Here is a 69050-nt window from a genome sequence, read left to right on the forward strand (position 1 = left end):
TGCACACGGCCAAGACGGGAAGGCAAGAGTCAGCTGACAGGCCGAGAGGGACCCCACATACAAAAGGTAGTCTTTGCAGGGGAAACGAGTAGGCCACCACTCAATTAACCATCAGAACAATGTTCTCTGGGGCGACTGCCTAAGCAGGAACAGGAGGCTGACCCCAGAGCTCAACTCTTATCCGGGGCTTCATGCTGCCTCAGTTTACCCTGCACACCTACCGCTCAGGGGTCTGGCTGAGGTGATGGGGCCATTGTGGGATGATTTGGGCATGTCTGAGAAGTTCACGTACCATGCTGTCCCTTGTTTCTTGGGCTGGCACATCTCTGTAGGACTAGTCCTCAGGAAGAAACCAATGAGAAGAGGTAAAGAGCCTCCCCACTCACACGGGTCTGGGTTCAGATCTCAGGTCTGCCAGTTGCTAGCTGAGTGAACCTGGGCAAATCGTTGTGTGCCTCAGTTTCCTCCTCTGTGGAACAGGGTCACTCAGAGCAGCCCCATAGTACGGTTGGAGGATTTGGAGAGTGGGCTGGAGCCCCTGTGTGTCTCTTTGCAGCATATAAAGCTCTGGCCAGTGCTTACTGGTCTCAGAGAGCATCGGCTCCCAATGTGGGGTGTTGGGCGGGAACTCCTGGGGGCCTGGCCGGGGCAGGGCTTGTTGGGAATGGGGAGGGGAGGACAAGGCTGTGGCAGAAGCTTTCCTGCCCTGCTCCAGGGCACTCTCCCTGGGAGTTAGAAGCCTGCCCCACAACTGGAGTTTTGTACTCTTTTGGGTTTTTTATTTTTTTTTTTACCAGAATTTGGACATTCCCTCCAAGTGAGATGATGATTTGACAGAATTAAAGGGGGAGGGGGATAGAGTGAATCTCCAGTGTTTACTTGGGTCCTCCTGGGCACTGGTCATTAATATTTAGCTATCTATTTATTTATTTATTTATTTGAGATTTATTTATTTATTTATTTGAGGGAGAGAGAGTGTACAAGCAGGGGGAGGGGCAGAGGGAGAGGGAGAGAGAATCTCAAGCAGACTCTGCCCTGAGTGGGGAGCCTGACACGGGCCTTGATCTCACAACCCTGAGATCATGACCTGAGCTGATGCCAAGAGTCAGATACTTAACCGACTGAACCACCCAGGCGCCCCTGTTAAATTAATATCAATTTAATATTTAAATTGACGTTATATCCAGGGCAAATATCCAGGGCAAAGTTGGCAAAACGTTTCTGTGTGTGGAGAGGGGGACAAAGAGCCCAGTTAGGAGGCTCTGAAAGCATCCAGGGTAGAGCAGAGGAGCTGGTGAGAAGAGATCAGATTCTCGAGGTAGTTGGCCCACGGAGCCTGGAGGGCGTGCTGCTGGAGACGTGTGCAAGTGGGGTCAGGATGACTCAGGTCTGGCCTGAGCACCTGGAAGGGTAGAGCCTCCATTATTTGAGATGGGGAGAAATCCCAGAGCTCCTTTTGGACACAGAAAGCTGGGGAATGTGGAGGGTCCTTGGGGAGAGGGTGAGGGAGCCGCTGGACAGGACCCTGGAGTTGAGGGGAGAGGTCCAGGGTTTTCGGGGCAGTGGGTGCAGATGAGGAGGAAAGGGGCCCCGATCCCAGAGCTGTGGCCAAGGACCCCACTCCAGGCTTCACTGGATACATGCTGAGCTGGTATCTGCTGCCTCGCTTCCTGCTCTGGAACAGTATTAGCTGAGACCTGCCCGAAAGCCCACGTCTGAGGCTTCTTACCTCCCTCCTCTACCTGCACTCTCCCCTTCTAGAGTCCCCCCACTCCATCTCAGCAGAGCTACGGCCACCCCCACTCAGCCTTTAGCCTGCAGAGCTGGGGCCCACCTTCCAACACCCTTATCATCCAGAACCGCTGGTCCTCATTCAGGGTCTGATGGGAACTGTCACTGCCAGCCCCTCACAGATATCTTTGAACTTGGAACTAGATGTGGTCAAGCCCTTGGGCACTATGTGTGTTCTCTCTCCCCCTCCACCACCCCTTGGTACATCTTATAGCCTGATCAGACCCAAGTCTTTCTCCATGGTCCCGGCAAGCCGGCAGAGTAAGTAGAATTGCCCCCATCTTACAGATGAGAAGAGTGAGGTCCAGAGAGGTGAAATTAATTGCCCAGATTAGCAGAGGCAGGACCGGAGTGCGACTACCTGAGATACACTCATGACCTCTGCTTCCAGGGGACAGGTGTGCTGCAGGGGGTACGTACCCTGTGCCAAGCACCGGAAGGCCATCCAAGGGGGTGACGTTTGACGACGTTGGCCTGTGGAGTTCAGCCTCTCTGCCCAGGTGGAGGTGAGGGGGCTCCTGAATTCCCCGTAGTGACTCTTCCTACCTGACCATGTGGGGGAGCCTGGGAATTGCTGATTGTACAAATGTCCCTCTCTCTTGGCAAGACTTTATTCAGAGAATTTTTTAAATGTGTGTTTTGGACTGGATTTGGGCTACAGACAGAGTTGTGATCAGAGGTCAGGAAATGAAAATTAGATGACAAAAGGGAGTCCCGTGTATCTTACCAAATTGGGACAAATACCCCAGGGAGTGGGCAGAGGATGGGGCCATGGGCCAGAGGGGACACACCAGAAGGGACCGTGTCCCCTGCCTTCTCTGAGGGGCGCTGTGGTGTAAGCACAGACTGAGTCCAAACCTCAGGTCCTCTGCCACCTTGCTCAGTGGTCAGGGGAGAGCTTTTCTACCTCCCTTGGCCTCAGGTTCTTAATCCATCAAAGGGGAAGGATGATGCCCCCCCCAAAGTCTAATTTATTCAGTCATTGATTTATTACTGGTGAGTAAATGAGATAGCAGATATATGGCTCTTGGCAGATCATGATATTTGAGGAGCCCCTGCCCTGTCACCTTTCTCTTAGGAAATGCCAGCCCGGGGAGGCCAGGGCTCCTCTCCTCCCTGTTGCTAGAGAGTATGGTGTATGTGGAGCAGCCAAGGGACAGCAGCGGCCGGGAGGGCCGAGAAGCATCTGCTGTCCCCAGGATGTGTGTGCCTGGCCATTGGAGCCCCAAGGTAGCCCAGAAACCAACCAGTCATTCTGCTCCATGTTGTGGTTGGTTCATTCAGTTGTTCAACAAGCATTTATTATGTGCCTCCTGCATGGAAAAACCATGGGGGATTCAGCCTTTCTTCCTAACTTTATCTGGCCCCTCGCTATGGCGACCTCTCCTCTCCATTGTCCTGAACTTCTCCCTGCCTCCATTCTCCAAAATTCTCCATTCTCTGGTCTCAGTTTGTTAAACTGAATCTGGGAGCTCTGGTCCAGGAAGTGGGAGTACTTGGGACTTGGAGGAGTCACTGTCCTTTTCTAGGGCTCTGTTCCCTTGATTCAAATTCCAGGGGTGGGTTACCAGAAAGCCAAGCTTTGCACCCCTGGTTTTGGAGCCTGTGATTGGGGGGTGGGTACAGGCCCCCAGCCCATCTCCATCCACGCCCCTGGAAGACATGGCTAGCTGATCAGGACATTCTAACTGCTGAGATTTCCCCCACCCCCGGGGGAGGCTCGGAATCTTTCCACAGGGCACCTGCCAGCCATCACCAATCAAATCCGAGCTGGCAGTTGGGATTAAACGGACTTTTCATTCCGGCCGTGCCCTGGGTGGAGTGAAGAGACACACCGGAGAGGCTCCTGGAGATACAGTCCAGGTGATAGATGTATGGTAGGGAGCAGTGGGGGGCGGTGGTCCATGGGGGTCGCCCGACAGGGACACGAAGGCACAACTGCTGTGTTGATCCTGTCACATCAGCCCCTCTTGACGGGTGAGATGTGCCCAGGCTAGGCTGCCTTGAGCAGCAGGGGCCCCAGCCCAGAGGGGAAGAGCTGGGGGAAGGGCATTGGCTCTGAGCCGGGCACTGTACTAGTCTGTCACAGACGTTCTCTCTTAGTCCTCTTGGTCCAGTCTGCCAGCGAGCTACGGTTAGCGCAGCCTTCAAGATGGTCACACTGACATGTCTCTGTCACCGCGGTCAGGCTGTGACCAGGGGTGCAGGGACCAGCGAGCTGAGCTGTGACCTCTTCAGGGGCATCGTGAGGTCTCCGGCCACTCTGAGGGCCCCGCCGTGCTGGTGCTCAGCCTGGGTTGTGAGGGGAGGTCACCAGGGCAGGAAGCCCCCAGCCTGACAGCCAAAGGGGCTTATTTCAACCCGATGCCTTCCGTTCCGAGACAGTGAAAACCTGTCCGTTCTGATTACAGCTGACAGCTTGCCTCCGGCCACTCTTTGACAGAAACGCTCCCATTATGTAAGGGGGTTACATAAATCACCTTGTGATGTCTGTCACATGTCCGGGAGGTGCTGGCCCTGCCACTGGGCCTCTGAGGTGGCATTTGTAGGTTTCCTGGGTTGAGATGGTCAGACCTACCTCTCCAGGGTCTGGAGGGGACGTCTGGGTCTCTGGGTTAGCAAAGCCCCTAGGAAGGACTTGGGGCTTGCCCCCTTGGTTAATAGGATCATTAGGGAGCGGTATCGTACAATGGTCACCACTAAGCGTCTGGACCTGGCTGCCCACATCCCGGTCCCTGCTCTGCCATTTACTGACCAGAGGACCTTGGGCCAATCTCCTTAACCATTGAACAAGTGGCTTAATACATGTTACATATCTTGATGGAGGGGTGAGTGCTGGCTGGGGCTGAGCTCTCCCCGGGTGGCAGGCTGTGGGACAGAGCTGCCATCTTCGTCCTGCTCCTATCTGGCTCAGCCACTTTGGGTGAACCAGCAACCCTGTCTGGGCCTCACTGACTCCACCTCTAAAATGGGAAGATGGCCCATCTTTTGGAACTGAGCTCTCTACCGTGGTGTGGAAAGGTAAAGTTTCCTTTCAAAGTTATTTTTGGCGACTTAAAATATTACGTTCTAAAAACTGTACTAATAAACACACACTCAAACGAGTTGTAGCTCACGAGCTAACACACGAGGCTGGCGACTGGTTAAGCTGGGCAGTTAACTGGTTAACAGCGCCTCAGTGGACGAGAGGATCAAGCTTCTTGGATGAATGGTTTTCACTGGATGATGGTCCTGACATTGCAAGGTAGACTGAAAAAGGTACCATTTTAGCTGCTTAGCTCTTTGAGTCAAGATTTCTAATAGGTTCTGCAACCAAAGCAAAATACGGCGGATGGCAGACCCGTAATCCACATCCCCTGATTTCAAAGTTGTAAAACATCCTTCTCATCTCAATCCACTGTTTGCAAAACAAGCGGGAAGTATGCATTCGCGTGCGCGAAATAAATCTGAACTCCTAGCTCGTCTCTGTCCCTGTTTTATGTATTGGGCCTCTCTGCGTAAACGCAGCTTGAAAGCTCACTGCCCCAGATGACGTCCCGGGTCCCCTCTGGCTAGGTCAATGTGTGTCATTGTCAACTGTCCTCTCTCACTTTCGGTTACAATCGGCAGCCGTGTTGGCTAAATTCTAGAAGTGGATTGTGTCAGATGACATCCAGACATTCCGGATAGGTGGCTCCCGGCAGTTTGTTTGGGAAACCAGGGGAAGTGAGGGTGTGATGGGGGGGGGCGGAAGGTGCCTGTTCAGCCGTCACAACTGAGTTGATCTCCCCTAAGGCAAGTTGAATCGGGGACAGGAGCAAGCCGAGGAAGCCCCCCTCCACTGCGTCCTCTGGGTCCTGCACGCGGTAGGTGCTGAATGGAGTTGCTCGGAGCCGGGAGTCCCTGACCCTGAACCATGTAAATAACCTTGAGGAGGGGTTTGCACAGCCGGAAGGTCAGAGCCTGGCACCCGTGACAGTGGAGGATCAGCAAGGACTCTCGAGGTCCAGCCAGCACTGCTCACTTGCCTTTAACAGATCCTTGGGGGTCCCTCTCTGGTGCAGGGAGATGCGACTGCGCACAGAGCCTTCCTGCTTTCAAGGCACTGGCAGACCCGAAGGAACACAGAGGATTCGTCGTCAAGTTCAACCACAGCGATCACAAGCGTCCTTGAATGAGTCCTGCTCTGTGCTGCAGCCATTCTAGCCCATGGAGATACGGAGATGAAGGAGCAGTTGCGCCCTGCTCTTGTGCAGCTCACTGGGGATGGGGGGCGGGGGGTGGAGAGTGGGTGGCACAAACAGGAAACAAACAGATGCGGGAAGCAGTGTTTCCAGTCCACGGGATAAATTCTGTCCAGTGGGATGGGCAACATATTTAACTCCTGAAACATTTAGTGAGGAACTACTCTGTGCCAGGCCCTGTTTGGGGGTCAGATTACCAAGGGCTTTCTGTGTTAAGCCAAGGAGGTTAGACTTCATTTTGAATCTATACACATAGGGATGGGAGAGGGTGTCATTGGTAATGCTGGGTGTTGGTGGAAGGCTTCCTGGAGGAGGGGGTGTCTGAGAGGACAGGGTTGGTTAAGTCAGCCCTGAGTTGGGCACCTTGTCTTTGGGTGTGTCATCAAATGTACACGGGGAAAACGGTCCCTCCCTGTCCAGATGCAGGACCATATGGGAGAAGCACTGTGAAAGCAAGTCTTTCTAGAATAAGGCAGAGTCAGTATTATGGATGTCTTCCACCTGCCTGTACCAGCTACATACAGAAAAACCCGGAGGAGCTTTCCCCAGGCCGGGTGGCAGGCCCCCAGAGGCCTGGGTGTGGCCGGGTCAAGTAGGGCCACGGATCTGGATCGCAGGCCACCATTCTTCACAGCTGCTGCCTGTCCCCTCGACTGATGTCCCACAGGTGCGGCTTCCATACTCCTGAAGCAGATGTCAAGAGTCACATTCTGACAGACGGACAGAAGAGATGAACCCAGGACTTACACACAAAATCTGGTTTCCGATGCTTTCAAACACGATGAGACCGATGTGGGCCAGACCAGACCGGCCTGGCTTCAAGTTCAGTTTTTACTGGCTGCAAGGCCTTGGGAAAGCAGGTCGGTCTCACACTCCTCGTGTGTAAATGGCAGCCATAGTACCGCATTGAGCTGTCATGGGAGCACCTGGGATCTTCCACGTGTGATAGTGATTGCAGCTCTCGGCACGTGTGAGGTGTCCACCAAGTATCTGTTTCCTTCCCTTCCTCCCTCCTTCCTTCCCTCTCTTCCTCACCCACTTCTGCCTACTTCCTTCCCTTCTTCCTTCCTCCCTTCCTTCCTTCCTTCCTTCCTCCCTTCCTTCCTTCTTTCCTTCCTTCCTTTCTTCCCTCCTCCCTTCCTTCTTTCTTTCCTTCCTTCCTTCCTTCCTTCCTTCCTTCCTTCCTTCCTTCCTTCTTTCTCTCCCTCCTAACCTCCCTTCTTCCTTCCTCCTCCCCTCCCTCCCTCCCTCCTTCCTTCCTTCCTCAATAAGTGGGAAGAACACACAGGAAGTACAGCCCATATTAAGAGCTGTGGAATGATTTTTTACGATATGGACTTAGACCCCATGGAGCTCACCGCCCCTGGGGGTTTGCTGTTGTCTGAGCAGCAAGGGGATGACGTCACCATCAAGCAACGCCAGGTGGCCGTAGCATGCAAGCAGACGCAGAGCCTGCAAGGAGGCTGAGGTGGGAACGGGCTGGGATGAGGCCAGCGCCCCAGCTGAATGATGCAGAAGGCGGTTGAGTGGGCCAGCGCTGGGTTATGGAGGGATTCAGACACTGGCCAAGCCGTGCACCTTGGCCCCCAAGCACTAGGCAGCAGGGAGCCAACCTGGTGACCCCGGGGCAGCCTTGCGTAAGGGCTGGTTTAGAGCAAAAAGGATGTTTTCTGCCCCTCCGTGTCAGGTTGGGCTAGGTTCTGCTGCAGAGACAACCCCCAGATCTCAGGGGCCTAAAGCCACAATGATTTAGCTGTCATGCTGCTGCAGATAGGGGGTCACTCTCCAGGGCCTGGGATGGCCGATGGTCCAGGGTGCTCCAGCCCAAGGACACCTCCATGTCAGCACATGCTTCCCCAGCCCCCTCAAGGGAGAATACTGCACCGGATTCTAAATGCCTAAGTTGAGTTACAGCTGGTGGGCACAGGACCTCCTCCTCCAAACCCTTTGTTGTGCCTGTAGGGACCCTCAGGCCAGAGAGGGAGGTGGCTTGAAGCCAGGCTGCTGTGTGCCAGCAGCAGCTGCCTATTGGCCAGCAGGAGGGGGTGGGACCAGTGTCCTGGGTGAGTCCCCTGGGCATGCCCTGCTGCTGCTCCCATGCGGGCGGAAGACCTCGGAGAGGAGTCCTTGGCATTTTAGGTTGTGGTGCAAAGGTGTGGTTGGGGTATAGGCCGCCGGCCGGTCAGCTGACTGGAGGACAGGAGAAGAAGGTGGTAGAGGAAAGGGGGTAAAGGAACGGAAGAGGGAGGGGAGGGCAGGAAAGAGGAGGTCGAGCATGGGGCGGGGCAGGGAGAAGGCAGGAGGTGGGGGCCACCAGCGGCTGGCACGGAGGCCGCGCCCATCAGCATTCCCCAGGCAGCCTCCCTCCGCCCGGCGGCCTCACCTTCCCTCCGGCCAGTCAGTGGGCAGGGCCAGCGGCCGGCTCCGGGCTCCCTTGCTCGCTCAGAGCGGCCCGCTTGCGGCCCTGCCGGCGTTGGCACGGTGACAGTAGCCAAGTGTGCAAACTTGTGCCATTGTCCCCAGGCCAGGGGGAGCCATGGAGACTGGCTAATATGACACAGGAAAATGTTTGCTGATGGCAATTCTATGGGCTTTGTCCACCTCTTTCTCCATCATGACGACTCGATTTAAGTCCCTAACTGTTTGACTACAAATGCGAGGGGACCGTGCAACGCCAGCCTTTTGTCCGGCCGTGCTGAATGGGCAATTCAGGCTTTGTGCAGCTCAATTGAGGAAGCAAACATAAAGACAAGATTCCTGAGAGCTCCGGCTCCCTTCCCATGGATATCCCAGCACCTCGTTAGAGAGTCCTTCCCTGGCTACCTTTCCCGACATCAGTGTGCCGCGGGCCCTCCCAGGCTGGCCGGGGCCTGGTGCCTCAGGGCAAGGGGGTGGGAAGCGGGAGAGACAGACAGACAGAGACAGAGACAGAGAGAGGAGCAGAGAGGGGGAGAGAGAGAGGGAGAGAGAGGGAGAGACACTCAACGCTCAAGGACAGAGGGGGAAGCAGCCCGCCCCGGCTTACCCTGTCCGATTGTCTGTCTGCACTGGAGCATGGCAGCTATGGGCCTGGAGTCTTTGGGGGAGGTATGCAAGCCCATCTCCTCCGGGCCCAGCCCCTCCTCAACCCTGGACTTTTTAAACACACACACACACACACACACACACACACACACACAGTGCCCCCTCGAGAAACCAGGGAACCGAGGTCAAGGGGAGGAGGGGCTGAAGGGTAGAAATTTACCGGGAAATGATTGCATTTGGGAGCTGTCTTTTTTGTGATGGTCCCCATGGTGACAATTTGTGACGGCAAAGAATGTGGGAACGGGGCGCTGCCGCCTGATTGGGATGCTTTGTATCTGGAGAGGCGCTCCTGATTGGCCTGAGGGGCCCCCCAGCTCCGGGGACTCGTCCTCCATCCAGCCCACTCGAGGGCTGCACGACTGTTTCCAGCCGGACGCACGGAGCTCGCCGGCCACGCCGGGCCTGGCCCAGGTCTGCGGCGGCGAACCTGCCAGGCCACGCCGGCGGCGGCGGCGGGGGGCCCCCCGGGGCCTGCACGCACCCTCGGTCAGTGTGGAGGCTCGGGTGGCTCCAGCCAACTGGGTGGGGGCGTGGGGCCGGCGGGGGCCTGGGGGAGGGGCGAGGTGCCTCGGGTGGTGGCCCAGGAGGCATGAAATTGCTGCAGACGCTTCTACGGGGGCGTCCCGCTGCCCGCAGCCTGAGATCAGCCCGCCAGGCAGGCCGAGGCTCGAGTGCCAGACAGGGGTCCTGCCTGTCCTGCGTGAGCGCTGTGGGTGGAGCGTGGGGACCCGGCGAGGGGGGCTGGTGCTAGCGGGGCTGGGGGCGGGGGTGGGAGGAGGAGGGCACCACCGGGGAGAGAGAGGGCTTGGCCTTGCTTGAAAGTGGAGCAGTTGCCGCAGCTCAGAAAATAAAAACGTTGCTGGCAAGTCGTGCACATTGGCAGCGTGGTGTGTGGGAGACATGGTGGGCTGGGCTCGAGCAATGCCACCTGTAGCTGGGTCACCTTGGGCGAGCCGCCCAACCTCTCTGAGCCTCTGCTGCAAGTAGAGGGCCACAGATTCGGGCATGCTGACTATCCGCCGGTGCCCTCACAGGTGCGGAGCGAACCCTCAGCGGAGGGGTCCTGGGGCCTTCGGGGAGGACTGGGCCGGGGTGCTTGGAGAGACTGCCAACAACCTGCGTGTCTGTCCCCCCCAGGTCAGCTCTGTGCCCTTCCCTGGAGCTGCCAGCGACCCGCAGAGCCCACGCTCTTCATGGAAAGCCCCATGCAGTGGTCCCCTGGTGATGGCCTCCGACAGTGACGTGAAGATGCTGCTGAACTTTGTGAACCTGGCGTCCAGTGACATCAAGGCAGCCCTGGACAAGTCGGCGCCGTGCCGCCGCTCGGTGGACCACCGCAAGTACCTGCAGAAGCAGCTCAAGCGCTTCTCCCAGAAGTATTCCCGGCTTCCTCGGGGCCTCCCCGGCAGAGGGGCCGAGCCTCACCTGAGACGGGGAGCTGACGACCGGCCCGGGAGGCTGCCCCTCGAATCTGGCCATGATTCCAGTCCCGGCGGGGGTGGGGGCTGCAAGGAGAAGGCTCTGGGGAACCCCTACAGGGAGGAATGTCTCTCTCAGGAGCAGACCCTGCAGAGGCAGAATCCAGAAGCTGCCAGGCCTGGCCAGGTGCCCATGAGGAAAAGACAGCTGCCCGCTTCCTTCTGGGAAGAGCCTCGGCCCACCCACAGCTACCCCCTGGGGCTGGAGGGGGGGCTGGGCCCCAGGGAGGGACCTCCCTATGAGGGTAAGAAACGCTGCAAAGGCTTGGAGCCCTTGGATACTGAGATGGCCCCCGTGCCCGCGTCCCCAAGGGCACCGGCTGAAAAGGAGCCGCTCAAGATGTCTGGGGTCTCCCTGGTGGGCCGCGTCAATGCCTGGAGCTGCTGCCCCTTCCAGTACCATGGACAGCCCGTCTATGCAGGTCCTCCGGGGGCCTTGCCTCAGAGCTCTGTCCCCGGCCTGGGCCTCTGGAGGAAAAGCCCAGCCTCCCCCGGAGAGCTGGCTCACTTCTGCAAGGATGTGGATGGGCCGGGGCAGAAAGTGTACAGACCTGTGGTTCTGAAGCCCATCCCTACCAAGCCGGCTGTGCCCCCACCCATTTTCAATGTTTTTGGCTACCTCTAGCTGGGCTGGGAGGGCCTTGGCTCCCACCTCTGGCCTGCAGGGGTGTTGGGGGCCCCAGGAGCGCTCCTTGTGCAGAATGAGCTGGGCAGTGGTGTGGCCTCTTGGGAGCCTTTCCTTTGTGTGTGTCTGGGAGGGGGAGGACGGGTTTGGGGCAGGGGCTTCTCAGGCAGTCGCCAAGTCAGCCCCTGCAGCCTTGGGCTCAGCTGGCCCCTCTCCAACCAGACCAGAGCCCGACTGATCGCCCCACTGTCCTGGGGCCGGTCTTGGGTGCTGGGGCTTTGCCCCGGCCCACCAGCCACTCCAGAAGCCAGAGTTACACATCTCTTCATCTGCCACCCACTGTGTAAGCCAATCTCAGTTCTGTTCTTTTTGGTTTTTTGTAAATATTAAGGTTAAAAGAATAAAGACATTTCTTTTGCAGTTTCCACATCTTGGATGTCCTGAAGTTGAATGGTCCCCAGGCTAAGAAATGCTGGCTGGGCCCAGGCAGAGGGCAGCTTATGGAGGTGGCTGGCTGTGGGGGAGGCCAGGATGGCCCAAAGACCTCTGTGACTGTCTGAGGATGGGCACTGCGGGCCAGCAGCTCAATTCAAAGGAAGAGGGGTGGGGAGAGTCGTGGGGGAAGGGTGTTCTGCTTGCCTGTGTCCAAGAGCAGAGAGTGGGGGAGACCTGGGTCTCCAGACGGCCAGAAGTGCTCTAGAGAATTGGGAGGCTGGTACCAGGGGAGTAGCGGTCCTGGCTCTGTGATGGGATGTGGTGCCGGACCCTTCCTCCTGGGGTCTCCTTGCCCCATCTGCAGCACGAAGGGTGGGGTGAGAATCGTCCCCCCTCTGCTGTGCTGTCCACTCTGATTCTGGCCTCAGAGCCGAGGCTGGGCCAAGGCAGTCCTGCCCGACCCCAGTCAGAGGGAAAATCAGGACAAACTGGAGCTTCGCCCCTTGTGGACAAGCCTGGAAAAAAAATTTTTCTAGCTAAGTCAGATTCCTGGGTAATCTGCCGATGGCCCGATTCCTGGGCCTGGTGCAGTGCCTGGCACACACCAGGGGCCCTATCAACGGAACGATGAGGGCCTCTGTCTGTGACAGTGCCCAGGGAGGGGGGTTGCTGGTGGCAGGGAGTGGCCCTGGGGTTTGCCCTCATGTCGCCCAACCGGCACAGACATTGGAGAGGCGCGCACCTCCATACTGGCCTGGGATTTGCCCTGCCACACGCAGACATGGCTCCACGGCTGAGAGTGCAGGGACCTGCTGGGGTGCCGAGCTGCTCATTCCATCAAAGCCCGGTTCTCACAGCTGGGACTGGTACAGGGCCAGCACTGGCTGGGGGCTACGGTGCTCTAATCAGCAGCACGATGTTGGAAAGTTAGTCTCCCTCTGTGCCTTGGTTTCCCCTGCTGTAAAGCAGGGGACTAGGTCAACAATATCAAACCAGTGCACCTGTCGGTTCTTCAACTAGACATAGACTGTCTCCTTCCGGAGTCAGATAAAGCCTCTGAATCCTTCCTAATCCAAGGCTCCAGGATTAGCGCTTGTTAAAGGTCCTTCTCCTTCCTGCCTGTTTTTACTCTGGGATTCCCGTGGAGGTGAGCACTTGCCTAGGAGTTGCTCACGGGGAAGCCGGCGGATTTCTGGTAGTTTATGTCTGATGGTCTTGGAGGACTTGAGAGCCACGGAAACCGTGTGACACCGGCAGGGTTGTTCGGAGTAATTATCTAGCACCCAGGATAGGCCCTCAGGACCCTCACCTCAGGCCGCTCTGGTCTACCCTGCACGTCCCTCCTCTCCCCCTGCACAAAGGGAAGGCCCTTCCAGATCCATTCCAAAGAGGCTCAGCCCCTCCACACTGTACGGGAGGGTGTTAAAAGCTCCAATCCAGGCTTTGCCACCTACCAGCTGTGTAACCTAGAGCAAGTTATTTAACCTCTCTGTGCCAAAATTTCCGCATCAGAAAAATGTGGCTGAAAAACAGACCTTCCCAGGTTGTCATGGGGCTGATGAGAGCACTGGCGCTGAGTGCTACACACCCGACGGAGAGCCACACCAACCAAAAGTCGCCTCTCCTGGTTATCTGGGCCCCCTAGCTGTACTCCCTGGAGGAGCCGAGCTCTGGGGGGGCATGTTTTCTCAGAGTGCTGCCCCAGTGCACCATGTCTGCCACCCCCCACCCCGCAGCCCCTCTTGGGCTCCTTGCCCAGGGGACACCTGGTGATACATGAATTCAAACACAGGGAGCTTCATCTGGAAGCAGAAACCTTAGCTCGGACGCAGCTGGACAGTGGCACACGGCACCGTGACACTCCACGCAGGAGCAAGCTGGGGAAAAATACATTTAGGAAACCTGTGCTTTAAAAAAAAAAAAAAAAAAAAAGAGCTGCTGTAGCAGCAGATGACTCTCTGACCCAAAAGTGAGTCGTGAGCGGGTCTGGCCCGAAGGGAAACGCGGAAACTCACCTCCTAGCCTCAGATCTCCAGCACGAGCTCACACGTGCTCTTGCCCACGAAGTGGGACCACTTTCAGGATTTTGAGTATTTGGTGACACTCTTCAGACATCTCTGGGGCCAAAGTTTGGGGATGGGGAGGGAGTTTCTGCAGAGGGTCAGGGCTCTGAAGTCCTCTGGGGAGCAGTAGTGGTCAAGAAATGTAACCACCAGCCCAGCCTGAGCACCAACCAATCATAACCGACCCTTGGGAGCAGCCCCCCTCCGCCCTCCCCGGCCAGGCAGTAACCCTTCAGCTTCAGTGCTCTGAGAATGCAGTGAGGGGCTGCTGATCCCCACCCAGCCCAGTGCCCATGGTCACTGCCTGTCAGGACTCCTTAGGATATATAGGGGACCTGAGAAATGCTATAGTTTGCTTGATACCCAGCCCCACCCCAAATGTACCCAGACATCTTTCTGCCCTGGCCCGTTTCGGACTGTCCACCCCCCATCCGAGATTAAAGGCTCTGCCTCTGGCTGCCAGTTGGGCAAAGGTGATTTTCGGTCAGGGTTTTCCCCTGACTATGCGCTGAGCCCTCTCTGGCCACTCCCCCCGGGCCCCCGGGTGGAACATCTCCACTGTGGGAGGACGCAGGTTTCTGTGGGGATTTCTTTAGGATCTCTTGCAGCAAGGCCACATGGGACCCTGGCCAGGCACTGTTGGGTTAAAACCTCAGGGATTTGCTATGTGTGTCTGGGCCAGTCCTCTCTCCTCTTTGGTTCTGTTTTCCCATCAGGACCACGAAGGAGTGGGCAAGATGTGGCTGAGTCCCCTCTGACCTGTGGCTGGAAAGTGCTGCTTGGCCGACTTTTCCTCTTCAGGAAGACACTGGGTCTTCCTGGTTCTATGGAAAGTCGGTGTGGAGGAGTTGGCAAGGTCCCGGGAGACCACAACAATGGGGCACCTGAGGCCCAGAGGAGCAAGCCAAGGGCAGAGCTGGACCTCAAAGCTGTGCTCTCCCACCGGCCAGCTGCTCACTTTGCCAAGCCCAGAAACGACATTTGACCGCACTTAGACACTTCCAGATTCCGGGGTGGGGCGGGTGCAGGCTCTAGGCGAGGTCACCTGCTCCGGTGTCACCACAGACTGGCCTAGACGCTTTCATCACGCTTTCGGAGGGAATGTTGGTGAGTCACTGCGGCTTCGTGGAAACAGGGAAAGCCGGCTTCGGCGCGGGGCCTCAGAGCTCGAGAAGGTGCCATGACCACGCCAGCCTGAACACGGGCTGGCAGCTCCGGAAGATGTCCCACAGAGCCCCAGGATGACCCGTGGAGGCAACGGGAAGGAACAGGGCCGCATGCCCCCGGTTTGATGCCTTTGCAGGGGTTGACGGCAGTCACGGCTCCAGGGCCATGTCTCACGTGGCCAGCATTTAGATTTCTCCTCCCTGGTATTTCAACTTCTGTAGCAAAACAGGGGTGGGCAGGACGTGAAGACAGAGTGCCAGGAAACATGTGTGTGCAAGGCAATCCCAGGTGTCAGGAGACTTGTAGACACTGAGCCCTGTTTGTGATGGAGCTCCCGTTTCCATGGTGATTGAAGCAGGAGAGAGAAACCAACCCCAATTGCTCCACTCACGGGGCAGGAAGCTGCCCATCTCCTTGGGCCACCAGCTCCACTCTAGTTTTCAGAAGCCCAAAGGGGACATGTCTAGGGGTTTGTGCATCCTGTCCCAGCACCTGCCCCACTCCCACTCCAGCCAGGAGCAGTGCTGAGGACCCCAGTCCCTTGGTGCGGGGAGGGGGGGATCTGATGAGAGGGACTTCGCTGGGCAAGGTGTCATCTCTGCAACATTTATTGTACTTAAGGTGGGCCTCCCACCCATCCCCACCAGACCACACCTCTGGGAAGAAAGCTCAGAAGTCAAGAGTTCTGCCGAGCAAAGGGGGAGGGGACAGGGACAGCTCCGCAGCGAGGTTGTCTTGGAAAGGCAGACTCATCCCTGAAAGTGCTCCAGCCGCAGCCCAGTGTTGGGGCCGGGGCTTCCCTGCTGGCTCCCACCTTCCCCAGGCCACCCCAAGTTCTGCCCTGCCCCCCCCCCCCGCGCCCAGCCCCAGGAATGGAGGTTCCACCATTCCCAATGGCAGAGAAGGTCCAGGGTCTACTCAGCAGTTTGAAAACAAACACGGTTTTTCTCCTACTTGACACATTCTGTTCTCTGGTCCAGGCAAAGGTCTGGCCCAGAGACCTGGCGAGGTCGCAGCAGCTGCCCCAGCTGACCGGGCGGCAGCCCACAGCCTCCGTCTATCACCAGGTCTGCTCCCCTGGGATCTGGGGACGCCGCGGTCCTGAGGCTTTAATGAAACAGTCTGAGGAGCCGCTCCTCCGCGCGGCCTTAGTTACTGGGTGTTCTCATACTTCAGGTACCTAATCAGCCTGCTGGGGAGCGGCAGGGCGTCCAGGAGCTTTATGCGGTGCTTCCCAACCGCCTTCCTCACGCGTAGCCGGCACAGGTGAGCCAGAGGTCTGGGCAGTTCTGTGGAAAGGAGAGAAAAGAGAAATGCTGACGTGTAGTTCGCAACCAACAAAGCGTTTGCACCTGTGACCACTGGCAGGTAGGAGACACCCAGGCGATGTGACCAGAGAAGAGGCGGGGGCTTGAAGGGTGCCTGGGGGGGCTCAAGAGGTTAAGTGTCTGACTCTTTGTTTTTTAAGATTATTTACTTGAGAGAGAGAGCACAAGCAGAGGGAGCAGCAGAGGGAGAGGGAGAAGCAGACTTCCCATGGAGCAGGGGATGCAGGACTCAATCCCAAGACCTCGAGATCATGACTTGAGCCGAAGGTAGACGCTTAACGACTGAGCCACCCAGGTGCCCCAAGTGTCCAACTCTTGGTCTCAGCTCAGGTCTTGATCCCAGAATCGTGAGTTCAAACCCTGCATTGGGCTCCATGCTGAGCATGTAGCTGATTTAAAAAAAAAAAAAAAAGAGGGGGGGAGGTGCTTGGAGCCCCCCACCCCTGGCTCTGTAACCCCAGCCCCTGCCAACTGAAAAGATCTGGCAAAGCAGCTTCCCCCTCATCACCCCTCATTGATCTGTGCAGCCCAAGGAAGTAGATGGGACAGGTACAAACCCATTTCACAGGTGAGGACGTAGTGAAGACCGCACCTGGAACTGGAGCTGCCACCCCCTTGCCTTGTGCTTCTTCCTCTATGTACCCAGTTCGGACCCCCAATACAGTCTTAGCAAAGGGGTCAGCGAGTTCCACCTGTTAAGTGCCCCCGCGAATGGAATTAAGCTCTGAGCTCTGGTGGTGCAGAGAGGCCAGGGTGGGAGCAGGGACGGCGGACACCACCCAGTTTGGCTACTGCTGACACCTTACCTGCCCAGGTGAGCTCTGTAATGCCTAAGAGGGGTTCTCGGCCTGACTTAGCCAGGCTGCCCCATCTACCCCGCCAGGCACACCCACTTGCAAACACCTCATGCTGGAAGAGCTGGAGGGGGCCAGACAGGAGCCTGCCCAGCCTCCTCTGTTCAGCTGGGGACGCTGAGGCCTGTGGATGGTCACCCAGCAAGCCCCTGGCTCCAGAGGCCTGCCTCCCAGACCAGCGCTGCTCCTGGTGTGTGGTCTGGGGGCCGGCAGCATGGGCACCACCTGGGAACGTGCTGGAATGCAGACTCTCAGGCCTTGCCCCAGGCCCGCTGAGTCAGAATCTGCATTTTTAACAAAATGCCCAGGTGCTTTGTATGCACTTTGCAATTTGAAAGTGCCTGAGACCACCATCTCTCCTCTACCCCCCCACACTACCTCTCAGTGACCCACAAACGGGGCTAAAAGTCCCAATACCCCTCAGCGGGCTGGAACCATTTTAAACATCCTGGAACGATCAGGCGGGGAGACTCCAGGGTTGGTCAAACCAGAATCCCCACTCTGCCACTAACTATCAGTGAGACCTTGGCTCAGGTGACATGATCTCTCGAAGGGTCGGTCTTCTCATTTACAGAACAGAGTCATGAAGACACCGTCTGTGACATGCGGTGCAGAGCTCGGCATGCAGTAGGCGCTCGTCGGATGGTAGTAGCAGTCACATGGCCCGAGTCCTGGGCCTGAATCAGACAGGGTGAGCCGCCCGTAGCAGCAGCGGCAGCCCCTACCTGCCTTCTCCTTGATGACGGCCCAGTCCTCGAAGCTGTCGATGTGTTCCTTCAGCCGCGAACAGAGCTGCACGTTGCCCACATAGTCCAGGAGGACGTCGATGATGGGCCCCGCCCAGCGGCTCACCTCCGGGGTAGACAGGATCTCGCAGAACTGGAAGAGATCACGCAGTAGGGCTGGGGAGCGAGCACATCTGTCGGGGAACTCGAGGCCGGGGAGGCCAGGAGGCGGATTGGAGGACGGACACCGGGCGCACTCATGGCAGGATCCGCCTCCACAGATCCGCTCCCCCCTCATCAACACAGCGTCTGCGGCCGAAGACGGGAGGGGGGCAGCTTGGCCATCGCCTCTCTAAGCCTCAACTTCCTGGTCGAGGCAAGTGGCCCATAAAGGATTAGCCATCATAGTTCTGCCTTGTTGGGTCACCACCACGGACCGGTTCTGCCTCTGGGCCACCCTGCACCTCATCTGGCCTTAGCCAATCTGCCCTCACGTCCATCCCTATCCTGGTCCTTCAACATCATATTCCAGGTGTAGGTTTGCTGCGAGTGGTGGACCCCTCAGGGTTACACATTCCCCACCAATCCCCTGCTCTCCACTGTCGGTTTCTTACACTCCCCAAGACGGAGGAGACAAAAAAGCATGAACCGGTTTCCGTGCACCACGAAGTTCTGGTGCCTCTAAAGCATGCTGGCCACGGCCTTCCGCTGCCTCCAGACTCCACACACCCGTGCGCCCTGGGCGCGCGCAACACCCCGCCCGCCAGGCGCGGCCCCGCCTACCTGGACCACGGAGGGCCCCTTCTCGGTGGCGGGCGTGTCGCTGAAGCGGTTGGAGCGCGACGGGGGTGGCGGGTGCGGGCCGTTGCCGTACAGGCACGAGAAGCAGGGCTCGCCGTCGCAGCCGAGGTCCATGAGGAACTTGAGCAGCGACAGGTACTTCATGGCGAACATGATAGTGGCGGGGAAGGCGGTGGGGTGCGTGGCGATGTAGGCGTCGATGTTTGCGCCGTGGTCCAGCAGCAGCTGCATGGTGCGCAGGCAGCCGTGGCGGATGGCCACGAGCAGGGGGCTGATGAGGTCGCGGTTGGGGTCGGCGCCGGCGAGCAGCAGCAGCTCGGTGGCGTACACGTTGTTGTTGACCACCGCGAAGTACAGCGCCGAGCTGCGGCGGTCCTCGTAGAGGCGCGCGCGCTCGGGCGCCAGCGGCGCGTTCACGTCGAAGCGCGCGCCCAGCAGCGCCTCGAGCACCCCGTCGTGGTTGCGCTCGGCGGCCAGGTGCAGCGGGCTGATGCCGCTACGGCGCACGCGCGTGCGGCTGGTCACCGGCAGCAGCATCTGCACGATCCTGCGGGCGGAGCGGGCGAGCGCGGGTCAGGGGGCGGCCACGCCGGCAGGGGGCGCCGAGGGCCCGGGCCCGGCCGCTCAGGACTACCGTGTGGGGAGGCACGGGCCCACCAGGAGGGGGCGCGGGGGAGCCAGCCAAGCTCACCGGGACCACTTTGGGGAGGATGGATGTGCTGCTCTCCCCCACTTTACAGGTCAGGAAAACTGAGGCTCAGAGAGCTTCAACCACCTTTCCAAAGTCACACAGCCAGTAAGGGGTGGAGCTGGGCTTCCGACTCAGAACCCGTGGCCTCCAAAGTCCTAGTTCTAAAAAACCTCAGCCAGGCAGGACTGTGGTTTCAAGAATTACCTGTGGACTTATTTCAGGCTAAGGACTGTTGCCCATTCCCAGCTCAGTGATCTGAAGGAATCGACCGGAAGGCCCACAAGCCTAATGCAGGAGGCAGTGAAGCCCGTGGTGATGTTTGGAGCTAGAAGTTTGGCATTTGCCCTGCGTGGGTGGGGTAGGGGTTGTGGGACAGTGACAGTCATGTCTGAGAGCTCACTATGTGCCAGGAGACATCTAAAGGGTGTACAAACACATTTTGGTTTAATCTTTTCAACAACCCATCATGTATGTCTCATCATTCCCATTTTGCAGATGAGAAAGATCGAGGCTCAGAGAGGTTGAGGGTCTTGTCCAGGCCACATATCGGGAGAGGCAAACCAAGAAATGTACCCTGCTCCTACTCCAGGGCTGAGCCGTCCTACATCTCTGGGGAGCCATCAAGTCCTGGGGGATAGGAGAGAACAAATGTGTCCCGCCCCAACCACTCCTGCTCTAGGTCCCAGTCAGCCCTTGGTGACCACAAAGTCCCCTCCCTTCTCCTGTGAGTCTCAATGTCTCTTTCCCTGAAGGCTGACTGGAGCCTCCCCCAGGCTCTGTGCCTTGCCTGTGGCCTCGAGAGGGTTGATCACCCGCTGCTGAGGCTGGAGATTCCTGGGAGCCCTGGTTCTGCTCTCTCCTGCTGAATCAGGCACTGCTCTTCGCACTTAATCTACATCATTGTATTATATCCTCCCAGTAGCCCTATGAGGTAGGACTCGTACGATCTTTGTTTACAGATGAGAAAACATGAAGCCCAGAGACGGTATGTGACTTGCACAGGGACACAGCCAGTAAGTGATGGGGCCAGGATTTGAACCTCAGCAGTCTGATTCCCCAGGCCACGCTCTCAATCACGGCCCTGTCTTTGTAGCAGTCAGCGTTTTGCATCACAGTGCCTTGACTTGCCTGCCCCGTTTTATCTTCAGTGCGGCCCTGTGGGGTAGCTGGGGCAGCTCTGTGGCCTTCCTTTTAACAGATGTGACTCAGAGAGAGGAAGCAACTCATCAAAGGTACTAAGCGATTTTGGGGGCTCAGTTCCAGGGGCTCTTGACCCCTTGTCTTTGCCCTCTTCCCCTAGACCCCTCCCACCCGCAAGAACAAGCTCCTGCCACTGACATGATTCCAGACCCTAATCCTTCCAATCCTTGCTGACAGGTGACCTCGCGCCCCGTGCGGGCTCCAAGGAGGTGGCCGTGGTGGGGCAAGCAGGTGCCACCAGGCCTGTTCCCACGCCTCTCTGCCTCCTGGCATGCTGGCTTCGTGGCTTCCTGGAAATCTTATGCCAGTGACCTCCTGCTAGGATCTCAGTGGAAAGTCTTATTATTGTTAGTGACGCTCTGTTTGCCTAAAATCTGCCTCTAAAACCTCAAAAGGAAATTCACACACCCAGGGGGGCTAATTGCCTCCTAATTTCTATTTGTGCAGGCACAGGAGGCCTGACCTCACTCTGTAGAGGTGCTGGTCAAAGGCAGGGCTGGGGCCTCACCCTGGACCACAGCCATCGCCAACAAATTCTCCCTAACAGCCGTGGCATGCCCAAGTCCGGGAAAGAACAGCGAGAGAGACTGCCCTGGGGCTGCCGGCCAGAGGGGGCTGGTATCCCTGGCACGTCACAGCTGGCCTCCAGCGATCCCCTGTCCAACCAGGGGAAAGTGGCAGGAATGTGGGAACATGACTGGACGCTGCCTATGGTCCCAGAGCGTCATCTTAATAATGCAGGAAAATCATCTCATTTGTGCGCCTCTGTAGGACTCTGCCAATCTCACAGTAAATGTGCCCTGCGGGACAGGGTCTGGACAGCAGCCCGTGCAGCCCTCCCATTTTACAGGGAGTGAAACTGAGGTCCGGGCATGGGTCGGACCGCTTACATCAGAATCTCTGAGGATGAGTAAGGCCCAGACATCAGGGGTTTTAGAGTCCTCGGGGGGCTTCCAGTGTGTAGCCAAAGCTGCGAACCCCTGGTCTTGGTGCTATTCTAAAATCAGGTTAAAGGATGCGTAGGGCATCTGGTCTTGTCCAGCACAAACCGTTTCTTAACAAATCTGTTTGGTGTTGAGTTTTAATCTCATAAGGTGCCTTTGCTAAACTGGAAATGAAGTACAAGATAAAGTGTGCCTTGGAGGTGACTTCGGTGTCCTGTGGGCTCCTTTCTCAGCCCTGCCTGAATGTCACAGCCTCTGGTTAAAGGTGCGGTAGAGATGGCACCATCCGGCGAACACGGAGCGCTGCTTTCCACACTATAGACGGGCGGGGTGTTTTGGCAGGTGGCCGAGTGCGGAACGCCTCTGGAATGTCACATCAAATCCCCAAGCAGCCTATGGGAGGTCAGCGTGGAGAGGGCCGTTAATGCCACATATCCCGAGGAGTGAAGGGCCCAGGGCTTGCCTGGCCATGGGCCCTGCCAGGTGGCAGGAGCTGCTGGGAACCTGGCTTTAATCCTTTGTTGGGCAGCCCTCAAAAGTGGCCTGGCCCCTCTCAGTCTTGGGGAGCAGAGGGAAATGGGGCCTGGGAATGGAGGGGGAATGACCAGGGAAATCACTTTGATTTGGGGGCACACAAACTGTTCATATAGATGGTTCCAGAGAGGACTGGCCCTGCTCCCTGGTCATCCTTCGGCACACCCAGTGCTCCTTCAACTGCCCCTCCAGCTGGGGCCGGGCTGCCAACATTGGGGTCCACTTGAGGCATCCGGGTGTGATGGAAGGCTACCAAGGGACAGTGCCAGCCAGCTCTGTCACTCTGTGGCAAGCCGCTTCCCATCTCTCTCCTCCGCAAAATCAGGGCTTGTGTTAGATCAGTGATTCCCCTGAGGGTGTGGATGGGCTGGATCTGTTTGGCTCAGGGAGCTTTGCAAAGGTAGAGGCTTAGGCCCCCTCCCTCCTGGAGGTCTGGCATAGTGGTTCTGGGATGTGTCATTTAACAAATAGCCCAGAGAGACAGTGCCGTGCAGGCAAGTGTGGGGATCCAGTGGGCCTGGAGACTTCCAAGGGCCGTCTCCTTCACTCTTTGGATCTCTCCCTCTGGGTCACGCCCGAGATAAACCATGTTTGTTGACTGATGCTGGATCTTTCTGGGGCCGAAGAGAAAGAATCCATCTTGCCTGTCACCACTGCCTGACTTGGTGCTTTCTTCCCTCTACTGGCTGAATTGGAAAATGATGGAATGTGCTCTTCTTAACTAGGAGATCATGTGCACCGACCTGCGGGGTACCTGTGCCCGGCATTTGGTGGCGTGCTTCACTTCCATTCAGTAGCCGTGCATATCCACCTCACTAGTCCTAACAACAACCCCATGAAGCAGGTGTAACTGTCCCCCATTTTACAGAAGAGGAAACTGAGGCTCAGAAGGGTTCATGATCAAAGGCTTCAGCAGGAATGCAAACCGAGGTCCGAGTGCCTTGTAGCCTGCTCTGGGGTTCAGGGAAGGCAGGGTCTCCTCCACACATACATCCGCGGGGGTGGGGGGTGGGGGGCATCTTTGGTTGGCCATATGTGCAGAGCCTGGGGCTCCGGGGGTCTGTCTCTTTGTCTCCATTCCACTTCCCGGGATGTCACTCTCATCCCCATTTCCCTCTGCCTTTGCAAACACAGCCAACACCCCCCAACGTGCACAATCTGTGTTCTTCCCTCTTCTCTCTGCCTGACGGCAGGGCCACGTTGCCCCAAAGTGTGCCATCTGGGGCACCCTCGATGGAATTTTATATGAAATGTTTTCTTTATTCATTGCAAATTGGCAATTTCAGCAATTTAATAGTGTGCTGAATGTTTCCTTTTGAAAACAAACTCATTTTAAGTAAACATGTCTTCAAAAGAAAATATACTCGGCGGTGAGAGTAGAGACGCCTACGCGGAAGAGACCTGCGAGTGGTCAAACTTCGGGAAACACGGGTCGAGGGGATACCGCGGAGCCCTGTCATCCTTCAAGAGCTGCTGGGGTTCTACCTCCTTGGGGAGCCTTCCCTGAGCCCACCAGCGAGTGGCGGGGCTGATGCGTGTTTAACCACTGGCTTCCCCAGGGCTAAGGGGGCCCTGAAATGTTGCATTCAGCAATTTCTGCGTGTAAATACTCTCACTGTGGCCAGTTTCAGGCCGCCCGGACTCAAGCTCTCTTGTCTTGCTCGAAGTGCCCAGCACATAGGAAGCGCTCAGGAAGGTCAGCTATTATAATTGGCACTCTGTGCTGTTGTTTCATTGGTACAATTCATATTATTCTATGCATCCTCTGTGTACTTCCTAATTGCCCAAGAGGTTATCTCTGCATCCCCAACAGAACTAGCCACGAGTCCAGACTCAGATCTGACCCCCGAGTGCAATTCCTGTAGAGGCGACATTTGTAGCAGCTGAGCTCTTGCCATCTATGAGATGTGTGACCTTGGGCAAGTCACTCAACCTCTCTGTGTCTTAGCCTCGTCGTTTGAAGAAATGAAAATAATAGTATCTGCCTCCAGAGACTTGGCTTGTTAACAGCAGAGTAGTCAGGAGGGGGAAGTAAGTTAATAAGGGGACGCGCTCTAGCTTGCCCACTGCCAGATAGTCTCTTCCTTTCTACCTGGAAGGTGCCTTCCACCCCGACCCCTCCTGAGCCTCCCGAGTCCCGTGGGCGGGACGCTTGCAGCCCCCGCTCCAGCCGTGGGGAGCCACGGAGCACGGGTGGCAGGGCCCGGGCTGACCTGTAGTTGCCCTTCTTGGAGGCGATGTGCAGCGGGAGCAGGCCGTCCTTGTTGGCCTTGTTGGCGTCGGCGCCTTGCGAGAGCAGAAACTCCACCACATCCTCGTGCTCGTTCTTGCAAGCCTCGTAGAGCGCGGACGCGTTGTCACTGGCCTGCGTGTTGATGTCGGCGCCTGGCCAAGGAGAGGCAGATCGAGGAGTGAGCTGGGCGGCCACTGTCATGCATGTGCCGACTGTGACACATTGGATCATTTAACAGCGACTCCTGTCTGCAACCGTGAGACCCGGGGGGCCTCTTAGAAGTGAAAACTTCCCTCGATGATGCTGGCATTTACTGAGCACTTACTATGTGCCAAGCACCACGCCTGAGGGGTACGCTCTCTATGAATCCACAGCATAGCTCTTGCCATCCGTCACAACTCTCGTCTGCATGTGGCAGACAAAGACACCAAGCACAGAGGACCTACGCCACTTGCCCCAGACCACCCAGCTCCTAAGCGCAGAGCCAAAACTTGAACCCAGATGGTCTGACAGCAGAGGCCCTGACAGATGGTCTGATGGCAGAGGCCATGCTCTTCACCCTCACTCCACGTGAAAATGATCCAGGCCCTGCCCTGAGGAAGCCCCCTGGCTCTATCAGCGTGCAGAACCCCCCCGATAAGGAAAGGCCCCAAGAACTTTATTAATTGGGATTTGTTCTTCTCTGCCTTCCGTGACCAGGAGTAAGAGAGGGATTGCTTCCGGTCTCCTCTGCAGAGGGCACGAGAGCGTGCTGGGAGGTGAGGAATCGAGCTGGGGGCAGACTCCATCAGCATTATCACCTGCATCTTCTCCATCTCCGGCTGGTAAGGGAGAGACCCACGGGCTTCTCTGCGAAAAGAGGTACAGTCTCTTCACCAGTCCCTCCTTATTCTGGAAGGAGATAGAGCTGAGACAGCAGTGACCTGTCAGTTAGGGCTGAAGTCACAAGCATCTTTAACCACAGCTCTGCTCTGCCTGGGCATTCTGCTTATCTCGGGCTTTCTGGTAATTTTCAACGTTGATACCTGACTTCTGGTCTAGTGGAAAGAGCGCAGGCGTTTGTGAGAAACCAGAACCAGCGAAGTTTCTGTTTCATGGCTTGCAAAGGCCTGTGGCCTCGGGCAGCCTGCAGAGGCCTCAGTTTTCCCATCTGTGGACTGGGAATAATAGTTGTTACTAATCAGGGTTACTCTGAGGAGTAAATAAGATCAAATAGGTAAATATCTGCTATGGGCTGGTGGTTTGTGTCCCCTCAAAATTCATATGCTGAAAGCTAATCCCCAGTGCGATGGTGTTAGGACGTGGTGTCTTTGGGGGTGCGAAGGTTATGAAGGTGGAGTTGTGCTCCTGAATGGGATTAGTGTCCTTCCCAAAGAGACCCCCCGGGGGCTGCCTGGCCCCTCCGCAGTAGGAAGACCCAGTGAGAAGACCCAGGCTGTCTATGAACTAGAGACAGGCTCTCAGCAGATGACAAATCTGCGGGCACCTTGATCTTGGGCTCCCCAGCCTCTGGAACTGTGAGAAATAAGCATCTGTGGTCTGTAAGCCCCCCAGTCCACGGCGTTCTCTTAGAGCAGCCCGGATGGACTGAGACAATGTCCCAGCACAGCGCCTGGCAGAGAAGGTGCTCCCCAAAGGCCAGTCCTCCAGGGTGGAGGCACCAGGGCAGAGAGGCTGGCTCTGCTCGCCACCCTGCAGGAAAGTCGGCCAACAGGTCCAGGCTCTTGAGCTCAGGCTCCCTGGAAGCCCGGACCCCGCCCGCAAAGCCAACCGCTCTCACCAGAAAAATATTTGGATTTGAAAGTGGGCTCAGCCCACAGAGGGAGCAGACCCTGACTCAGACTGTCGGCAGGAGAGCTGGACAAATGTTTGGAGTTGGCCCGTTCCCCTGGCCGCCTGAGCACCCTGCCCTCTGCTCAGCCTCCTTGCCTGGGCTCCCAGGACCCTGCCTGGGCCCCTTTGTTCTCAAGCTGGTCAGTCCAGATCTGTCCCCGGCTGCAAGGATGTGCCCTGGGTTTGTTTTCCCAACTGCTTAGGCACGTGCTGGGGAAGCGGTGTTTATCCAAGCAGAGTCCCACGCTGGTCATTCTCGAGGCCCGCAGTGGCTCAGTGGAGCGCAAGAGGCGTGCAGGGTGGAGCCAGATGCACGGGGTCGGAATCCAGGCTCTGATTGTGACTGATCATCTAAGCTCGCTGAGCCTCAGTCTCTTCATCTGCAGAATGGGATGAGGACACTGCCCACCTCATACGGCTGTGGAGAAAACCCCATTGGCCTGATCCATGTTCCTGTTCAGCAGTGTCGGGCACACAGTAGGTCCTCAACAAATCACTTCAACTCAGCCTGAGGGTCTGTCTGGCTTTTTTCCTGGTCCCTCTGTTGCTAGAGGGAGGCTCCCTCCCCATGGAGAGAGAGAAAAGAAATCAAAGGTATTCTCGGGGAAGAACAGAATAACGATGTTCTTTAGCCGGTAGAATGTGTGCCATTGTCTCAGGTGTCTTCTGTTCATGATGTGGGCAATGGTATTTTATTTTCTCCCATTTTCTCTTTCCCCAGGCAAAGAGTGCCAAGACCCCGGTTCACATCCCGCCTCTTCCACTACTTTGCAATGTGCCCTTGGACAAATCACTTTCCCATCCCGGCCCCTGGTTTCATCACCTGTAACATGAGGAGGTGACCTAAATGTTGTCCGAGGTTCCTTGTGGCCTTGAAGTGTGACATGGTGGACAGAGAAGTGGTTGAGGTGTCAGGAGACCAAGAGTCTGGCTCGTTCCACCACGAATTCGCTACGTGACTGTAAATAAGTCAGTTCCCCTTTCTGGGCCTCAGATTCCTCATTTGTAAAATGAGGATGTTGGGCTAGATTAGAGATGACACGCAGGTGGCACGTGTGCCGCTCCCCCCTCCACCCCAGGTATGTGGTGGCCCTCAGCACGTCTCCCACTGAGCCCGGACACAGCCTCTGAATCCTTCTCAACACAGCGCTCCGAGAAGATTCCATCACTCCATCAGAGTGACCCCTAAACTTGCCTCCCCTTGGACCTCTGAGGTCCTTCCTAGCTGTGTCCCTTCCAGCTGTGCTTCATGACCCAGGGACCCTTAGCACTCACCGTACTTGGCCAGGAACCTCAGAGCGTCCAGCTGCCCACTCTGGGCCGCCACGAACAAGGGGGTGATGCCGTAGGCATTCTTGGATTCCACCTTGGCACCTCTGCTCACCAGGATCTCCATGACCTCCAGGTCGTTGCGAGAAACAGACTCATGCAGAGCTGTCCAGCCTCGGTTACAGCGGTGGTTGGTGTCCGCGTTGTACTGCACCAGGATCCTCACTGCTTCCACGTTCTTGCGCTCACAGGCTGTGCCCAGGGAGAGGCCAGAGGGTCAGCGGGGCCCTGGCAGGACCTGGCCGGCCGAGACTTCATTCATTTATTTGTCTATCCACCCATTCATTCGTCAGCTGTTCATTCTACAAATTCCCACAGGGTCTGTACCGAGGTCCAGTCCCTGCATCTTACCCAGGAAGTACACCTAAAATAATAGCAATCCTAATAGTAATAATGTTTGCTGATGTATAGAGCACTGATTATGGGCCAGGCACTCTGTTCCAAGCACCTTACACCACCAACTAATAGAATTCTCCCAATCACCCTTAAAGGATGTAGTGTTATTATCCCTTTTCACAGAGGGGGAATATGAGGCACAGAGAAGTTAAACGACTTGCCCAAGGTCACACAGATAGTGGCAGAACAGGGATTCAAGCTCAGGCAGGCAGGTCCAGAGTCTCTGTCCTTTGGGAGGTTCCAGGGTGTCCCTAACTCATTTCCCTCTGCAATGTACTTGAGTCTTCCACTCACCAGGGTCAGAAGAGGGGGAGGAGTGCAGTCATACTCCTACTCGAAACCCTTCCGCAAAGGCTACTCACTTAAATTGAAGTAAAATATGTCTTCTGAGTACAGCTCATCAAGTCTCAAGTTGCTCAAACCTCCCTTTTAAGCCTCATTCTTTCTAGAACCTAAATGCACCCGTTGGCTCTGGCTCAAGGTTATCACCAGGGAGGCTGGGCTTTCGTCCAAATTAACCACTTCTTCGAGTCACTCAGGGGTGAGCACGAGAAGGGACCCCAGGCAAAGCACCCCACCTCTCAAAGCCTTGGTTTCCTCGCCTGTAAACCGGAGATCACAAAACCTTCCAGAGAGGACCCTGTGGGAGCACTGGGTGAGCTGGTGCGTGGAACGCTCTAGCACGGTGCTTGGCACGTGGGAGGACCACACGCAGCCGCAGGGCCTAAGCTGCGGCTGAGACTTGCCCAGTGTTGAGGAGCTCTCTCTGGGACAACTGCATCTCCAGGCGATGGCTCTGGTGCCCAAGCAGACGTGCCTTCTGAGAAACACTTCCACCACGGGTGGGTCGTGGACCCAGCTAGCAGCTACCGGTTCCTGCTTCCCGTGGAATGTTCCAGGTACTGGATACCAGGCACATGGGAAAATCAGGGATTTCTGTAGTGTTTCAAAGTTAAAGGTCCTGTCCTATTTGTAAACCTCAAGGCTCATTGCTTAAGCACGGAGGCATGATCTGAACACCTCATAATGTCATAGTTCAGCGCGGGGTGCTGGCAACTAGCTCCCTGAGTTTAAATCTCACGTCTGCCCGCTTGCTGGAATATGTGGAATCCTGGGTGCCTCGTTCCATGTCTCAATGCCTGGGTCCTCATCTGTAAAATGGGGATGCCTCCCATGTAGTGTGTCCCATACGTAGATGGATTTTAGGGTTCAGTTAAAGGACAGCACCTGGCACATAGTAAACACTCAGGAAATGCCCGCTACGATAATCATTCAGATTTTGACTCTGGGTACTTGCTAGAGATGCCAAAGTTCTTGGATGATGTATTGAATGAGTTAGGAGTTTCGAGGTTTTTTTAAACATCCCAGAGGTACCAATTTTCTTTCACCTCTTTGCCTCTGCCTCTGCTGTTCCCTCTGCTTGTCCAGCTCGTAACTCCCTCTTTTTCCAGGTCAGCTCAAGCGCCCCCTTTTGTGGGGTCTCACCCCTGGAGTGAGAGCCCTCCCCCTTGCTCCCAGGTGCGCCATGCTGAGCTCTCTGCTGCCATTAGCTGGCTCTTATGTTGTCTGGGGTGGGGGCAGGGGGCAATGCTCCCTATTGCCCACCTACTCTCTGGACCCTTCCCCAGGGAAGCCCACCTCGGGGGCTCACCTTTGTAGAGCGGTGTCTCTCGGGACTTGTTGGAGATGTCAGGCTCAGCCCCAGCCTGGAGCAGAGACAGGAGGCAGTCCAGGTGTCCCCTGCATGTCGCCAGGTAAAGGGCCGTTTCCTCCTGCAGGGTGCGCTGGTCTATGACTGCCGGGTATGCTGGGGAGAACAGACGGGAAGTTCACGAAGGGGGACGATACCTTCTCCTCCCCAACACAAAGGTAACCCCAATTTCCACCCAATTCCAATGACAGACATGTGTGGCATCCACCTAAATTTACCATCCGTCCTCTTGGCCCTGGACTCAGTTGCTTTCACAGGGCTGTTTTGGCTTCCCAGTCGTATTAACTCAGCTCAGATGCCACCTCCTCTGGGAAGCCTTCCCTGGTTGAGCCTCCTCCCTCTCCGAATGACCCTGTCCTTCCCTTACCCTCCCACCAGCCACAGCCAAAAGCTCTGTCTCATACAGCTGTTTCTGCCCTGGCGTATGGTGGTGGGCTGTCTGGGGCGCATGCTGCTTCCGGGCAGAGCTAACTCCTGTCTGCAGGTGTTATCCATCCACATCTGGCTTGGGGGGAAGCCGAGGCTCGGAGAGGAGGCATGGTTTGCCCAGGTTCCCACAGCTGTGGGGGATGGCCTTGGCGAGGCAGAAGCACAGCTGTGGTATTTTCCACACCAAATCAGTCCCTGGAACATTCTGGAACAAGCTGGCAGTGGCTCTCCCAAAAAATCAGCCCTCCCTCATTCCTTTTCTAGGAATTAGGCTCTCCTGTCCCGAGAGGCCTAGAGAGGTGGCAGCCGGGCGGGTGAGGACAAGGCACTTTCTTCTCCCGGCTTGGTGATTTTAACTCTGCAGTGGGGGTGATAACCTTGCCCTGTACCATCACCTCCCTCCAAGATGTGTGGGCCAAAGAACACGACGCTCCGAAGGAAGGAGCCTCTGCCCTTGAGTCCTGTTCCCACGCCTCGCTGCGCGCAGGGCTGCCCGCCTCACCTTGCTGCAGGGCCTTCAGGCAGCCCAGCTGGCCGTAGTAGGCCGCCTCGTGCAGCGGCAGCCAGCCCTCCTTGTTGGGCTCCGCGAGATTCTTCCCCGCTTTGATCATAGCCTTCAAGGCCTCTTCGTCCCCTTCCTTGATGGCCTTCAGCACGGGGTCCACAGGCCTGTGACAGCAAGAGGCGGGTCACTCCTCAGGATTGGGGCAGGGCAGAGGCAGGGCCAGGCAGCCTCTCTCCCAGAGGAAAAGCAGGACAACTGGCGGCCGGGGGCAGAGCTGGCTGTGGGACCACTCGGTCCTGCTTGTCTCTGCTGGTCTAGAACAGGTGCTCAGGCCCCTGCAGCCAGCGTCCTCCTCAGTAAGGAGAATAATCCTTCCTAACCCACATGGGTGTGCCCTGGAACTCGGCCCCGACCTTGGCCCTGACCTTGGCCCCTCCAGCTTATCTGTCCATCAGCTATCCATGGCAGCTTCCTCAGGCCAGTCAGCCTCAGCCTGGGGGCCCGGTCAGCCTCTCCCTGCCTCCGGTCATAAGCCTTCATGCAACCACTGGCCTTTACATGTCTTTGAACGGTTGTTTGACTGCTGTCTGTCTCCCCACTGGACTAGGAGTTCCAAGGAGACAGCAACAGTGTCTTCGTTTCTTTCACCTCTCATGATTTCACTCTCAGGGCCCAGCTCAGTGTCTAGTTCATAATAGGTGCTCAATAAATATTTGTTGAAAGAAGGAAAGAAAGAAAAAGAAAAAGAGAAAGAGAGAGAGAAAGGGAAAGAAAGAAAGAAAGGAAGGAAGAAAAAAGGAGGGAGGAAAGAAGGAAGAAAAGAAGGAAGGAGGAAGGAAGGAAAGAAGGAAGGAAGGGAAATATTCAGAACCTAGGAACCCCAACAATTATTTCATTCCTTCATTCCTTTTATTTCCTTCTATTTCCAAAAAGATGGCCTCTCCCCATGGGCATTTTGCTTGTTTCTTTGGGAATTTTTAAATTATCTTGCTCAGGGACACCTGAGTGACCCAATCGGTTAAGTGTCTGCCTTCGGCTCAGGTCATGATCCCAGGGTCCTGGGATGGAGCCTCCAATCAGGCTCCCTGCTCAGGGGGGAGCCTGCTTCTCCCTCTACCCCTCCCCCCATTCATGATCTCTCTCTCTCTCTCTCTCTCAAATAAATAAATAAAATCTTTAAAAAAATAAAATGCCTTGCTCAAAACATTCTTTGCAATCGCCCTCTTTGAGCATTTGGAGGACACACAGGCCTATAAAGGTCACTGTGGGGGCTCTGATCAAGCCTCACCCGTGTTTGGTTCCCCCGTGAGCATCCCTGCATCTGGGGCACTTCCATGCCCTTAGCTCCAAGTGGGCACCTTGCAGGGAAAGTCTACAAGAAACGGGCTGAAACATGGCAAGCTCATTCACTTCCACAGATGGAAACCGGGGGTCTCTTTTAGACAGAGCTCCTTGGTGGCCAAAAGAGAACTAGGGAACCCCTCTGTCCCTGCAGCTTGCAGGGCTGCATCTAATGTTACACCAAGACCGTTTCTACCAGGAGGGTGCCAGCCTGCAGTGCCAGCCTCCAAAGGGATGGAGCGCTAACCCCGCGGCGAGTTTCAGCACAGCGCTCCAGCGTGTACCAAGAACCTCGACCTTTGGGGCCATTTTGTGCTTCAAGCAGCTCTGAGACCAGAATCCCTCAGAAGGGGCCCTTTCCAGTGAGCAACTCTCTGGAGTCTTCCCAACCCCCCCCCCCTTTGCTCCACACCCTTTATCCTCACCTCCAGAAACTTTAGCTGCTGAGAGACTTATATACTTGAAGGATTAATAAATTTGAAGCATTCACAATTTAAAACTTCTGGATATCAAAAAGATTTCAGGGCTAATATGAATGAAAACTTCTTTGCTACTTTGTTCATTCATTCGTTCATTCATTCATTCATTCATTCATTCATTCATTCATGCACTGAGCTCCCTTCCCTCCATCCTGGAATCAGTGAGGACCAGGACTGCTGTGATTCCCAGATCTACTCCTGAGGAATGTTCTGCATAAGTGGTCCCATTTTCCAGGTGGAGAAGATGGAGGCAGGTCTTACTCCCAGGGCCCTCACCCACGTCAGGGGCCAGGATGGGCCCTGAGGTTCTATAGGGCCAGCCCCTTTACCCTCCCAGCTGCTTCCTCCGTTGTGAGCGGCACTTCCTCCCGACTCTCAGCCTCTCTGGTTATTAATAGCTTCAGAGCACAGATGCTGGTTAAGTTACAGACCCGCGAGCACGATGGGTAACTGACCAGATAAGCTCTGGAGTCCCCATCAACGCCATCACTGCCACCTTGATGAGGTTTCCTTACGAGCAGCCAGAGCCGCCCCTGCTGGTGTCAGGAGAAGCCCCAGCGGGGTATGCATCCCGTGTCCCCCAGAACATCTCCCGTGGGGTCTCAGCTGAAGTGGAATAGAGGAGGGCTGGCTGTTCTTGTGGTCTAGGGGGTGCGCAGTGCGTGAGAACGCTCCCAGGACCTGCCGCCCAGCTTGGGTCTCGTCCAGCTGGGGTGCACGGACCCTGAAGCTCTCGGGCGCCCGTGCTGGCTGCTGCTCTGTGAGTTCAGCCCAAGCCCCGCCCCGAGGGTGGGGGAGGCTGCTGGGGGTGTCAGACCGCTGGAGACTACGGAGCTGGACGGACCCGGCAGGCCACTCTGTCCTCTCCAACGTCCTCTCACAGAGAAGGGAGATTCAGAGAGGGACAGCGACTCCCAGGCAGCCACAGAGGAAGGGGCAGCTGCGCTGAGACCAGAGCCTGGGTCCCCCTTTTGAAGACCGTCAGAATTCCACCCGCAGCACCGGCAGGGTTTGAAAAGAGCTGGGAAGAGACCCAGAACACAGGCCAATTGCCTCCTCCCCTTCTCTGCAACATACCTGGAACAAGGAAATAGGAGTTCCTGCGATGGGGCCCCTCTTTTGCTTTTAGCTGTTTCAGGGGTCAATACCGGGGAGCAGAGAAGGGGGACTCACCTAGCCCGACACCCTGGGGCCAGGCAAACAGAACCCCTCCCGCGGCTTGGATTAATGCTGGATTTTACCACCTGGCACGGAGCAAATAAAGGCAATGAGGCAAAACAAAACCCATGGGTGTGAGCGTTGCGGATATGCTCCGATATCCCCGCGGCAAGGCATGGGGGAAACTGAGGTAAACAGAAGGCGTGGCTGACTCATCAGCTCCAGCTCCGAGCTCCTCTGGGCCTCTGGGGTCCTAGGGCCATCTCCCAGGGGCTGCTCCCTCCCCCAGGGCCCACTCTGGGGCCATGGAGGCGTTAATCATGACCCAACCTGGGTCTGTGAGCACGAAGCCTGGCTCAGTGGGAGCAGCTGGGGCTCAGGGGGACACACCTGGGAGGGGCGTGCCTGGGAGGTCCCTCCAGAATGCCCCCCTTCCCTGGAGCCTGCAGGCCTGCTTCCCGCTCCCCACCCCCACTAACCCTAGTTGGGAGGTTGAACTTGGACTGTCTCTGGGGGCCGGGTGGGGGGACACTTACGCCAGCTGGGAGTTCTTGTATTTCTGCATGACCCCTTGGAACAGGCCCTTGGGGCCCGAGGCGGACAGGTTCTCGGGAGGCACAGTCGACCTGGAGGGTGCAGGGCAGGAGTGAAAAAGGGAAAAATACTCTGCATATGAGAAGCGGGTCATGGCTGGAGGCAGGCTCGGGGATGGAGGGCTAGCGAGGGGAGAGACTGAAGGACAGACGCAGGGCTCTGAACCAGAGCAGATGGCCGGTCCTCTCTTGTGTGCTGGACACAGCTGCTGTGTCCCTGGATTATTTTTGGCCCTTGGAGGAAGCCCTGGGAGATTTAAATGACCATATAAGACAACAATGAGGTTAACCTCAACCCCGCCCCCAGACCCCCTCCCCAGCCAACCACGCAGGAGGCAGATAGGAAGCAAGGTGACATTCTTCCCCCAGGAGGATGTGAGAAGGGGTCAGCAGCAGGTCCCTGGATGAAAGGCACTCAGTCTCGGGTCGGCCAGGCTGGGTCCCAACGGGGATGGGCAAGAGGTTCTTGGAGGTGCGGGGGACAGGGGAGCATAGCTGGGAAGCCAGACCAGGTCTGTACTCGCACCTCCACCTGGCCGGGTCCTCGTTAGAGGGGCCCGCCGTCCAGGGGCAGGAGCTAACCATAGGGAAGTTAGAGCAAAGGCCATCGTCGCTGACAGGGCATGGAGTCAGACTGACACAGGTTCAAATCTAGACTCTGGCCCATCCTGGCCATGGGACATCAGACAGGTTGAACTTTTCTGGGCTTTGGTTCCCTGCAGAGCCCAGCGTGGGAAGACCGAGGAAGAGGCTGGAGCCCGTGAGCTCAGCAACCGTCCGGGCACAGGGGTGCTCGGCATGCATCCAACATTAATTGGATCATTATTTTGCTTCTCTGAGCCTCAGTTTCCCACCCCCTTGGGCTGTGGTGAGGACAGGAGGGGTGAAAAGAGGCTTGGTGGCCACTCCACAAATCTAACTGATGGGGGTGACCTTGAGGATGGGACGCGTGGCCCATGCCGACCACACCTGTGGCAGCTCGGGCCCTGGTGCTACGGACACCCCAGCAGGCCTGGCTTGGTGTCCTGCACCCCACAGGGGTGTCCTGTGGCTTTGAGGAGGACATCGCTACCGGTGGTGTTTGAAGGTGCTGGAACTCTGACCCCGACAGGGACCCACGCTCTTCTAAGACGGGCCGGAACTTACAGATTTTGTGGCTACCCTCAGCAAGGCCAGGTCATGGGGGAAGGGTGAGTGAGCAGAGAAGGAAAGGATACTCCGTGCCTTGCTTCAGCCCTCTGGGGGCAGAGGGACTGGCAGGCTGGCCCCCTTCACCACCCTCACCGTGTCCTTGCCTTCCTCCATCCCCTCCTCTGTCCCCTTGCGGCCAGCCACCTCCTCCCGAGCACCGCTCGCCTCAACACCACGTCTGCATGCGCTCACCCGGTAGTCCCCTGGAGTGGGTGCCGATGTTCCCGCCCTTTAGAGATGGGGAAACTGAGGCCCCGAGAGGTGGGTCCCGGGCTCACACGCAGCTGCAGCTGGGAATTGAGCTGAGCAGAGGCAGACTCACTTCTGTCTGCAGAGCTCCTGATGCCGCCCCCTCCCCCTCAGGCCTGGGGTCTTCCCTCCTTTTCGTCCTCTCTCCAGCTGTAAGGCCTCCATTCTGACAGGCCCCGCGATTTTGAACAAGCCCCTGCCTCGCACGTTGCGCCTTGGTTTCGCCGTTTGCAAGATGCGGAGGCAGGACCCGAGCGGGATTTTCCTCACTGCTGCGGTAGCTGTGAAACCTTTTTGAAACGAGCTCACGTGGGAACTGTGTGTCAGGCAGAGCTAAGAGACCACATCCTGGGAAGGGAGGTGCACAGCCTGGCCCCGCCGGGGCCCCTCTTCACCCCCCGGAAAGAGGAGCGTGCTGGGGGTGGTGGAAGCAGTCTGGGGCCAGGCCTAGCTCGCGGTCTCCCACCCCGTGGTCTTGACGAAGCCCTGGGTCTCAGTCCGCACAGGATCCTGGGGTCCCGGCCACCCATGCCGTGGCCCATGTGTGTGGCCTCCTGTCACTTACTGTTGTTAGGATGTTTCTAGCAAGGTGATAAGCGCCGTTAAAAACTCACCACATCACCCTAAAACCAGGACTATCTCTGATGGCAAAAAAACAACAGCAAGATGAGGCCAGTGATGCTGGTGGGGGTGACAGCAATGGTGGCGGGGCTGTCCCTCCTGACTGTGCAGGGCACGGCCTCACTTCCAGCCTCCGCATCAGCTGGATGTGGGCAGGGGCTCTGTTGTTCCCCCTTCGCAGAGGAGGAAGCAGACAGACCGAGTTCCCTGCAACGAGAGTTGCCCAGTCCCTGCTCCGTCCCAAGCCTCCAAGCCTCGTGCTGGTGCCTGAAAGGCAGATCGGTAGGACGAGTTTTGTTGATCCCAAATGTCCAACGTCCCGAGGCCAACGGGGTGGCAGCAAGGACACAGACAGCCATAGGCCTCCGGGGAGGGGGGAAAGAGAGCAGGAGCTCCCCTGGGAGCCCTGCAGTGGGTCTTTAACTTGGCTTTAGGGGTAGGTAGGGCCGGTGCTCAGAGCAGCCAAGTGCGGAGCCTCGTGGCAGGGGGAGCAGGGTCCAGGCTGCGGGCCCCACTTCCCCTCGGCCCTGAGCAGGGGAATTCCCAGCAGAGAAAACCACCGGGCCTGAGTCATCAGAGGTGAGAGGAACCTGGCGGGATGTGGGCGCGGGTCATGCCCTAGAGGAGGCCGAGGTAGGGCCCCGGTGCTTCCGTTGGGCCGGCAGGTGGGGGGGGTGTATTAGGAGTGCATCACTGTCCCCCAGCTCCCAGCAGCCGTGTCCCGGAGTCCAGCTAGCCCCTACTTCAGACCGGGTCAGGCTCGGTGTGAGCAGGGAGCGGGGCTGCGAGGACAAAGCCCCCCCAACTTCTCAGTGAGCTGCCAGCTCCAGGAAGGGCATGAAATTGGGCTGCACCTGGCTGAACACCGGAGGCAAGCAGGCCTCTTAAAGGGGGAGACAGCTAAGGAATACAAGGGTCTGCCCCAAGCCCGCCGCCCTCTGTTTGTCCTCTTCCCCGGTCCTCACACTAAGCCTGCGGTAATATAGGCAAGGACAGTGCCTGGCACACAGCAGGCACTTCATACATTTCAATAAATGAAACCACACCAACAAAAGCCTGCCAAGGGGTACGATCCCAAATGTCATCTTGGTTTGGTGCGGTGCCATGGCAGGACCTCAAATTCCTGGAGAAGCAGCCCCAGCCCTATCGGGTAAAGAGAGGAAGAGCTCACGTGGTCCAGCCACCTCCACCCCCATGCCCGTGGGTCTCTGGAATCGGCCTCCCACCTACGGGCCAATCCATTCTTCCTGGGCCAGCCAGTGAGGAGTCCCGTGTAGAAGAGAACGTCATTTCCAAACTGCCGCCAACTTCGGCTTCCCGTCCACAGCCGGGATTTGTTGAGTGGTTGCCATGCGCCCAGCCTCCCGACGGAAACACGTGGCGCAAAGCATCTCCTTTCACCCTCCAGTCCACTTTGTGAAGGAGACGTAATTGGCTCCCTTTTGCAGAAGAGGAAACTGAGGCTCAGAGGTTTGCTTCCTCTAGACCGCTTAGCGAGCTCCTGTTCATCCCGCAAAGCCCACCTGCCCGACGAAGTGAATCCACCTGCTCTGTGTCCCTCTGAAACTGAGGCAAGTCTCTTGGCTGCGCCCTTGCTGTTGGGTCATTATGTGCATCTGGGACCCTCGTTAGATGGCAGGCTCGGGGAGGGTAGGGGTGAGGCCTGATTCACATCCAGGTGCCGGGAAGGCAACGTGCTCATCATAAGAACATGACAGGTGTGGGTGGCTCCACTGGAATTATTTGCAGCTGTGCATACAGCCACCCAGACAAGTTTCTACTTCATGCTTTCCGCCTTTGTCTTCTTAGAAATGTGATCTTTAAAAAAACCAGAAGTTTAAAGGCTGGGAAAACCCAGCTTCCTGGGCCCGGTCTGGCTGGTCCATCAACGTAAGCTTGGGCTCCCTGTTTCCTGACTGCATGAACCCTTCTTCTCTATGGGATGGGAAGTTGGGTCTGCCTTTTGGGAGCTCTCAGTGGGCCCAGGCTTGGCACATGATCCCTATGTGTCTGACTTCACCCCTTACACTGTGGTGGGAGAGGAGCAAGTTGGAAAAAATGGCTTTAGAAGGACACGTCATCTTTTCTCTGGAATGCTGATCTGGCTTTCTTTTCTAGGGTCCCTAAGCTCATTGAACTTTATGTCTACAGCCGCCATTTTGGCCACAAGATGATAACAATAAATTGTATTTGTAGAACATTTTATTGGTTTCAAAATGCATTTATTTGCCTAAAAGCATTTCTGGGGTATCTGCAGTGAGCCAGGCTCTTTGCCGGGCACTGTGGATACAAAAGTGAGCAGTATCTGTCCCTGTCCCCAAAGAGATCAGATAGTATAGTTGGGGACACTCTCAGGAGGCGAGATAATGCCTTCCTAGAGTGACACGAAAACTTGTCCATGAAACAGAGGCAGTCATGACCTGGGCACTCGGGGTGCTCAGGCAGGATGGGGGGAGGTGATTCAAGCTGTGGGATGTGAGGAAGGCGCCAACAATCGCTTTGCATAAGAAAGCTGCAGGTTGGGCTAGGCAAGGTTTTGTTGTTGCCATTTTAAGGAGAAGCCTGTTGGGGCTCAGAAAGGTGAGGTATCTTGCCTGAGGTCCCACAGCCAGTAAGTGACAGATTCGAACCTCCAAGCCCTCTTCCCTTTCCTCTCTACTCTTGCCGCCTCTTCATTCATATTCCTTGATTCCCTCCTGATTCGCTCAGCAAGAGCTGTTTGGTGTTTGCTGCGGGCCACGCTGTGTCCTAGACCGGAGGCTTCACAGGAAGAATGACGGGTGAGGCTCTGCCCTCGGCCAAAACAAATACTTAGAAACTGTAAGCTGGGTGGTGAAGGAAACCGCCCCCCAAGAGAGCGAGGAAGGGGGTGACCTGCTGGACCTGGGAGGGTGGTCAGGTGGGATTTGCTGAGGAGGTGGCGGGAAATCTGAGAGCGCCTGGGACGGGTATGATGTCCTGTTGCCAGGCCTGCTCTGGGTGCTGGGGTGGAAGCTAGGGTATTTGGGGATAAAACGGACAAAGGACTCTATGGGGTTCTGTACTTTCTGAAAAGCCATGTTTGGGAACGGGAGCACAAGCTGGTATGTATCTCTTGTCTCTGGGGACCCTGAATCGCTGTGGCTACGAGGGGGCTGTAATGAGACCCAAACCCCACTTCAAAGCGGAGAGGGGAGAGGAATGGCAAGAGGCCTTTGCAGAACAGCAGAGCTGGTTACGGGTCAGAACTTCCGAGCGGGGCAGACGCTGCTTCTGTTTCTGGCCCCACTGCGTGTGTACATAAAACGGGCACAGAAAGGGCCTTGTTGCGTGGCTTGTGTGAGGATTCACTGAACAGCTGTGTGCTGGGCACGTGGGAAGCCCTCAGTGTGCATCCGGGGGGGCGGGGGGGAGGCATTGGCTTCCCCAGCAGGGCCCACCTTCTTCCAGAGATAGAAGGGCCGAACTGAACCCGGGAGCTTTCAGCTCACATCCAGAATGAGAAGATGCCCGTTGAACCCCGTCCCCTACAGTACTCGTGCCTGGAATTTAGATGATGGCTGCACGACCCTGGGTAAGTCACTTCCCTTCTCTGTGAGAGCCTTTCTCCCAGGAGGCTGGGAAGTGTTTGCATCCCATGGTGGGTCTCTACTTCCTCACCCGCCAGAGGAAGGAAGAGGTCAGGACCTGGACCTCATGAGCCCACTCAGTGCTAATGTTTATAAGTGTCCCCAGGACTCCCCAGGAGGCTCCCACACTGGGGAGAAGGCTAAAGATGCCCCCTGGGGGGGGGATGCTCTTCTCTCTATCTGATCCCCTCCTGAGAAAGAGGAACTTGTGGTCTGACTGAGGCTGAACCAGTTGGAAGAGGAACCAGGGCCTCCCAGAGCCCCGGCCATGAAGAGTCTTTGGCTCCGCGTCCTCACTTCTGTTTTTCAGGCTGGGTTCCAGAATGGGACCCCCTCAGAGGCAACTCAGTAACCTGGAGCCTTCCGACTTCCTCCAGCCGCCCAACGAGGCCGCCTGCCTTCCTCTTTAGAAGGGGCTCCTCAGTGTGGGGCATCCCAGGCTTTTGTCCCGTCTGCCTGGCAGAGAAGGTGTAGCCTCAGCAAGGGCCAAAGTCACTTGGGGAACGTATGGTGGGTATCACCGGGGGACAGTGCTGGGATGTACTGCCACCCACCGTCATCCCTGTCCGCTGGGACTGGACATTGGAGATGGTCTGTCTGCTGTTGCCAAGAGAGCTTAGGGACTTGCCCAAGGCTATATAGCAAGTCAGCTGGAGGCTGGAGACAATGAGATTTTTTTTTAAGTAGGCTCCATGCCCATCCAGGGGCTTGAACTCACGACCCAAGAGCCTCACACTCCACTGCCCAAGCCAGCCAGGCACCCCTGGAGACAATGAGATTTGAGGCTCATGTCTCAAGACCATAGAACACAATCACCCAGCAATTCTTCTCCCTCAGCCACCCACCCCCAAATACACACTTGACTTGGACTCAGAAACAAAAGCATTTTTAAATTTATATATTTCCTTTCTAAAAGCCTTTGAAGATCCAATGCTTAATCACCTCTCTGGGCTCCCGCCTCCTACCAAGAAGGTACCCTCTGGATCTATGCTGTCCAGGACTGCAGCTCCTGGCCACATGTGGCTAGTGAGCCATTGAGAAGCATCTAGTCTAAACTGAGATGTTTTGTGAGCACAAAATACACACTGGATTCCAAAGACGTGCTATTGATGACATGTGGAAATGATAATATTTGAGACCTAAATTAATTTCACCTGTTTGCCTTTACTTTTTAGCGTGGCTATTAGGATATTGAAATTTGCATATGTTTCCGCAGGTATGGCTTGCCTCCTATTTCTATGGGCACAACACGGGGCTGCCCTACATGGTCCTGCCGCTGGAATGATGAGGTCACGCTGAGACCGGGGAGCCAGGGTGAGGAGGTAGGGTGGCTTTGCTGGGTAGATGTCATTTGCTTCTCAGACACGTTTTCCCGGGGAGGCTGCATAGGTAGGATGGGGAGCTGTGCTTGGACTCAGACTGTTAGCTCCATCGCATTCAAGCTAAAGTCAGCGGTACAAAGCCAAGCCATGCGCTCTGCAACCAGGTCGTTCCAGGCTCTGCCACACCATCTACCGGCTGTGCAACCGGGGGCTAGTTACCAGCCCTGAGCTTCAGTTTCCTCGTCTGTAAAATGGGAATATAGCATAGAGCCTTCTGGAAGGTCCTCAAGAGGGTTAAACGAGGTGAAGTGGGTAGAGCACCTACCGCAGTGCTTGGTACCCCCAAAGCTCAGAAGGGCTTAGATAACAAATGTAAGTCACTACAATGTAAACATGCACCTTACAGACCAGGGGACTTCGGTCTTGCATGAACAGTGTTTGAAATCTGCACCTCACAGCTGCCTAGTTGGCCCCGCCTCGCTCACCTGGTCCATGGGTAGAAATGGGTAGGTTGGCGGTTGACACACGTGGACGCAGTGGCCTCGGCAGTGGTTGGACCCCGAGTCTTGTCAGCCAGGCTCTGCTCAATGGCCATCTGGACCAGCTCATCCTCGCTCAGGCTGCTATACAGGCTGTATTCCTCATGCCCGATGGCACGCTGTCTGCCCCGAGCACTGATCTCCGCAGTCATCCTCTTCCCCCACTCACCTCGGCCACCAGAGGAGGCACTCCGTGGGGAGGAGGAAGCAGCAAATTAGAAAGCCCTGTGAGCAGACCAAAAGCATCCTGGTCACTAACAGGTCTTTTGCAAGAGAATTATGTTTACCAACAGGGAAGGCTGTGCTTTCCTCTGGCAAGCTCGCAATCATTTTTTATCCAATCGTGTTGTCATTTGAACCACCCAGACACCCATTCATCTACACATCTATCCATCCACTCATCTTCTCATCAGTCTGTCCACCTCTTTCATCATCCATTCCATCATTCACCCATCTGTCCATTTGTTTATTCTCCCATGTGTCCATCTGTCTACCCATCCACTCATTTACCCAACCACATGTGTCTATTTACCCAATGATCTGATCATCCATCCATCCAACCATTATCCATCCCCTGATCTATCTGCCCACCTACCTGTCCATTTATCCATCCACCTCCCATCCATCCACTCATACCTCTATCTACCCAACCAATCATCCACTCATCCACCATTCATTTTTCCACTCCAGACAGCTTGTCTACCCACGCATGCATGCTTCATTAACTGGGAGATCACTTAGTGGGCACCTACTTTGTGTCAGCCCCTCCTCTAAGCCCTGGTGATACAACAATGATGCCAAGGGACAAAAGTCCCTGCCTTCAGGGAACTTACACAACAGTGCTTACAACCCGTCCTTCCAGTTACCCAACAACATCCTATGCCAGCATTCCTCCTCATCTCTGTGCTGTGCTACGGCTGAGAATGTCGGATGGGCCACCAAACCAGACATGCGCCTGCCACGTCAGTGTGCTCGATCCAGTTAAAATCAATCATGACAGTAATTTGCCATGTGAATTCCAAGGACTCCATTCCTTACAAAAAATTGCCTCAGGGAGAAGTGAACTTTGGTTGAATCAACTGATTTTAGGAAATGAAATAAACTCACTCAGCCTGCTTTTTGTTTTGACTGGCTGACAAGCAGTGTGACTGCGGGTCAAAGGTTCTTAGCCCTAGCAGGACATGAGAACCACAGGAGGCCATTTAAAAAATACCCAAAATACCAGTGCTATAATTTGGTTGGTTTGGCAAATATTCGCTCCCCTCTTCTCAGCGGCCAGGCATCCCCCCTCTCTTCTCCATTGAGACTGGGCTTGGCCATGTGACTTGCTCTGGTCAATGAATGTTGGCGGCACGATAAAGCAGCCCTTTGACAGGTGCTTGGGCGTGGGCCTTGCCCTTCTGGAGCACCAGGAGAAGAGCTCCCCATTGGAGCCACCGCCCATTAGCTGGGCTCCAGAGTGAACCGACCTGGGGCAGCCTGAGCCCAACCTGCACAGGGGAGCCCCACCCAGCAGACCCTGCACCCTGAAGCCTACGTCAAACCCTCTGCGGCAACCTGCAGACCCAGATCATGAGAATCAATGCTTATTTGGGGTGCTTATCTACCCAGCATTCTTGTGGCTCTAGTTAACTGATCCCCGAAAGGCTAGGCAAGGTGCTTCACAAAGAGGATATCCAAGGGCCAATAATCAAATGTAAGGATGCTTGACTTTCTAAGTGTTTGGGAGGACACTCAAATTAAGATCCTCGTACAGTACTACTCTCTACCCAACAGCATGGCTCAAGTGGAGGGACGCCTGGGCGGCTCAGTCGGTTAAGCATCCGACTCTCAATTTTGGCTCAAGTCATGATCTTGGGATCGTGAAATCGAGCCCCGTGTTGGGCTCCTGGCTGGGCATGGCGTCTGCTTGAGATTCTCTCTCACCCTCTCCCTCTGTCCCTCCCCCACCGCATTGCACACACTCTCTCTGTCTCTAAAAGAAAAGAATGGCTCAAGTGGAAAAGATGAGCACTAGCAAGTGTTGAAGAGGATGTGGGGCCACGGGAACGCTCACCACCGCTGGCAGGAGTGGCGAATGGTAAAACCACTTTGGAAAACCAATGGCGTTTGCTAAAGCTGAACCAACACATCTTGTGACCCCAAAATTCCACTCCTCGCTCTGTGGCCAAGAGAACCACGTGCAGGTATTCCCCGTAAGACAAGTTCAAAAATATTCATCGCAGCGCTATTCATAATAAAACCAAGTGGCAACTACCCAAATGTCTATCGGCACTTGAACGGGTCACCGCGTTGTGGTATATTCCCACGATAGCCTGCGTGCCCCAGTGAAACAGACGGAGCGCGACGGCTCACAACAGGAGAGGCTCACACAACCACAGTGAGCAGAAGAAGGCGGATAATGAAGAACATGTGTACGTGATTCAGTCTGTGTAAAGTTCTAGAACAGGCAGACTACATTAAACTATGGTGGACCTTTGGTGGTTACTAACGGGGAGGAGATACGAGGGAGACTTCTGGGGAGCCAGTCAAGCTCTACTTCTTGATCTAAGTGGTTACAGGATTGGTTGGCTCCGTTTGTAAGGACGCTGTTCCTGTCTGATTTGTGCACTCCTCTGTGAGCACATGATCCCAAAACAACACATCTACTTAAAAGGTGGGGGCGCCTGGCTGGCTCAGTCAGTAGAGCAAGTGACTCTTGATCTCGGGTTGTGAGTTCAAGCCCCACGTTGGGTGTGGAGCCTACATAAAAAGAAGAAGGATTTTAAAAAGAAAAATAATAATTAAAAAGTATATATAATAGGTTCTAAAGGGTATTGGTGCTTGGACCCCGTCTCAGACCAAGTCAGTCGGAATCTCCAGGAGTGTGGCCCGGCTATGACACCTCTCTGAAAAGCTCCGCCTGTGCTCGGGAACCACCACTTTGGAGAAGGATCGATCATAAAGCAGGAGTAGAGGGGGGACTCCCATGGTGTGGGGATGGGGCAAGGGGCAGGACCTGACACCGGGCTAAGCTCTTGATAGACACTCTCATAATTCTGGTAGCAACCCAAAGAGCAGCAACTCTTGCTCTATAAAACACCAGCAAAGTTATTAGTAAGCAGACCTGGGCTTTCCAAACACAGCGGGAGGAGGCTGCAGGTGTGAAGACAGTGGATTAGCGGCGCGAAGGCATCTGGGACCGAAGATTCTGTGCCCTGCCACGGTCTGGCTGGTTATCTGTCATTGCCCTCCGTCTGCTTCTCTGCACCCATTCTGGCTGGCTTGGGCCCGGACATCCTCCTGCCGCTTCAGCAGTGGCCTTCACGTGGTGTCCCAGCCCCACCCACCCACCGTCTCCTCCGTGCCCCGCACCCAGACCTCACCAAGTCCCTCCTGGGCCTGCGCCCGTGGCCTGGGCCTCCCGGCCCTTCGAATCTAGTTCTCACTCTCCCTACACCCTCTACCTCCGCACACCTGACCTTCCAGGTAAGGCAAAGACACACCTTTCCCCCAACACCCCTGTGGCTTCCACCCCAGTGCCCTTGCTTGTCCTGTGCCGAACTGTCTCCTTCCTTTCTACACTCTCAGAATCCATTCTCACTCTTCAAGGCCCAGAGCAAGTGCCTCCTCTTCCAGAACACCTTCCAAGAAGTGTTCTGCTGCGACAACTTCTCCCTCTGGGCTGTGGTCAGAAGTCCCTATGTGGACTTGACCCTGGGTCCTCTTCCTAAGGCCATGGGAAGAGAAGCCCTAGTTAAAGTTTACTGTACCCCCTTGACCACCCACCCAACAGCTGGTTCCCCCAACTTCTTTGACAGCAGGACCTGGCTTTGTTCAGGCAAGAGTGAGTCCTCGTCCCATGGATGAATCATGATGGTTCCAAGCACGTTGGAACAATCTTACCCCTTTGGCCAGTTTTGACTAGTTTAGGGTGGACGTAAGCCTAGCTTTGTCCAAAGACATATAAAGAAAATTCTGCTGGGACTTCCTAGAAACAGCCGTCCTTTTCCTAATGAAAGAGAGATCAGTGAAGAAAATAACTCCTTGCCCACATCCCTGCTTTGTGTTTAGAGGACTTGATGCTTGGTGCAGCAGCAGCCATCTTGTAACCATGAGGGGAACAGTGCTGGTACTATGAGTTTGACAGAGTGAATGATAGGTCTTCTGGGTCTTTCACTATATTGTTGATCTGCTGAACCAAAGCACCCACCCTGGCCTGCTTGTTAGGTAGAGACTGAAGATCCTTCTGGTTTAAGCCAGTGTTGGTTGGGTTTTCTGTTATATGCAGTCAGAATCATCTTAACGCATGATTCTCAGGTCTGGTCAAGAATCTTGAGAACATACCAAAGCCCTGATCTCACCCCAGACCGATGGGCTCAAAGCCTCCAGGCTTCCCTGGAGTTCAAGGCCTCCCTGACAATTTTAGTATATAGCCGGGCTGAGAACCCTTTTCTAAATCAACACGTCAGGCAGCCATGCTAGTTTTCCACACTGGGGGAGGGGGAGGCGGAGGGGCATTGTGACCTCAAAATCACTTTGTGCCTGATCAAGGCGTTATCTATTTTTGCAGCAACTTCGGCATTAGTTTTGTTTATTGTAAAAAGAGCCAAAGACTGGGAATCACAAGACCTCAGTTCGCGTACCAACTCACCGTGAGCACCTCTCTTCCTCTCTCAGGCCTTTGGTTTTTCCATCTGTTAAATGTCAGGATGGCCTAGAGCACACCTTCTGACCCTCCAAACCCACGGGGGCCCAGCTGGCCCAGGCCCCCTTCCCAGCTTCCCTGTGCCTGAGGTCTGTGTAGGCCCAGGTCAGCCTTCAGGAGGGTGGGGAGTGAGCTCTGCCCAGTGAGAGGTGACCCCTTGGCTTCCCCTGGGCCCCCATTGTTGTGCCCCCATCCGAGGGCATCTGCTCCAGGCCAGGGGGCAAGGGGATGAACCCTGGAGAGGGACAGAGACCTGGGTTATAGTCTCCATGTTGATACTAGAGTGCTGTGTGACCTTGACCAAGTCCCTACCGCTCTCTGGGACTCAGTTGTCCCCTTGCAGAAACCGAGGTTTGGGTTTCCAAGTGCTCTTCTGGCTCCTTAGCTTCTATAACTCTGTGCGACATTTGGATTATCTTTGTGCTATAAAACCCCAAACTCTGTCCCTGAGGGTCCCCTCTGGCCACCTTTACAGGTCTACCATATGCAAAGAGCTTAGCCTTAGTGGTGGGGAAATAAGGAAGCAGGTGGAAGTAGAAGGATCTCAGATCCAGAGGTCAGGAGCCCAAAGTCTAGTTCTAATTTGCAACTGACGAGCTAAGTCACCTTGGTTAAATCACTTCCCCTTGCTGGGCCTTAGTTCCTTCAACAGTAAAAATGGGAGTGAGACAACCCACTTCGCCATGTTGTAGGGGCCATCTTTGCACTGGGGCAGCGACTGTGTAAGAGGTAAAAGCATTTGACAGGAAGCCCTCCCAGCTGTCACCCAGGCAGCCACGGGCCCTGCAGACTGGCGTGGGCTGATCAGAGGCGTATGGACAGCACCCGGCTACCTTGCCCCTTCCCTGATGAGATGCCTGTGGGAGGAGCCATGTAACAGTCGCCCATACCTGCCATCTACTACAGTCAGTTCCAGACTCACCAGGCCCTCCCCCTCGGGTCTGGCAGCATCCAGAGACTTCCCTGCTTATCAGTCATTCCCCGGCATGGCCCTGATAACAGCTCGAGAAAGTAGGAATGTTTTTCTGTTGAATTGACATTAATTCTTCTATACCTCCACTCCTTCTGAAAGGACCTGATGCCCCGACGTGATTGTTCCCATTTTACAGATGAGGCATAAGGTTCAAGGAGGGGAAGGGAAAGGTTTGCACAAGGACAGAGAGCTGGAAAGCTGGGATTTGGAGCCCCAGTGTTCCTTCTGGGAATTCTAGGAATGCCATCCGAGTAACTGGCACACACCTGGGCTCTGAGCAGGCAGGGCTAACACTGCCATCCTCAACCAGCCCGGCCACCTGATCTGCACCTGTGCACGGAGCCCACATCAGGCTCTGGCCAACCCGGAGGAAGGCGCACACAGACAGGCGAGGCAGGGGGTGACCTTGAAGGGACCCTGATGGAGAGGGTCTCTGCCTTGGAGAGGGCGAACTCCCCCACCCCGCTGTGAGCCCAGACTTCTCTTGCTTTTCCCACTGAGATCCTCAGCCTTGGAGGGTCCTTGGGTAAATCATGTATCTTTAGTCCCCATACGTGCAAAATAGAGACACTAGTAAGTACTGTCAGGGGATTGGTGTGAGAATCAAGGGCTCAGGCATGCCTGCCAGGGACACGGGGGCCCATCTCTTGGGGGCGTGGCTGGGGCTCCTCAGTCCCAGCCTGACGAGCAGTTATAAAAGCAGCCCGTGGGGTCAGCTTGACCAGGTTCAAGCCACGGCTTTGCCAGTTATTCGCTGTATGATCTCCTAGAATCTCAAATTGTCCATCTATAAAATGGACATAGTAAGATCACCTCTATCACGTCAGAGCGAGGGGCTGTGAACCTGGGAGAGGCCCTGTCCTTTTGGCCTCAGTTTCTCTCCTCTGCACGCTGCCTAGCTTGATTTCTGAGGCCTCTGCCTGGGGCTGGGCTACCTTCTAGGCCTGAGTCCTGGAGAGAGGCCAGCAGTCCCAAGGGACCTGTGAGAGGCTGACAGGAATAAAAAAAATAATCCTTTCCCAGAGAAAGCAGGAGGCCGGTGGCTTTGCCCAGGCAAGCGAGGCGCCTGCAGGGGGAGCAGAGTTCAAGCGTGGCCAGTCCAAGGCCAGCTTGGAACAGGGAGACCAGAGCCACCCTGGTGCTTCTAGGGGCTCCTCCCTTACCCCTTTGCAGCGCCCCAAACATTGGCTCCAATGGAACCCTCTCCCCAGGGGGCATCTGTAAAATGGGACAACAGTGACTGCGACCATTCCTTGAGTTAGCACATGCAAAGCACTCAGAGCAGTACCCAGTCCATCCGTAGTCAGTGCTCCTCTAAGCTGGGCCTCAGTTTCTACATCTGTGAAATGGGCATAGAAACATGGGTCCTTTCAGGACTGTGCCAGGATTAGCATTGGAAAAGTGGTCCTTCGCCCCCCTCCCCACCCCATTCCTTCCTTCTCCACAAGTCCCAGCTGGCTGACAGCCAGGGTCTGCCTGGGAAGTGACAGTGGGTCCCTGACTTCCGTGCATGGGGTGGGGTTTCTGGGGCTGTTTGGGGGCTGCAGTGGGAGGAGTGACTCCCAGAATGTCTTATTGGAAAACTGATGCTGGGGGCATGGCTGGGAGGGCAAGGGGCAAGGAGGAGGACTGACAGTCGCTGTCCGAGACACCAGGCTCCCTTGCAGCCAGGGACCTGGGTCAGAAGTGTGAGCCTGGACAAGCTCCTTCCGTCCTTAGACTGTTTGTAGATGGAGCCTTACTTGTCCACCTTCCTGTTTCTCTTGCCTGTCACCTGGCTAGTCATCCTTCCAGGTGGAAGTTTCTGCTCTGGATAAGAGGTGAGCGGCCTTGGGGAGATGGGGAGTGTAATCCAGGCCACCTTGCTTGGGCCCCAGGAGGGGCTCAGGTCAAAGCCCCAGGGTGGGTTTTTGCAGCCTGGCAGAGCTGACTGGCCTTACAGCGGCTGGGAGGTTGGGCCTTTTGTTCAGACTCTAAAGATTCTAAGAAGCCCCTCCCAGCTCTGCTAATCCCAGAGCCTTTGATGTCCTTTACGAGCTCCTGGCTTCTAACAGGCCAGGACTTTCCGGCTCCCAAGGTTGGGCCAGGATTGCTGGAAGTTACTGAGGGGAACTGCTCCCGGCAGCAGGCAGGCCTCAAGCCAACGGCCACCCCCAACACAGGCGCTCTCCCCGTTGTATGGAGGGGAAGCTGAGGCCCCCCACCCCGGAGGGGCCGGGACTGGCACGGTCACCCAGGTGGGAGGTGATGACCGGAGGTTTGAACCCGTCCAAAGCTGGCTCTGCTCCCACTCTACCATACCGCGGACGCTGCCCCTTGGGTGGGTAGGGGGAGACTGGGGCTCCATCTGAAGGGGACGTGAGTGAGCCTTGCTGTCTTGAATCTGCGTGAATCGCTCCCAGCGGTCCGGACCCTGGCACAAGCCTCGCTGGTTTATCTAGGTATTGGCATTCACGGAGGGAGTCACCCAAAACAGGAGGAAAGAGGGTGAGGAGAAGAGAGAGAAGTAGGAAAAAGGAGGGGGAAAATCTTTTTTTGCATGGAAAACGATCTTTCCCAAGGGGAAGCGTAAATCCCACACGGGCCCCAAGGTCCCAGATCTGAGGCAGTGCCTAGAGGACCAGCTCCGAGAAGCATCAACAAATGCTTCCGTTGTATGGCTTTGGGCCCCAAGCGATGGAACCTCCAGGTCCGGGTGTCAGTCGCCTTGGCCTCAGCCTCCCAGATGGAGGGCTCTTCTCTGACCTCCTGCCCAGCCCGGCTCTCCACACCCCTCCTGGCCCATCTCCCTGTCCTTCTCCTGCTGCAGCCAGGCCCATCAGCGGGGCTCGGGCACAGACAGGTCTGGGTGCCAGATTCCAGGCCCCAAGCCAGTTTCTGCCCAGAGCTCAGCAAACACTGCCGGGCTCCGCCACCTATGCGGGCAGCCTGGGGTAGGGGTGAGGAAGGGCGGGGCTTCTGGTGCAGGTCTGAGCCTCCCATGGCTCTGTCCCTCTGCAGCCCAAGCCCAGGGTTGCCCAGCCCTGTCCTGGGCACCAGGAGAGCGTGGGCCCTCGCATTGGCCCCTGGGTAGCAGGGGGTTCTGGAAGCTCTAGCTCCGGGCTGCACACTGGGAAGGTTCAGTGGGGACAGGAGGGCCCTCCCAGCCCCGCTCCTCTCACCTGGACCCAACCTCAGGGCTGGCTGGAAATCTTTGAATTGGGATCCCATCAAAATCTTTCTCGTTTCTGTTTCCCCACCCCCCACCCTCCTGCCTTTATCTCAATTTCTTCTCCTCTTGGCTTGCCCTGCATTTCCTCTCTTTGTCTACCCCTCTTCTTTGTGTCCTTTTCTTTTAAAAATCCAGCGAATTAGGAGTCGGTTAACTTTGACGTCACCACCACCTCTCCGAAACCTCTCCCTCAGCTGCGAAGCTCTTCAGGGCTTCCTTGATATTCCTGGGCATTAATGAGTCTAAAAGAAGGTGCTGAGAATAAAAAAGATACAAACCAGTCCCATGACAACCACCTCCCCTGGGCGGCCTGGGCCTCTGCAGCTCAGGAACGGAAGGACACTGGGCAGGTCCAAAGATATTTTTGTGTCTCCTTCGGGAAAACTCTCTTGGATCTAGTCTGTCCACAATATACGCGGACCTTATGATGCCCTGACCGCGCCAGGGACGGGTCTGTTTACTGCTGCGCTGGGCCCCAGGGAGGCCGTGGCGTTGAATGGGGACGCCAGAGGCCAAGAGGCTGGGATTTGATCCCCAACTCCAACAGTCCTAGCTGTCTGGCTCCAGGCAAGACCCTCAACCTCTCACAAACTCAGTTTCGCATCTGGAAAATGGGAGTAACGATCACCTCTCACTCAGGAGGCCCTGGAGAAGAGTGAATGAGAGCAATCCCCTAAAACCCTGGGCCAGAGCCTGGCTCACAGTCAGTGCTCCGTAAACGCCCGCGGGTATCGGATATTGATCACCATGTTATTCGTGGTAAGGTCACCCGGGGCGGAGTCTCCCAGGCACTCACAGCCGGCGCTGTTTGTGCAAGAATGGATGATGCAAACGAGAACAGTGCCAGGTGGGGGTCGCTGCCAGCTCCCGGAGGAGGCAGAGCTGTAAACAGTCCTGCCACCAGCTGTCGGGACCCATCCAACTGTTTTGGAAGGGACTGGGGCATCTGCCACTGGCTGCCTCCCTGTGCTCTGCCTCCTGCCTCCGCTGCAGAGGGCAGGGCCTATGGCTGCTAGGCTGGCCCCAGCTGTCTCTGTCTGGGCCCGAGAGCTGTCTCCACCCCTGCCTCACGCCCTGAGTTTCCCATATGTGAGGAGAGCCCTGCTGTCCTTCCTGTGCTGGGGAGGTGGGGGGCGGTGGGGCTTGGCCTCTGCTCTGCCTTGTGTCTCCTCGTTTACCTGGCCTCCCTACAAGGCGCTGCCTCTCTTCCCCCTCATCCCAGGCCATTCCCCTGGCGACTGAGGAGCAACCTGAAGTCAGATCCCACCTGCGCCTCCTTTGCACAAAAACAATTGGAAAACGTTCCTTCCTCTCGCCTGGGGGGGGGGGAGCTGCACCACCCTCTCGCTTCCCTCCCCCCCCCGCCCCCCCCCCCGCACCAGTTTTGTCCCCACTTCTCCCCTTCACGACCTTTTGCTGTCACCACTCTGCACTTCACTTCCCACCAACACTGCAGACCCACCCTGACGTGTCCGCCCGAGCTACCCCTCCGCCTGGAGGTCCCTCTCCTGCCCCTCTGCCTGGTGACATCCACCCAGCTTTTCAAAATCTGTCTCCTCCCTGGATATGTCCTCATGCTCGCACACACACACACACACACACATGCACACACATGCACGCACACGCACACACACGCACGCACACACAAGGTACCCTTGCATCTCTGCAATCCTACAGCGCTCTGTTAAATCTCACGGAACGTCTCCTTCTTCACATTGTCTCTGTTTGCCGATTGGACACCCCCCTCCCGCCCCCATGAGCCCCAAGAGGTTGCAGGTACAGCTCCGGGCACCTGGCTGCTATCGCCCCACAAAACCACGCACATAGAGGTACTCCCTAAATGCCACAGGACATTGATGGCCACATGCGCAAACATAGCTATCTATCCACCTGACCTAAAAGCCTTTCTGAAAGTCATCTGTCCCCCACAGACACTGCCCAAGGTCCACGGCACCCACAATAGCACCGCTGATAACCCCGCTCCGTTTCCATGTTTAGAAGGGCACAGTGGAGTGAAATTCGGAGCGAGCGTCCTCCAGGAGAATGTGTAAGTACATGCACACGGCTGATTCTCTGTCCCCAAGTCCAAAGTGAAAGTCCCCAGCATGCTTGATAACACAAGAGTAAGCAGAGAGAAAGAGAGACGCAGGCAAGGAGTCTTGACGATAAGGAGTCACCAACAAGCAGCACAGGGGTTAAGTCCCAGCCAAACAATCTTTCTTGAAGTCAGTGTAAGAAACTTGAAAGCATGCATTACCTGTTAGGCTCTGAAACAGGGGCACACAATTCAGGGGTACTACAAAGGGTTTTCTTGCGAGTGCCTTAATTCAGAACATGCTCCCTGAGTTTTCCTTCTGCCCTGGCCCTGAGCTCCTGTCTGCTCTGCCAGGCAGATCTGAAACGCTTTCCTCTGAAGCAGGGAGTTTATTTCGGGCCCACCGCATGACCAGTGATGGCAAGCCAAACTATAAGATGTTGTGCATCTCGGATGTCCTATTTGAAGATCGCATGGAGGCGGCCGTCCCGCCGCCTTCCGTCCCTCCACGGTGCGTCAATTACGGACCTCGCGGCAGAGAGCATCTCCGAGCACTGGCCCTCACGTGACGTCGTCATTTGTGATCCTTGACATGGAGGCCATATATGGGTATGTTTCTGGAACTCCCCAGGAGGGAGCCAGAGAGGAGAGACACAGGGAGGGTGAGAGACAGAGAGAGAGGGAGAGAGGGTGGGGAGTCAGAGCCCAGAGATTAGGAGACAGAGGGGGAGGACACTGGGGGACAGGAGAGGGGAGGGAAGTGCAAAGAGGTGATGGAGAGGACGAAGGAAAGGAAAAGGTGCAGGAGGAGAGGGGATGAGGCATAAATGAGAGGGGAAAGAAGAGGTCATTGGGGAAAACAGGGAAGCAAGGGAGAGGGACACTGAAATAATCCGGGGATGAAAAGGGAGCGTGGAAGACAGAAGAACAGAGGGAGAGAGCCGTGGGGTCTTGGGGTCTCGGGGACAGAAGGGGGAGGGAGAGGGCGAGGGGAAGGTGGGGGAGGCAGGGAGGCTGGGAAGAGGGCAGAGAGAAGGACGGATGGAGGGAAGGCGGAGAGGCAGAAGATGAACAGGAGCAGAGGGAAAAGAGCGGGAGGGAAGGCTGTTTGGGTTTGGGGATAAGCGGCCTTGGCAGACACCTTGAGCATGCCCCGGGATCCAGCTGCGGGCTGTCATGGGATGGGGCTGGGCTGCAAAAGACAGGGGAACCAACGAGCAAACAAACTAGCACGTGCACCAGCCTTGGCAGCCACACATAGCAGAAGGAAGCCTTCCTCCAGCACACAGCCCCTGTTTCTGGAATAGAGCAAATGGCACAAAATGTCAGCATCAGGTGGCAGAGACATCCTCAGCCACACACACTGAGCATCCAGGATGCCCCTGGCACGCTGCCAGGCAGCGACATCCCCACTGGCTGGAAGGAGGGAGAGGACTGGAAATGTCACTTGGTCCGTTTTTCTAAATGGAAAATGATTTCAATTTCAAAGGCCCTTTGCCCTTGGAGGATATTGGATTTACGACCCCCTAGCATGATTTTCTTATCAAGTCAATCGCAGGAGAACCTCAGGATGCCTTTACAGTCTCTTGGAATGTTCCACCTGGAAATAAATCTCAGCGAATGCAGGGTACCCTGGGTTCTGGTTGAGTTTCTGGATGTCTGATCTGGTCCCAGGGATTGGACAACATGATCAGTCCCAGGCTGTCTCCCAGCTACTCAGCTCTGGCACCTGCCAAATCATGTCATCGCCCCAGCTGGGGCTGCTACAGTTGGTGGCCCCTCAAGGTTAGCTCATGCTCAGCCCCTCCCAGACCTTTGTGCCAAGGTCTGGGTGTGAGAGAAGAGCAGTGAGGGAGGGGCCATCCAGGTCTCTTTACTGTTTGGGGATTTTCCTTGGCAGGAGGAAATTCTAGAGGGTCCCGCGGCATACATCCCTGGGGTCCCGCTGCTTCCATGGGCCCCCTGCCAGGGTTGGGGCACAGGTTCCTCTGCTCTCTAACTGCCCAGACCCCCTCCCCAGATGTGGCCTCGGGGCGGGCCATGGGCAGGCACAGCGTCCCTTCTCAAAGTGGCCTTCCGCCTTACCCCTCTCTCCCAATCCAGACAATCTCCCGTCGTCGAGTCAGCTGGAGAAGCTCACTCTCCAAACCCTGTTGCCTTGTGCCTCCACTCCGCTTTTGAAAATCAAGAGCCTAAATCGTGGGTAAAGAGTCACAGGGAACAGAAGGGGCGCTGGGGATGGCCAGCAGCGGGAGGGTCTAGCCGGGCACACTTACACTAAAATACGGCATCATCTGTGGGTGGGGGGCTGGGGTAACGGGGGTGACGGCCATGAAGGAGGGCACGGGATGGAATGAGCCCTGGGTGTTGCACGCACCCGATGAGTCCCTGAACTAGACCTCTGAAACTAACGATATGCTGTATGTTAATGAATTGAATTCAAATAAAACAAAATAAAAAAAAAATAAATGGTATCATCCTGCTGTACTCACACAACCTTCCTGGCACCCCCACCTCACAGAGGGGGAAACTGAGGCTCAGGGGGTTGGGGAACATTGTCCATCCTCCCACGATGTGTAAGTAATGGCTTAGATCTGAGCCACAGCTGCCTGACATAAAAAGCGGTGCTTTTAACCACAGCTCTACCCACCACCCCCTGCCCCCTCCCCCCATATAACAGGGAATCCAAATGTTGGGGCAGAACAAGGAACCCCACAAGGTTACGGAAGTCAATGGATGAATGTTTGCTTTCCCCTGGGTCCTTACTCGTCAAAGTTGGGAGGCTTGACGCTGCAGTAACGGTCCACAAAGCCCAAGCCAAGGACAGGTTGGCCTGTCTGTTGACATCACAGACTGCTCCCTCCAGACTCAGCAGTGAACCCCATTAAACCTGCCTATGCCTGCCTGTACCCCAGAGACTCTCTATTGTTACTATTATTTTATTTATTTATTTATTTATTTATTTATTTATTTATTTATTTATTTATTAGAAAGGAGAGAGAGACAGTGAGGGGAAAGGAACAGAGGCAGAGAGAGAGAAAGAATCCTAAGCAGACTCTGCACCCAGCATGGAGCCCAACACGGGGCTCGATCTCATGACCCTGAGATCATGACCTGAGCTGAAATCAAGAGTTGGATGCTTAACCGACTGAACCACCCAGGCACCCCTCTACCCCACACTTTCTTATGAATTCATCTGAGTCGAGGCCTGAACAGCACTGATTTCTTACGACTTTTTATTAACGTATTATATACACATGAAAAGTACAGCTCACTAGAAAGTCACAAACGGAGGACACCCAGCATTTGCATCAAAGAGAGGACTAGCAGCACCCTAGGAGCCCCCCCCATTTTGCCCCCCTCCTCTGCCCCACCTCAACACCACCACCCATCTCCTCCTGCCAAGGGTGGGTGACCACTCCCCTGACCTCTGACAGTAAAGGTTGTTCTGAATGTCCTAAGAATAACACCACACCTGTGTCTTCTTTCATTCAATGGTGTGTGGTGAGATTGGCCCAGGTTCTGGGGTGTTCCTTCTCAAGGCCGTGTGGTATTCCATGCTGACTACGCCCAGCTTATCTGTTCGGCTGGTGGGCATCTGGGCAGGTTGGAACAGTTAGGAATATAGAGCTACGAACATTCCAGTACGTGTCTCTTGGTGCATGCGTGTCCTCATTTCTGTTGGGTACGCACCTCAGATGGGAGTCGCTGGGTCATGGGATGGGCGTGTGTCCAACTTACGTAAAACTGTCAGTATTCCAAAGTTGTACCAATTTGCATTCCCGTCAGCCATGTATAAGCGTTCCAGTCACTCCATCTTTTTTCATATCATCCATTCTGATGGGCTGTGGTGGAATCTTGTTGCAGCTTTAATTTGCACGCCCCTGATGACAAATGACACTGAGCTTCCGAGAATCCCTGGCCTCCGTGATCTCTGGAGCCTGCCCAGGGTATCCGACTTTGTATAAGACCCCAGAGGTGGGCCTGTGGAACGGCCCTCTAGGGAGCATTTTTATGGGGACAGAAAAGGGTAAAAGAGGGATGGGTAGATGCTGGGACTGAGAGCAAACAACTGGTCAACCTGCAGGGGAGCAGGAAGAAGGATGTGACCCCCAAGACAAAGTCCCCAAGGCTCTCACAGGGCACCAGGAAGCTTCTACTTTCTGATCCTAAATAGAACCCAGCCTCCCTCCCTCTTGAGTCCCCTATCCTGTTTTATTTTTCTCTATAACACTTACCACCCCCCTTACTTATTACGGATTGATGTCATTTGTGTGTTGCCTTTCTCTCCCATCTAGAATAGTCTTGCTGTTCACTGCTGAGTGTCAGTGCCTACAACAGTGCCTAGCATACAGTAAATGCCCAGTAAGTAACCATTGAATGTATCTGCTGACATTCAAGCCACACAGCTCCTAGGTCTCAACTGGGGAGGGCTATAGCCTGCCTGCCAGCCTCAGCCTGACTCTTGGCCACACACGCGCGCACACACACACCCCTCTATTTATGGGAATTCAGATTAAAATAAACAAGAAGGGAAGCCTGGAAGGGATAGACCAGGTGTGTGCGTGTGCGTGTGCGTGCACGTGATGGGGAAGCAGGTCACAGAGCCCTACAGCTAGTAGGACCCAGAGAGGATGCCAACACCAGCACATTTTCCTATGACAGTGATACCTCTTCCAGGAAGGAGAGAAAGAGAGGAAGCGCCAGCTAAGTGGGAGGAGGGAGCTGAGATGTGGGTCAGTGCCAAGTCCGGGGACGGCTCTGATCCAGCAATGGAATATCAGCCGCTAAAATAAGCACCCTGTGGCCTTGGCATCCTGGCCCCCAGCCCTGGCTGCCTCTTGATATTAGTTTATTTTGGTTTCAAGAGATGAAGAACAGACAAGAGTGCAGTCCTCACCCTGGACAGCATCCTGGATGGGGGAGGGGGCGGACAGAGGACAGAAGGCAGGCGGTAAGGTGGGGGCCCACAAAGGCCAAGTCCTGGGAAGGAGGAAGGTGCCTCTATGGAAAAGTTAGGAGGGGATCAAGGAGAAGGCAGAGACAAATCCCAGCCTTTCTTCCTTTCTTTAAAGTGGGTACTGTGTCCTCTGATGTGTGGCCGACAGTGTTTTCCTCTAGAACAATCTGGACCCCCTCAACCTCACAGCTCAGGGGGCTGAGGCAACCTCCCAGCTCAGGGGGCCACGGGAGAGAAGACAGTCTTCCCATTTCTAGAGAGCAGAGTGGAGGCATGGCCCTCGCCCCTTCAGACGGGAGGAAGGGGCAGGCCAACCTCATGCCCTATCAACACCCTACATGTGGGGATGAAACCAGTAGGAGGAGGGCCCCTAGGGACTGGCAAAGGGCTGCCTGGTCCAGCCCTCTTCTCTCCAATGCCCCACGTGCATGTAAGGGGAGGAATAGTGGGATTTTATAAGGTTTCCATCAAAATGAGCAGACCTGAGGTACAAGCCCAATCCTGGGACGTGGGGCTCTTGATGCCAGCTGGGGCCTTCCTAAGCCATAACTGACCTCAGACAAGAGTGGCCTGGACAGAGCCACAGGATGGAAAGACATGGCCGAGCCATGGGCTCAGCTAGCCTCACTGCTCCCTGCTCTGAATCCCTCATACAAACCCCCGACCTTCCTCGGCTGGCAGTGCTGAGCGACCCCTGCCCAGAGCGCAGAGTGAGGCCATCTGGCACGTGGCTCTCAGCCCCTGGGGAAAGACCCATCTGCTGCAGAAACCCTGGAGTCCAGGCCCATCTGTGTGAGAGTCTGACCTCCTCCAGTGGATGTCCTGCCCCTGGAGGGTGTTCCGGGCCTGGTAGGGACACGGCTGGGACATGCTTGGCCAACCCTGTGCAGATGATATCTTCCTTGTTGGGAGAGGCCGCCCACGTGCAATCCCAGGGAGCGCCACGCCGCCCCGTTTCTAGCACGGGCCCCGGGGTTACAGAATCCCCGCCTATTCCTCCCTTGCCGAGGGACCCTGGCCACAGCCCCGCACCTCACTGAATCTGTCTCATCTTCGGAGAAAGATGGGAGTGACAAGTCCTCTGTCCAATGGCTCTTAGGGGGTTAGATGAGATCCCAGGGCTCAGCACTCCGGAGACACTCAGCCTCGGCTCTTCTCCCTCCGCACCTGCCACCTGCAGGGGCTTGTGTAGGAGGGGAGGGCATCTCCCATGGGTCAGGTGAGCGTAGGCGGCCAGTGGACCTTGGGCTGATCCATCCTGGAGGCTGCTGGCCCTGTTGGCTGGTCAGGTCTCTTGGTCCCCTCCAGGGCCTGATGTCAAGGTGCCTGAGTCACCCTTGGGAACCCAGAAACAAAGTTCAACCCAAGTTAACTGCTGGGAACAGGTTTTCCGTGAACATCCACGGGTCCATAGCAGGGCCGGGAGCTTCCTAGCGCCCTTTGGTAGGAGAGAAAGTACTCCTGCGTGCAGACCCGACCAGTCAGCCTCCTTCCCAGGGATGAGCCACTGGCTGTGTCGGATGCTGTAGGGCCGGCTGGACACAGCAGCTCCTGGCTGGGGCCAGTCGCGGACCCATTCGCTCTGTAGCTGGGTGAAGAGGGGAAGGCAGATGCCTCTCTGGGTCCCTGGGCCGGCCACTCTGGAGGCAGAGCTCACAGGGAGCGCAGCTGTTTCGGATCTGGCAGCTGCAGGGCAGTGGACTGCTCCCAGGCTCCGCTCCTGGGGGAATCCAAAGTGACCAGTGATGTGACATCACAGAGGTGTCAGCCAGCGCCACTGCTCTGGGGACAGCGCTGGGTTTGCTCTGAGGAGGAGGGCCCGGGTTCTGGGTGTGAAGGGGTAGGGGGTGGCCCCGGCACCCCGCTGCATGGCTGCCCCCGAGGGCGGAGTCAGCATCCCACTGTTACAGGTGGAAACCCCAAGGCCCTGCTGGGACTTGCCTGAACTTGGTGACGGTGACACGTCAGCCCACACAGAACTGAAGGAGCAAAGAATGTGGGAACGGGAAGGTCGTGGGAGTTCCTCTGCGCCAGCACCCTTTTTCTGAGGCAAGGGAACCCGGGCTGGAGCGCAGGAGGAGCCAAGGCTTTGTGGAGGCCACTGCTTCCAGAAACCCACCCCCGCCTTCTCCGCAGCTCCCTCCCAAGCTTACAGTGGGGGCTTAGTTGTCGATCGTCACATCTGCTGCGGACCCTACCTCCCCAGCTGTTGGGCAAATGGGCAGGAAGCCCACCACACCAAGGCAAGATGAGCTCAGCAGCTCATTTAAGATGCCTGCTACCCCCTGGAGAATCCCAGAAATACTCGGGTGGGGAGGACCTGGTTTACAATAGACCACAAGCCCCAGTGAACAGCTGGAGGCTTCAAGCACGGGCAGTTTGGGGGTCAATGTCATTGTGCCTCATTGTTCCCAATCCAAGGGGTCAGGCTGGGGCCACTCCCAGCACAGGATCACTTGGGAGGTGACTGCGCTGGATCTCCCTGCGGAGCCCAGTGACCAAAAGTCCAGACTCTGAACGGTCATCCGCCAGCTCCACCACGTGCTCGCTGTGTGACCTTGGACCACTTACTTAACCTCTCTGAGCCTCGGCTTCCTGATATACAAAATGAAGAATGACAGTACCCACACTTGTAAGAAAGTATCTATATCTTCCTTAGAGTAAAGACTTATAAATGCTAGTGGTTGTTATCAGCTGAAACTTCCTTATAGAGACAGAGGAGAAACAGTACTTCTTCACTGGGGACAATTTCCTCCCAGGGGACATTGGACAATTCCTGGAGACATTTTTGGTAGCCACCACTGAAGGCGGGTTGCTCCTGGCATCTAGTGGGTAGAGGCTGGGGATGCTTCTAAATATCCTATAAAGTCTAAAGAAACAAACACCTTACAAAGCACAGAACAGCCTCCCTGGTATAGAATTAACGGTCCGAGCGTCCACGGGGCTGTGGTGGACTTGCCACTGGAAAAAGGCCAGTGGGAAGAAAATGAGGTCTGCACTGAGTGGATGAGGGGGAGGCTCCCCTTCACTCCTGGGGATGGCTTTGGGTTTCAGGAATAGCTGCCCTCGAGGGGGCCAGGTGTTTGGATTTCCAATGCCTTTGACTGTTACAGGACTGGCTCCTTGAACGGGCTCGTAAACCAGCCCTGAAGGTCACCAGCAGAGGGAAATGCAGTCGCGGTTTGAGAAAAGCGAAAGGAACAGCCTTGGCGATCAGTATGAAGGTTGGGGTTTCTGCATTTAGCAAGAAAGGGGGGTCCCCAGGTGGGTCTCAGCTCTGCTGGGCCAGGCTCCTGCCATCGGTGGTCCATGCAGACACGCGCACGCAGGTGCCCACCACGCACACGGAGCTCACATTCTTGAAGTGAAGGAGAGAGGTACATTTCACCCACCAGCTGGCACAACAGTTGGTGAATAACTAGTCTTACAAAAAAATTAAACAGCTGTTGGAGTTTCTCGTTTTCTAGAAATACGGCTCTCCGTGTCTTTCTTGGTGCGTGTGCGCACTTGCGTGCACATTGAAATGCTTGGACTTCGCCACCCGCATGCTGGTCTTGGCCCTTCTGGAAAGTTCTGCGCAACCCTATACAAAGCTTTCCCCTCTCCGGAGCCCTAACTGGAGAAGAGGCGCTGTGAAGACTACAGACCCCTGCAAACTGTGAGTGTCTGTGAAACCAGAGCAGGCAGCTACACACGGGTACCTTTGTTCTCCGAGATCAAGAATCCTGCTTGTCAGTTGGAGTTCAAATCAAGCCTACCTACATATTTTCAAAACAGAAACAGAAAATGGGATAAGAACAACTTTGGAAGAGTCCCTGAATCCTGGGATTCCACCTCTCATCCTATGTAATTTCCAAATAATGGCCGTTGACCAGAATTCATTTAGCGTGCTTGCTGCCGATCTTTGTGCACGAAGACGCTCTCACACCCATGCACTCTCACCGTGTTGCACGTGACCCAGGGAGGCTGGATCCCCATCCCCCCCCCCACCAGCCCCTGGGACCCCTGGCATGAGCGGACACCGGGAAGGAGGGCATGATGGGGAGTGGGTGATGGGACCGTCCCCATCTTACAGCTAAGGACGTGGGGGCTCAGAGACTTTAAGATACATTTCCAAGTTAGTACACGGTTCAGATTTTTTAAATTCCTTTCTCTCTCTGTGCTTCCCTTTGTCCCTTACTTCCCAGTTTTCCTGGTGCCGCAGACGCCGGCCAGCATCGGCTCCGAACTGCACTGTCATAGCTCCTGGCCTGGCCCCTGAAGAGCGTGTGACCCGGGCACACACCCACGCCCGCGGCAGCCAGGACTCGGCTCGGGTGGGGGCGGATGGCCTGCAGCTCTCGGGCGCTGGCACTGGGCTCCTGGGATGGGAACGGACTTTTCTGTTGATGCAGGGCCTGTTCTGTGGCCCCTAGGTCCTCGCCCTTCCCTTGGGGCCCCTGGGCCTATATTTACCAGCAGTTTCGGGCTGACAGGAGCAGGTGTCTGCCGTGCGGAGAGTCTTGGGGGAGAGTGCTCTGCGGGCTGCGGTGCCCAGCGGCCAGCTGTCTGGCTCGGGCAGTCCAGGGGTCTGTCTGGCCAAGGGCGGCTGCCTTCTTTCCCGTCTGTCCTTTCCCGAGGGCGGGAAAGGCGGATCCTGGGAGCCTCTAAACAGGCCCAGCTTCCTGCCTGTTGCCTCCGAGGCCCCTGTGACCAGCCCCGCACACCTTCCTCGGCCCCTCTTCTCACTCAACGCCCCCACCCTCACTCCACCTGCCTGCACACTGGGCCCTTGGACCCTCTTAGACTTGAACGCCCGCTCCCTCCAGCCCTCAAGCAGGTTCCACAGAGCAGGGGTGCGGGGTGGGGCAGACGGGTGCTGCTCCCGCTGAGTGTCTGGTGCCCCAGGCGGCTGATCGCCCCCGCCCCAAGCAGGCCCTTCTCACCTGTTGGCTGGGGTGACAGCTAGCACCTTTCTCACGTGGCTGGTGTAAGGCTGACCTAAGAAAAGCACCGAGAAGTCTAAGGCAGTAGCTGCCTGAGGCAAGGGCTCAGTACCTGTGACTCCTATTTCCATCCTCAAGGCACAAAGGAAAGGCCATGAGCCCTAGTAAGAGCCAGAAGCAGTGTCAGCTGCTGGGATGTGCAAGCCCTACCTGTTGGGAGGCACGGCCTTGATCAGAGAGAAGAGGGGGGCAGGGGGCAGAGAGGAGTAAGAGGAGAGGTGGGGGCAGGGAGGAGGGGTAGAAGGAGGGATGGATCAGGGAGGAGGAGTGGGGGCAGGGAGGAGGGGTGGGAGGAGGGATGGATCAGGGAGGAGGAGTGGGGGCAGGGAGGAGGGGTGGGAGAAGGGATGGATCAGGGAAGAGGAGTGGGGACAGGGAGGAGGGATGGGGGAGGTCTTCCAGCAAAGGGGATGCTGCTGCCCTGAGTCTTGGTGGAGGAAGCGTGGGTAGGTGCACAGGTGGGTGCCGGGCAGCCCGGGCAGAGGGCACAGCAGGAGCCAAGGTCCGGGCACTGAAGCTGGTGGCCAGCTTGGCCACCACAGGAGATGGGCATGGCCAAGTGCAGGCTGTGGGGAAGGGCGAACGTGGGCTCGAGGAGTTGGCAGGGCTGGACCAGGAGAGTTTTTGGAGTCATGCCAAGAGCCTGGACTATATGGGGGGTGGGGAGACACAAAGGGGAGTGGTGGTTTGGGGTTTGGTTGTTTTTTTTTTTTTTTCTGGCAGACAAAACACTGACTCATATATCAGCCCAAGGTCAGCACGCCAGGGCAGCAGGTAGCTCTGCTTCTCAGTCGGTGACCCTGGGTTCCCAGGGTGCCAGCCATTCCTTAGAGCCTGTCGCCGTCTGTCCATCTGCCTGTCTGCATGTCTGAGGTGGGGCTGCCACAGGTTGCAGAGTTCTGCAGGCCCCGGAAAGACCAAGATCCAGGTGCCGGATGCCCCACGTCTATGCGGGTCCCCACTCCTGGCTTGTAGACGGCTCCCGGCTCGGTTTACCCTACTCCGGCAAGAGCAGCATGGGGAGGTTTTTAAGCAGTTCAGAATTATCTTTTCTTTCATTTCTACAGCCTAGTGCAAGGCACAGGGGCTGGGGTGGGGACCAAGGAAGGAGGGAGGGAGGGAGGGAGGGAGGGAGGGAGAGCGAGCGAGCTGGGGGAGGGGGAAGAGGGGGAGAGAGCCAGCTGTTTTTGTTGGGAAATACTTGGATAAAAGCGTGGGGTGGACATGACTCCCACCTCATTCGGGGCCTTCAGAGGATGAGGAGGACCTCTGCAGGACAGAGTGAAGAATCTGGGTCCAGGGAGGAGGGCAGCGGGAGCAGGCAGTGTGGAGGGCCAGCCCTGCACGGGTGACCCTTCCGCGCTCCTGCACTTCTGAGGGAGGCCAGCCAGGTTCCTGGACGGTTAGGGTTGTGGCCAGTCTGCTGGGGGCAGGGTCGGTCGGGGTGGAGATAGCAGGGGGCTTAGACGGCAGGAGAGCACAGGCCCCATGATCCGTAGAAATCTCAGGGGAGGGTTTGGATGCAAGGGTCCTGAGAACCTGAGAAGCTTGGAGCCGATCACGGCAATGCCATGCGGGTGAGAGGCCCCCGTGGACACCCAGTCACCAGCGTTTGGCCTCCAATTTGCGCCTCTTGCTGGACTCTTAACAGAGCCTCTTAACAGAGGGTTGGGGGCCCACGTGTAGTATCTGTCCCTGTCCCTGTCCATTGTGGTAAGGAGTGTCCTCTGTAGGCAACATCAAGGGGGCAGAGCCCAAGGGAGATTAAGAAACCCCCGCTTCCTTTTCTAGACTGAGCTGTCTCCCTCCTTTGCTGTCAGGTCCTGCCCCGCCCTTCTGTGCCCAGCTCCATGCCCGGCAGGCTGAGCTTTGCCCAAGCATCCTCGCCCTCTGGCTTTTGACTGAGTCCAGCCAATGGGAGGCCAAGTGGGCAGGACCAGGTGGAGGAGGCAGGGTATTTATTTCTCCAGCTCCTCTTCTGCTTGGCACCACGGTTCTGACGGGGACTCCATCTTCCATATCTGCAGCACCTGTCGGGCTGGACTCTGGATGCCTCGCTCGGCCTTGGTGCCCATGACCCCACCCACATCTCTACCAGTTCATTACTTCTCTTTATTTACCTTACGCATGTGCCCATGGTGTTTTGTGGTTGGGGTCATCAGACAAAATATAGGATGCCCGGTTTCCTTTAAATTTCAGATAAGCAACAAATACTTTTAGTATAAATATATCCTAAATATGGCATGGGACGTACTTACACTAAAAAATTCCTTGCTGTTTATCTGAAATTCACATCACATCTTTTTCTTTCCAAATCTGACAATCCTACCTGCAGGGCCCCTGATTGATACACTAATTGTCCCTCAGGTCATGGAACATTTCCGGCCACCCAACTAGAGGAACAGGTGGGTTTGAACCCCGTACCCCCTGCCATGCAGAGACAGGACTAGGGGTTGCTTCTTTCTCAAGTTGGGACAGTGGGAGGCTGCCCTGGGGACAAGAATGTAGCCTAAAGATAAGATTGACCCAGACATCTCCCCACTTGCTGGCATCAGCCCCTAAAACGTCCCCAGGGGCACAGGCAGAAGCATCTAGGTCCTTGCTCCCACGAGCAGGTCCTGGACCTTGGCAGTGATGTGGCCCGATTCTCAGCAGCCTTGAGGTCACAGCAGAGCTCCGCCAGTGTTGGCAACCAGGACAAGGACATTTGGAGAGACAAAGGGCCTTAGAAAGATCTGGAGTCCTCCTGTGCACTTTAAACTGGGTGTGGAGTCAGACTGAATGCCTTCCTCTCACCCCCTTGCGATGTGATTCTGGCCCTCAGCTTCCTCATCCCTAACAGGGGACAGGGATTCCTAGAGGGCAGTCTGTGGTGAGATTAAATCAAGGACTGCTCATGGCACTCACGCAGTGAGAAACAGGGTCAGGCCTAAACTGAGGTCTGCCCGCCTCCCAGGGCCCAGCCTCTCGTCCTCTGAATTAGGAAACAGTGGTTGCCATACCAGATCCCAAACACCCAACGGCTCAAACACAATAGTGTGTTTCTCCCTCTTGCAAACCTACACGCAGCTACCGTTCTTCCTCAGCACACAGCTCTCTGCCCGGAGGCGACTCAGGGACCCAGGCTGCGTCTGTGGGTGGCTCTGCCGTCGTGCGGGCCTTCCCGGGCCGCCGCGCCCGTGGGCACAGAGGTGCAAGCAGAGAGAGCGCGCAAAGGAGGACACAGAGAACATTCTGTCCGCCTGGCCTGGACGGGGTAGACATTCCTCGCGTTGTATGGGCTAGCTCGTGGTCCCCTGGCCACTTGTAACTTCACACAGGCTGGGAAATGTTTTCTGGCTCTGTTCCCAGGAAGAAGGGGAAACAGTTTCCGAGGTGGCCAGTGACCTCGGCTCCACTTCCTTGCCACCCCCCCCCCCCGAAACCACACAACTGACAATACCTAGGAGGATTTGCGAGGAGGACCCAGGAACCGGTAGCCCCAAAGAAATGAGACTTCGGTTCTTGGTTTGGGTTCCCCGGAAGCAGACTAGGATTTGAGTTTACGCTGTATTGGGGGGTGTCGCACAGAACATGGTCGAGGGGTAGGGAAGTGAAACCGAAGAGGAGAGTCAGCAAAGGGCATATTCTCGGGCCTGTCTGCACTGTGGGGAAGCCTGCAGGGAACTCTGGGAGCCCACGTGGGACCAGAGCGTCTGAGCCGTCCCGTTACTGGAGGCCGAGTGGGGTGTGGATAATTCTCCCATCAGCCGGCAGTTGAGGGCTGGTGATTCCATGGCACTTGTGGCCTCTAACGTGGCAAAGGATGCTTGAGCAAGACGTGCAGGTGCTAGCAGGGGGAGGGCTGAAGCATGCACTGAGTGGTCAGGGTGGGGGACCCAAGTAGGGCACCCACAGTGTCAGCTATGCACAGCGAGGTTGCAAGGGACGCTCGATATCCTCCCCACGGCCCCTTGAAGGGACAGGCAGGGGTCAGCTCCCAACCTGCAGCCATGTCCATGACCTGCGCCCTGGTCCGATCGCTCCCAGAAGCGGGGTCAGAGAGCCTGGAGGCAGCTGTGAGGCCAAGGGGTGAGCACTTGACTCGGAGTCCACTGACCCGATTTGGAACCCAACCCTGCCACTTACTGCCTCAAGACCTTGTGCAAGTATGTCATCTCTTCCAAGTCCAGTCCATTCTCTGGTCACTTAACGACACTTGCTTGGTGCCCACTGAATATGTGACCTTGAGTGTGCTGGGCCCTGAGGATACAGCTGAGGACCCAGGCAGCCCGGCCCTCTGGGGCTCACAGGTACTTACAGCTCTGGGCCACCACTCCTTTTCAGGAAAACAGGTGGGGTGGGGGTCAGAAAAGTAGAGAGTACTTCCGGTCCTGCTGGGTGTCCAGTACTATTCTTCTAGACACAGACTCCAGCAGGGTCTTTCATACCAGGCCTGGCCCTCATGGACATCACACTCCAGGAAGATGATTCCGAGTGGTAAGTATTAAAACAGAACCCACTGAGAGTGAGGGGAGACCAGGCTTGTTCGACACGGTCCCCTGACCACCCTGAGATGTTGGCATCTGAGCTAGACCAAAGGCAAGGAGAAGAAAGCACCATGAAAGGCTAGGAGAACAGTGCTCTGGGCAGAAGGAACCACAGGTGCAAAGGCCCTGGGGTGGGTCAGGGCTGGTCTTGTCCCTTTGGGGGACATTTGGGGCTGCCAGGCAGGCAGGGCTGGAGTTCTGGGCCAGAAGCCTGATCTGGCCACCCCTTTTGCTGCACCAGGAGACTCCAGTTCTGGGGTCAAATTCCAGCCCCAGGAATCCTTGTTAAGGCTTAAAAAAATGGGGTTCTATTGCCATTTAATGGTGGCTCTGCCCTTGAAGCTCACCCCCAGGTCCCAGGGTTCCCAGCTGTCTGGAACACACAGCCTTGTCTTAGATTTACCTCCCCCATAGCCCAGGGGAGAGAAGAGATCTAGGGGTGTCTGAGACCTGGCCCCTCAGCAGCTGCGTCCCCCAGCTTTTCTCCACCTGGATCTTCTTTTCTGGTCTACAGTTGCTTGCAGCCCCCAATTCTTCCCCTAATCAGGGAAGGGTGGGGTCTGCAGCCTGCTGGGTGAGGGTAGGGGTGGGGAGGAGAAGAGGAAGAGCCAGAGCCCCGCAGAGGCTCTGAGGCAGGCTAGGGGGTGGAGTGTGGAAGGTAGCCACGGGGTAGAGTTCACTAACAGGTTCTGGAATCTCTAGGCATGAGTTCAAATCCCTGTGGAGCAGCTATGTACTGGGGCCCACGCTCAGAAGAGCCCATACCTGGTTTTGCGTCCACACTGCTGTCTTGAAATTCTTAATGTTTAAAATCAGGAGCCCATCACTTGCAGGTCTCACTAGGCTCCACGGATTACGGAGCGGACCCTGCTACCTGTTCTTAGCCGTGGGCCTCGGCAAGTTCCTCTGCCCCATAGACCCTCAGTGTTCTCCTCTGCAGAATGGAGCCATGCTTCCATTACCTCCGAGGAGCTTCCTGAGAAGAAGATGAGAGATTCCAGGCAAAGCACCAGGCTGTGGCACAGCCATCAGAGCCGTCAGTCCCTGGTGATCGTGGCAGAGTTGCTCTTTAGGGCCCGGTGGGGAGACGTGTGTCCAGAGCCACCAGTCTGCCTCCCAGCCTTGTGTGGGTGCACGACACTTGAGGCCAAAAATAAAATCCTCACTGGGTAGCAAATTGTTCCGCTGTTGTTCCACAACGCCCTGCCCGTGGCCATACTGGGTCCAGTGGTGTAGGCCCTAAATGAGCGGGGGATGCGGTCCTAGGGTTTTTGAGCCCGGGAGAGAGGAGGTCTGGCCAGGCACCCTGCACCTGCTTAGTGGGGGGAGGGGGACTGCAGGGCAGGGGGAGGCAGTCATCTGCCCTTGACAGGTGAAGACACAACACCCAGAGTTGCTAATGGGGTCTCTCCGGGAGCAGCCCCCCTCACCCTATGTCCCGGCTTGTGGGATCCCCACTGGATCAGTAACCAAGTCCCAGCAACCCAATCTTCCAGACATTCTGGAGTCTCAACTTCCTAGATTCACAGCTCAACAATTTCCCAACAGCGAGGCCTTGGGCAAGTTTCTCTCTGGGCCTCAGTTTCCCCATGTTCTGTGAAAGAACAGCTCTGACCTCGTGGTATGCCACATGACATCAGGCCCTGCATGGAAAGCACTTAGAAGTGTCCTGACAAATGTCCGGCTCACCTCCACGCTGAGCCCGAGGGCGCGCTCCAAAACACCAGGCCAGTCCTTCAGCGGAGGCCCTCCAGCGGCTGGTTGTCTTCAGGATAAAGCCCAAACTCCCCAGGCTCCCCTGAGCCTCCGTGGGCTGAGAACCCGCTCAGCGTCCATTTCCCAGACTCCAGCCAAAGGGCCTGGGGTTTGCTCTAGGAAACTGCCAGCCCTTAAACCAGCGCCTATGATGTGCCTGTCAGTCAAAGCCAAGGGGCGGGCACATGAGCAGGCTCAGCCAATTGGGTGCCTTCTCTAAGGTCCTTGCTTGTTGGGGATGGAGGGGCTGATGGCAAGGGGGAGGGGAGGCTTCATTTTGGGGGGTATGCCCCTGAGTTCCCGCTGCCTGGATCTCCAGGGCTGCCCTGGGCCCTGGGACTCCCCAGGCCTGGGTCTTTAGCTCTTCTCATTCTGTGGCCTCCCTCATGCCGTCCACGGATGTCGTCTTTGCCCAGAGTAGCCTGTGCGTTTCTG

General features: G+C 56.2%; 2 protein-coding genes across 3 annotated transcripts; one reads left to right on the top strand and one right to left on the bottom strand.

Annotated features, from left to right (window-relative positions):
- Window positions 1–10236: 10236 nt before the first annotated feature.
- Window positions 10237–11580, top strand: FAM181A (family with sequence similarity 181 member A). Its single transcript, XM_045815801.2, has one exon. It carries the CDS (start codon window positions 10323–10325, stop codon window positions 11199–11201), a length of 879 nt encoding a protein of 292 aa, XP_045671757.1. The 5' UTR covers window positions 10237–10322; the 3' UTR covers window positions 11202–11580.
- A 3871-nt stretch (window positions 11581–15451) lies between these two features.
- ASB2 (ankyrin repeat and SOCS box containing 2) lies at window positions 15452–52789 on the bottom strand. Of its 2 annotated transcripts, none has more exons than XM_045815795.2 (10): window positions 52609–52789; window positions 41427–41705; window positions 33894–33983; window positions 30377–30543; window positions 29386–29541; window positions 27285–27530; window positions 24157–24328; window positions 18557–19121; window positions 17778–17927; window positions 15452–16155 (listed from the first exon to the last, which is right to left on the bottom strand). In XM_045815795.2, the coding sequence occupies exons 2-10, from the start codon at window positions 41630–41632 to the stop codon at window positions 16114–16116; spliced, it is 1794 nt and encodes a 597-aa protein (XP_045671751.1). In that variant the 5' UTR covers window positions 41633–41705; window positions 52609–52789; the 3' UTR covers window positions 15452–16113. The 2 variants fall into 2 exon arrangements, with proteins under 2 accessions (XP_045671751.1, XP_045671750.2); XM_045815794.2 differs by having other exon boundaries at window positions 17774–17927; window positions 52609–52784.
- Between the last annotated feature and the right edge of the window lie 16261 nt (window positions 52790–69050).

This window comes from Ursus americanus, chromosome 26 (assembly GCF_024610735.1).
Source record: "Ursus americanus isolate L20-20 chromosome 26, mUrsAme1.1.p, whole genome shotgun sequence".
NCBI classification, from domain to species: Eukaryota; Metazoa; Chordata; class Mammalia; order Carnivora; family Ursidae; genus Ursus; species Ursus americanus.

Bases quoted from the DNA above. Each gene is read 5' to 3' on its own strand.
- FAM181A (XM_045815801.2), top strand. From the start codon at position 10,323: ATGGCCTCCGACAGTGACGTGAAGATGCTGCTGAACTTTGTGAACCTG.
- ASB2 (XM_045815794.2), bottom strand. From the start codon at position 41,632: ATGACTGCGGAGATCAGTGCTCGGGGCAGACAGCGTGCCATCGGGCAT. The intron at 24,329-27,284 runs GTGAGTGCTAAG...CTCCTTGGCCAG, and splicing joins GAGGTTCCTGGCCAAGTACG to GCGCCGACATCAACACGCAG. The intron at 19,122-24,156 runs GTCAGCCCGGGC...CTCCGCCCGCAG, and splicing joins TCCAAGAAGGGCAACTACAG to GATCGTGCAGATGCTGCTGC.